General features: G+C 40.1%; 1 protein-coding gene and 1 long non-coding RNA gene across 2 annotated transcripts; both read left to right on the forward strand.

Moving 5' to 3' along the window:
- Positions 1–1,681: 1,681 nt before the first annotated feature.
- On the forward strand, positions 1,682–5,462 carry LOC137471177 (uncharacterized). The gene is made up of 2 exons (XR_010997451.1): positions 1,682–1,851; positions 4,870–5,462. It is a non-coding gene; the product is annotated as an uncharacterized lncRNA (long non-coding RNA).
- Positions 5,463–18,539: 13,077 nt separating this feature from the next.
- On the forward strand, positions 18,540–30,365 carry TMEM64 (transmembrane protein 64). Its single transcript, XM_068185295.1, has 3 exons — positions 18,540–19,369; positions 24,945–25,100; positions 27,698–30,365. Exons 1-3 carry the CDS (start codon positions 18,602–18,604, stop codon positions 27,890–27,892), a joined length of 1,119 nt encoding a protein of 372 aa, XP_068041396.1. The 5' UTR covers positions 18,540–18,601; the 3' UTR covers positions 27,893–30,365.
- Positions 30,366–72,089: the final 41,724 nt, after the last annotated feature.

The following is a 72,089-nucleotide window of genomic DNA, read 5'->3' on the forward strand; positions in this document are numbered from 1 at the left end:
AGTTTGTTATCAATATTTAACCCTTAGACAACCTTCCATCTGTAAAATACATGAAGCTGTAATGTCTGTCTTGTCATACACTTCTGTACTGACAGATGGGGTAAGAGACTCATGCCTAGAACTGTGGTAGTGGTAGTGGTGCAAGTGTCTGTCCAGCATTTGTATATTTGTGTCAGATGAACAGAGTATAGAAAACAAAGTATAAAGTATAAAGTTAAAGAGGTAAGAAATTTTCTGAAGGAAAATTTCTCCTTTGGGAAATGAAGCTTCATTAAAAACTGAACTATCTGAAAAATGCATTGCTTTTCATGAAATTATGTGATGAAAAGAATTGAAAAGCATTTTAACAATGCCAGTATGATTAATTTGGATCCTTTTCAGAATAAATTGTTTCATGATTGAAACTCAAACCTTTTTAACTCATTAATTATCTTAGGGTAATGCATTTCAAATTTCCTGAAACAGCACCTCCTCTAGAAACTGTCTTTTAAGAAACTATAAAAAGTTGATTTTGTTCTCATTCAGAATGAGCATAACTTTCAAGGAGTCAGAACTTCCCTACAAATTCTAATTGGAATGATGTTATAACAAAAGTAATTTGAGAGTCTCAGTGGATATGATAGGAAAATTTAGAAATTAATCCCAAGGATTGCGAATTAGTACCTACATGCTCCCATCACTTCTACACATGTAAAGTTTTGTGGGAAAGGTAGTGCTATGTTTTTTGTCTGTGTCTTTCCAGAACAAAAGCCAAGTGCTCTTGATCTCGCTTTCTCTTGCTGATGTTTTAATACTGATGTCAGTCTAGATCTATATTATTGTAAATGCTGAGTGAACCTGACTGTGTTGTCATATGTTTAATGCTGGTGACCTTCAGGCCACATCAAAGAAATGTGCTGCTGTAGAATGCTAAACAGGTACCACTGGAATACATTACTGGGACACACATCAGAGCTAATTAGTTCATTATTAATCTTACAACCCACGAGTCGCTTCTGTCATGTATATTGCCACCAGTCAAAACTTCTGCACCTGGAAATCTGCTGATTCTGGGAACTTTACTAGTAGGTCATGGACACTGGCTAGTTCTGCTGCCTATACAGTTTTAACAAATGAGGTTAAAGCTCTGCTTTGTTTCCAAAATAAGCAAATTCAAGCAAACCTTTAGACAAGAAGGGTATGATTAGTTGCTGATGATACTTGCCCAAATTTCAGTTGTGTTAGCACATCTCCATTTACACTACAGCCACAGGTTCAGACAATTACCTTTTAATTACCAAGATGGTAACTGTTTATTCATTATCACTATATATAAACTAACAGTATTAGTGGGAACTGAGTTCTCCTTCTTATTGGAGATTTTCTCTCTCTTTAACTCAGTGATCTTTTCCTTCTGCTCACTTTACTGAGAAGTAACTCACATGAGGAAACAACAGTATAATGGAGAGTGCTGCCTAGTGAAATTTTCCCAAGCCAGCCAAATGATTTGGCAGATGTACTGGTTTCAGTCAGACTTATAGGTCTAAATGCAAGTTTTTGCTTTGGTTTTGTACTTCAGGAATAGGAATCAGAGGTATCCTTGGTGCTTATGAAGTGAGTTCCACAAATAAACTCTTCCTTCTCTTTTCCTCTTCTTCCTTCCCCCTTCCTTTTCCCAGGTTCCACTGACAAGTCCTTTGTCTACCTAGAAGATATTACAAGATTAATCTAACTAGTACTAATTAACAGCTCCATCTTTAGTTTGAAGGATGAAAGTGGTTTTTGACTGGGTAAGGAAGTGAATATGAAGAAAGATCATTACATACAGAAGACAGGGTCTGAGGTTGGAACGGGGAGAACCTCTACACCCAGGTACAAAAATGGCTGCATATGCTGGTTTGGAAAAGTCAGCTTCAAGACTAGAGGGATGGGATTTCTATTCATCAGCAAAACCCCTTGGAGTTAAGTCATTGCATTTTTGAAATACTGAAATGTAGCAGAGGATGAGTTTGGCAGCTGTAGAAACTTAAAAGAAAAGAATAAAAGAATTTATACTTCCTTGTTGTACAGACAATTTTGCCATCAAAGCAGGCAAGATATTTTTATTCCTCTTTTCACTTTGCTTTTGTGTGTATCTTGCAGGAACTACAGTTTACAGTCTCTCAAACTGTCCATCAACACTGAAAAAAACCCCAATGGATTGCATGGTTTGGCAGAGGTTCTGAAAAAAAACATCAGTGGAAAGGAATTTGATGCACATTTGTTGGCACAGCAGTGAATATGAACAGAACTATGCATAGAAATATCTTCTGTGAGCAGGGAAACAGCATTAAGGCACTCTGTTTCCCTTAGGACTTCATACTTATTCAGGGACAAAATTAGAGAAATATTCACTTTCTCCCTTACTGAGGATATGACCAGGGTGCAGCAATCCTCACCTTTTAGCACTCTGGTGAGACATGTTCTTCCCATCATTTCTAACTGAGCAGCTCCTGAATTCTCTCATGTTTGTGGGCCCAAAATTTTGATCTCTTGTAGGCTTCAGGTGTACTTAGAAATTATAAACACATTATAAATACATGCTGAGTATTCTGAGTATTTCTCAAGTGAGAAAATCTTACTCTCTTGTCTTTTTCTCCATGGCTTCCTTTTCCAATGCCCTCTAGCAGAAAGAATAAAGCTTAATAATTTATTTTGGCAAGCAGCAAAGGGAACATTCCAGGTGCTGAATAACCTGAACTAATCAGATTATTTTAAATATAAATGGCAAGAGAATCTAGATAAAACACAAGCACTTCTTTTATTGGACGGCTTTATTTGCACTGCTCCTAGGCTCTCCAGCTCTAAGTATTCCTATTGCCTTTTCCTTCAGTCCCTCGTCCTCAAGTTGGCTGTATAAAGCTATATAGCCTATACAAAGCTATAATTCTGCTAAATTAGATCTACTTAGAGGGGGTAAACTTGCTAAGAAGTATCTAGAGATGGGCAAAAGACTGATAGTTTTTATCAAGGTCACACTGGTGGCTATGTCTGCTCACCATGGCCAAAATCTCTCTGGGTAATGCAATTAGAGTTGCTAATTCCTGAGGTTTTCTCAAGAGGGAACCTGGCCTAATTCGGGAATTGATGGAGCTCCACCCGCAGAGCCAAGTGGGAGGGAGTCTCACCTGCTGCAGCGTGTGCATCCATCCAACTGCCTGCCTGAAACCAGCGCAGAGCTGGTCACATGCAGGGTACTGTAATCTGTGCAATTTGCACTCCTTTCTCTGGAGTTATTCGCATTTTTCTTCTCCTGAGCTAAGGGAAATCACAATAGATATCTTTTCAGTCTCAGAAGAGACTCCCACTGCCATGTTGCTGGGCTGTGGGAGTTCCATAAAGGATGAGTATTTGACAGGATCCCAGGCTCATATTGCATACAATACAGATAAAAGCAACAGTTTATTATAAAGGGCAAATATTAATAATATGCTCTTTAGGAAAATCTGATTGTTGCGCTGGTATTCTGAACGTGAGATGAGGATAGACAATATACATTATGCCGGGTCATGATGGCCATAAGCAGATTAGTTTCACTTTGAATCTCTCCTAAAAGATGCATGGCATCTTCAGATTGGCTGGGATGTTACATTTTTTAAGGGACCTTACTGCATGCTGAAGAGAGCTGCCAAAGAGATGGCCTTCAAATATATCTTTTGATTTTTGTCCAATTGTTAAACAAGTGTTTTTCCAGAAGCTGGCCTTTGCTAGCTGCCTAATAAATTATCAGGAAGTAAAAAAAAGATGAAGAATTTTCTGTTTTATTTTTAACACTTCTCATTCCTTAATTAAAATCTTAATGATGATACAGTCCTTACAGTCCTTATTATTATTGTTTTTTTTTTTTTTTTTTTTTTTTTTTTTTTTTTTTTTTTTTTAGTTTTTTGTTATCTAGGGTGAAAAATGATGTCTGAAGTAAGCACAAAGAATAATCCTTTTGTGGCAGCTCCCCTTTCCTGAAGCTGCATAAGCAGTACAGGCTCTCTTGCACATACTAGTTTTAGTCTGCTCTGCACTTAAACAGGACTGTTTAGTTCAGTTCAGAAGCCTGATGAGATTATTTCCTTTACAGGGGGTTCTTCTGTCTAAAAGTCATGCTCATTCTTTTAATTTTGAATTGTGTTGCTGCAGAAATATAGGAAATAAAAAATAACTACTGTGGAAGCAAATATTAGCTATGCTAGTACAGTGTATGTTTAATTCCATAAAATTTGAAAATGGAGGATCATGTTTATGTGATAATCTGCATGTTAATGAGAGGACTTAATGAGGTACTGTCTGTATATGTCAACAGTGAGGAAGAGCCAAAAAATTTACCCACGTCCTAAGTTCCCCTAAAAGTAAAGGTCTGTTAGAGTCAGGCTGCTTGGCTTCCCTCAGTGTGGCTTTTTCCTAATGCTCACGCATGTTCCTCTCCTCTCCTCTCCTCTCCTCTCCTCTCCTCTCCTCTCCTCTCCTCTCCTCTCCTCTCCTCTCCTCTCCTCTCCTCTCCTCTCCTCTCCTCTCCTCTCCTCTCCTCTCCTCTCCTCTCCTCTCCTCTCCTCTCCTCTCCTCTCCTCTCCTCTCCTCTCCTCTCCTCTCCTCTCCTCTCCTCTCCTCTCCTCTCCTCTCCTCTCCTCTCCTCTCCTCTCCTCTCCTCTCCTCTCCTCTCCTCTCCTCTCCTCTCCTCTCCTCTCCTCTCCTCTCCTCTCCTCTCCTCTCCTCTCCTCTCCTCTCCTCTCCTCTCCTCTCCTCTCCTCCTTGCTATGGTTTCCTCTTGCTTGAGCTCTGAGAAAGAAGAAATCTCTTGGCTGTGTAGTTTGTCCCCCCAGCTGACCACATTTTCCTAATTTTGCCCTCACTGTAAAGCAGAGATGCTGTTGCAGACTACAAAGTGGAGATCTCTTGCGGATCCGTGTGCTGCACCCGCCCGTATTTCACGCCGGCAGAGCAATTCCATCACTCTCCCCCAGGACAACAGGCACTGCAGACCCTGTCACCACACTGATCATTTCCCTCCTGTTGTGTTGCTTTGAAATCACAGCTTCCCTCTTCAACTTTGCTTCCAAAGCACAGAGATGGTAACAGTCTGTGGGAGGGCAGGAAACATGGGGAAATATTCTGGGGCTTTTTATGTGCACTTTGCTCTGAACTAAATGAAGAGGAACAGTTCATAGTCCACTCAGGTGTGCTATACATGCACCACCAGCCACAGGTAACCTAGTCTAGACTTGTCTAAACAAGCTACTTCAAACCAGCTGGTTTTATGTTAACAAAAGGGAATACAGGCTACATATGTGAATCTACTTTCTTAGGAGTTCTGGGTGAACTGTGAATCTCACAGCTGTTTCCAGGGGTGGCAAGTACAGCCTTTTCACATTCCCAAAGAAAAGAGAGCTTCCTGTGCTCTGAAAATAACCTCATCAAAATTGTGCACATCAAAGCATATCATAAAGATATTGGGTGCTTTTGCTAGAAAAAAAAGGAAAAATAGAACACTTCTCTGTAAAGCTCTCCTTTTGCTGAAGTTTCTCTCTGAAGTGTGCTTCCTTGGGATGTGTCATTATTTCCCACCATCAATCAATGATACTCCCCAGTGAATCAGCTCATCCACTCATCTTCACCTCCCTGTAATTTCCCAACGAGGTTAGAAACAGCAAATTGCTGTAATGTTAAGTAATAAACCCCAACCTTTTTATGACTTGGCTGTTGCTTATTTTTCTCTAGTGGATACCAATAAAATAGAAAGAGCTCCCTTGAGCAGCACATCTGAGAAGCTGGAATGCTTTTAAGTGTGACAGGTTAGGAGAGTTCTTTAGAGATAATTTCCGGTACTCTCTAAAATTAACTCCTTGGGGAAATCCTAAATAATTCCTCATAATTAGAAACCTTGTAATTGGATGCAGCGGAGTTACAACTACTTTATCACCTCTGTTGCTGAAGCAGCCTTCTCTTACAACTGAAGGCTAAGTAAGCCTGACTGCCTCTGTGTCTCCTATTCTGGTCATGCAAAATCCCTGATGTCAAGGTGGATAATTTCTTCTATAGCTATTGTAATGCCCTATTGAATCAGATCAAGTTTTCAGCTATGTAAGTATTTGTTGTATAGAATTTTATTAATCTCCCTCCTCCAGTTTGTTACGTGTTTAGAGAAATAATTCCTAACAAGGGGACAACACCCTGAAGGAGGAGGCAGGGAGGGGAGACAGGTAACATGGCCCTTTACATTCTCCTGTCCATCCTTCTTTAGCCTCTTCCAGCATGCACATGGATTCAGACACACTGTGTGAAGCCCCACATACAACACAGTCCCCAGATTTAGATAAGGGTTGGATCCAGCCCTGTTTGTGTTTGCTGTCCGCTAGTGACATTCTGTGATCACGGTATATGTACTGTACCAGAAAATACACTGTGAGAAATGTGTAGCAGGGAAATGAGTGAGAAATGTATTCAGAGTAAAAATATATTCTGAGTAAATATTTTATGTATGTTATTTGAAAGATAGACAGTGCAAACAAAGTCTTCTGAGAACATGAAGAACGTATATGGGAGTAGTCATCATGGGTTTGCCAAAGGAAAATCCTGCCTGAGCAACTTGATTACCTTGAATAGACTCAATTTCTAATTTCTGAGATAAAGGAATAACAAAGGTGGGAAAGGGCTGCTTAAACTTAAATAAGGAAAATGCTAATTAAAAGCAAGACTATAAAAAATAAATACTTTGTGGATTCCAAATGTCAGTGCAATGAATTATTCCTCGATTTGATGGGTCTCTAAAGGGTAAGTTTGCAAAAAGCTTCCTTGTATCTATTGGGAAGCTACTGGGATTGACTTTATTACTACAAACTAAGTTTATCATCAGTTGTCTTAATTCTGCAGCAATCTCCAAAGGTATTGCCTAAGAAATGTAATCTGCCTTGTGCCCAGCAAATTTTGGTCAAATGGACAAGTGGAGGAGTAGTGACCAATGAAGTAACATGAAGCATCAGGGAGGAAAGTTTAAAGTGCATAACAAATTTTAAAGAAAGGAGCAACTAAGAAACAATAGGGTGACATCATAAAGACTAAAGGTGTTACAGAGACCCAAGATATACAATTTCTCTCAACAGAAACTCAACACCTCACATGCAGTTTTCTTGCCAGTTTTTTTGATTTCTTTAAGGAAAAAGAATGAAGGAAGGAAGAAAATAAAGAGAAAGAAAGAAAGAGAAAGAGAAAGAAAAGAGAAAGAAAGAGAAAGAGAAAGAGAAAGAGAAAGAAAGAGAAAGAAGCTATTGAAAAACAAATCAACGACACAAACATGAAAACCCCAAATAACTTTTTAATGCTATGGATTCAAATAAGAATGATGTGATCCTTTTTTACACTTGTCAACCTCTGTTAGCATATCAACCATGCATAAGTGAGACGAGTAGTTTGTGTTTATAACACAATTTTCCCTGGAATTAGCAAATTAAGTTACATTGCTGTCATAGTTTAAGCCCATCTGGAAATTAGGCACCGTGCAGCTGCTCACTCAAAGCCCCTTCTCTCCCTCCCAGCCCAGTGGAATGGGGAGGAGAATCAAAGTAAAACTTGCAGGTTCCAATAAGAACAGTTTACTAATCAAAACCAAAGTAAAACACAGTAATAATGGTAAATGATAGTGATAACGACAATAAAAAGGGAAGAACAAAATGATGCACAATACAATTGCTCGCCATCCACTGACTGATGCCAGGTCCCCCTTCCCAAACCCTGACTGTCTCCCCCTCTGTGTAACTCCCCCAGTTTATATACTGGCATGATGCTGTGTGATGTGGAATATCCCTTTGGCCAGTTCAGATCACCTGGCTATGCTCCTTCCCATTTTCTTTTGCCTTCCTCCTCTCTGGCAGAGCATGAAACAAAAAACCAAAAAAACCCAACCCAACCAACCAAAAATAACCCCAGCAACCAATCCTAACAGCCTTCCCCCACCAAAAACAAACAAAAAAAACCCCAAACCAAAAACCCATTAACAAAATCAAAGCCCTTGACTTAGGTAAACAGAATTTAGCAAGAACTAAAATGTCAGTATGTTATCAACACCATTCTCATTCCAAATCCAAAACACAGCACCGTAACAGATTCTGAAAAGAAATTAACTCTATCCCAGCTAAAACCAGGACAGTTACCTATATTGAAGCGAGTCTTCACAGTTTGGGATTTCTGCACATTTGATGTTAGTGCTCCTCAGGGCAGTACAGGACCTTGGGGACAGCAGGTGCAGTTTGTCCATGGATTCAGACTAGAGGTAATTTACATCTCTGTCATTACTGGTGTGCATGTCTATCCTTCAAGGTGATCTAGAAAGAAATTCCTAACATCTTATTTTGTGGGGACAAAAAGGCTTCTCCAGGAATTCAGCAGCTCTCTTTTGGCACCTTAGGTCAAGGTATGTGATACAGAAAAAGCCTGTAGCTTCACAGATCAAAGAAAAAGGCACCATAGCCTTTTTCTTACGATTGCAATAAGTCATTGTGGCATGGAAAGGCTCATACAGAGGTGCCACGGTCATGCCAGAGTGTTGCTCTAGCCATATTAATTCCTACAGAGCATATAGTGTGTCAGAGACTATCATCAAAGTACATGTCTTGGGTGTACTTGGTTGCTCTTTGTACTAAAGGATAAGATTAGCACCACACACTGAAACTGCTTGCTCAAATTATGACATATCAGACACAGTCAACTCCAAATGATTTTTGTCTTTTTTTTCCTTGTCAAATAATTATTTTATGGAAATTTTTTGTGCACTGTATAGGAGGTGAGGTAGAATTTACACTTTAAAATGCATGCATTTCATGGCAAAATTTTCAGTATTTTTGTATGTACTTTTTCAATATTTTTGTATGTCTTGCTAGATGTGAGACTAATCTGAAAGATCTTGATTCCTAAAGAAGAAAATTAGGAATACTTCATATTAAGGCAAATTTTTGCTGGGGTGATGTGGAGTTTCATTCTAAACTCATTAAAAATTGTGCATAATAGCTCTTCAGTATTTCCTTTGCTCTTAAATTATTCCTGTATTATTTGACAAATATCAATAACACATAAAGAAGAATTAAACAAATTTTTTTTTTTTTAAATAGCTGATCAGGTTATCCAGTTTCCAATAAGGAATATTATGGTGGTGCTGCTGTAAGGACAGAATGGCATCTCAGCTGGTCCTGGATTAGGACTGGTGCCTGCTGCCCATCTGACAGTAAAGTGATAAAGCAGCAACAGCTGATGAGGGGCATGAAGAAGGTAATTTGAAGAGATCTGCATGCCTGAAGCAACTGGTGTAACTGCTTGATAACACACACCTCCTACTCCATGGCCGTAGGCAGAATGCCAGGAAGGAGGCAGAGGAGGAAGGGAAACGGGGGTGAACCTCCCACTGTTATTGACTGGAAGCAGAATAAAGGGTGATAAGCGTTACCACTGGGACAATACAGAATGACAAAGCGAACAGTTTTCTAAATATGGAGCAGTATAAGGTGTCTATATATTAAAAAAAGTTTCATTAAGGAATACAAACAACACTGAAAGAGTGATTTCAGAATATGTCAATAAAATAGCGAAAAACATGAAGAAAATTTTGGGAACTCTTCCTGTTCAACAAAGTCACTTTAAAAATCCCCTTTACATCATTTAAGATAAAAAAAGGGGGGGACTCACAAAAATAGACATGTATAATAGGAAAAAATAACTGGTTTTTATCCTAGTTTTGGTACTAGCTCCCTGTATTTAACCCTTTCATTTTATTTCTGATCACAAGAAGTGTGAAGAAAGAAAACACTGTTCAGAGGTTTTATAAAGATAGTTGGTTCAATGTTGTAGACAGCTTTTAAGGTGCTCTTTCAATGAAGAAGAAATTCTCTGGTTAAGTGAGGACTTCTACAAATGGCATCAAGCCTGCCAAGATTTGAGTGGCTCAAGATTTGAATGAAATTTTGCAATTTGACTTTTCATTGTTACCCAGTAGCTCTAACTGAACATTTATGATTAAGCAGTTGCATTGTGAATGTTGTCTACTTGGCTAATTTTTTGTTTTAAGAAAAAATGAACACAATCCCAAGGTGAATGGGCTGTCTGGATGAGAGTCACCAGGAGTAAAGTCAGCAGAACTCAGCAGTAACTGGGGGAAAGGCAATTCTGGCAGTGGCAGATTGTGACCATCAACTCACTGACCACCTACTTAAAGCAGACTCCAGATTCAACTGGAGGGAAGAACTGCACATGCAGACTAATTAGCATGAGGAGCAAGAGATACAACTAATAGGAATTCGAGTACTAATTAGTAAAATAAATATGTAATCTGTAACCAGTGAGCGCTGATGCCTTTGTTTGTTAAACTGCATAGTCTTTATCATCAGGGAGCCAGCCTTTTGTGAGTTATCTCCCTACTTTGTGCAAACTAGAATAAAAAATTGAAATACCTCAACATGGTGTGTGAATTGGTGCTGCACACTGGGGAATGAGCAGCACATCACAATGGTTCACATCATTATTTCTGTTATTGTGGGAGCAATAATGGGGAAAGACTCCATTTTGAGGCTGAGAACATCTTCCTGGGCTTTGATATGCTGCCGATGTGTTCATTTTCTAAGACAACACCTGGGTTTGCAGACTGCCTGTTTTGCCTGATGACTTGGAAAGCACTCTAGAGCAGATCCATTCAAAGTGACTATATGCTTGATATACAGTACACATATTTTATAAGGGCAATTTTAAGTGCTTCAAGGGACAGATGGAGGCAATATATCCAACATAAAATGCTTATACAGTGTTTTGAGGATGAAAAGTACACAAAAGCCAGACAGTTGGGAAAAAAAATATATTGTGCCCAATGAAAACTGGTAAAATTGAAACTGTTATAATAAAGATTAAGAAGCACTGGTATAGATGGCTCAAACCTCCAAACAAACACCTTCAGAAATAAACTCTAAATCCAGGTAAAGAACTGAAGAAGGGATGAGCTGTAAAGCATATCTATGGAAATTTCTGTATGCCTTCAAGTTTTGTGAATGTCTTTGCCTGCAAATATCTACCAGTGATATGTCTACCTTTTCTATGTGTTTAATAATGTCATATGCAACTATTTACAACATTCCTTTGGGGTTTATTGGCTGTAAAGAGAATAGTTTTGACCACAGTACAGTCAAAGAGGGAAGACCAATATATCTACTTACATGACTAAAATCTGTGTGCTGCTAAGTCTTTGAAAGATCAAGTTTGGAAACCTCTTTCTGATGTTATCTAATTATAGCATTTGAACCAAGTTTACTAAATAACTTCAGTTTAAACACATGCTTTTGGGTATCAATATATAAGCATTTTTAATCAGTCTCAAAGTCAACAAATAGTTTCAACATGTCTAAATATTTTTCAACACAGCTATTTTGTCTCTGTTGGACCTGGTAAGAGGTACCATTTGGAAATATTTGTTTTCAAAAGTCCAAAATGCCATGAACCTGGACTCCTACTTGCCTAAGCTGTGTGCCCTATAATAAAGATCTGCTCTTAACACAGGCTTTGAATTTAGCAAACACCCTAATCTTAATTACTGTGTGCAAGGTTGTCTCTTCCAGCATCACAGGCTCCTCTTTCCTGTTATGGAAAAGCTGCCCTCAAGTGCAGGAAAGGCTGCATGGAGGCTGCTATGGATGAAATGGGTATGGGTCAGAGGGAGCAGGCTCCTTCATGCACAGACCTAGTCCCTCTACCCTCATTCCTTCTTCTGTATAACTCTACTCAAGTAGGACTAGAAGGCATTTTTATGTTTACAGCATCTCTTGTGACTGGAGGAGAGGAGGAACAGGACCAAAAAGAACTCACAGCCCTTTTCCATGTGATTCCCTATCAACACTAACATTAAGTCCTTTCAGCCCTCTCCATCTCATCTGATCATTCATTTATTTGTATTCTACGTCTCTCTCCCAAGATGCTTGATACTGAGCACCTCTTACGAGTTCCTGTGTGTCTGCCAAGCCTGCTGAGGACTACTGAATGCTTCAAAAGAAAGACAGGACACTCCAAGCCTTTGGCAAAATCTTTGCTGCAAATTTAATGGACGGCTGTTATTGCAACTACATTGTGTCCCCAGTCTCAGCTGCTGGAGTAGGAGTGCAGACACCAGAGCCTAGAAAAAACAGACAAGAAGTGGAGTTTCCACTTCAGAGTCTTGGCACGTAGGAGGTGAGACCATTAAGAAGAGACTTTTCCAAGCCCAGTCGTAATCTACATCTCCTTTAAACTACACAGCAGAGAAAAGCCAGGCTGTCTACTGAACTCTGATTTTTGGGGCTTCTAGTTAAAATGCTCTTTTGCCTGGGGCTAGGGTCATAAGAGTCAGAATGGGAGGCAAATTAGGCTTAAAATCATGTTTTCACTGGTGTTTAATAAAAAATGTGAATGTTCTCTCAGAGGATGCTTGTAACTCATCAGTTAGTCTAGCCTGAAACTATGAATAACAAATAATTTAGTAGATATGCTACAACAAGGATTATAAACATGCAAACTAATATAAACAGCACCTGATATAGGGAAACACACAGATGAGCTCTGCCTTTGATTTTGGAAGCTGAGATGTTTTTTAATCCTAATACGTCTACAGAGGCATAAACCCCAGCTATGTTCAATGCCTGCCAGCAGTTACCATATTGTGGTTTCTTAAATAAAGAAATAACAACAAAGATGAAGAAGGACTGCTGAAACTTCGCTCAGTAAAAACCAATTATAAACCAAGAAAATTTCTTAACAAAGAAATTAATCCATAAGCTTTTTTTTTTTCTGATCTAAGACTGCTGTAACAGACGGCCTGATTTATACCCTCAAACTTAAATACATGTTTGTTTATCCAAGCCACAAACTTGATTGTCTGCTTCAAAGCTGACTTGAAGCTAACCTTCAAGCTGCTAAATAAAGCTTAATAGTAAAACTCAGTCAAATGTTACTGTGCTGTTAAAACAGTCTCTGGATCTTGGGTTATCCTTTCATGCTTATACTTTTACAAAATCACTGAACCAAAAATATTAGGTGAACCTGACCTTCAATCCATAACCTGCTAGGACTGTACCCTTGCTGTGGGAAAAGTGAAAATGCAGGCTACTTTTCTCTGCTTCACCACTTACTGAAATATACTTTAAAAGCAAATATATGAAAGAGATAGATATAGCTTTTACACATGGGATTGCAGATGTATCAAAGGGAATGTGAAAACTTGTTGAAGAATATCAAACTATACTGCTAAAAAGACACAGATGTGTGGGAACTGATGAAAACATGACATTAAGAATATGCTAGCATTTCCATTTACTTACACCCCTCCCATTTAAAAGTGCCCTGAGCATGGAATATATTTAGCTACAGTTCTTTTAGTCACTTCAAAGTGGAGGAGACTCTGGGTGTGAACAGCCTCAATAAATGACTTCACCAAGAGAGTTTCCTGTTCCTCAGATATGTTTTTCTCACTGTATTTTATTTTATGATACCCAAAATTCTTTTGAAAACACACTTTTTAGATCTTAGTGCTCCCAAGAATTTCCTCAAGCATTCTGTTGCATGAAAATGTAGATTCCTAATTTGTGGTCCTGGTAGAAGTAAGTAATTACTTAGCTAACATTTTGAGGTGCATCTAATGATTGCACTATGCAATTAAGGAGGACACAATTAATTTAATACTTGGACATTTTCCATAGCTTGCCATTTCTTAGGGCAACCAATATTAGTCTAGTCCTCAAAAGGAATTTTGTAACTTCCAAACTTCAGGCTATTCTGCATTACACCAATAGCCCATGACTAATGCTTTTTTTTTTTTTTTGGCAACAAAGCAGTCATTTCAGGAATGAAAAACTGGCAGAAGTTTTTTTCTGCCAACCAAGGGATATCGTTTTCCAAGGAAGAATTCCTTGTGAGTCTTTCAGATTAATTAGCTTAAGTTTTCCATTGCTGCAACAGGTGAAGGCAGCTATAGATATACCAAGTATTTTTGCCTCACGTATATGGAAAGGTTTGTCATTTCCTCTTCTGGTCTAGGACACTCTAATGAATATCAAAAATCTTCACTTCTACTGAAATCGACTTGTTTTAGATGTGCCACCATTTACATAGTAAGTCATACCAGAGTGATGTCTCAGAATTTTCTCTTCAATGTAAATATTTCAGCACATTGCTTACTGTATTTAATTTTTATTCATGCCTCTCATGGAGCTGTAATCAAATTGGTTTGAAATGTTTCTTGTAAAATCATTGTATAAACCATATTTCTTAAGTAGAAGCATGTATGAAAATAAACAGATTAATTTTCTGATTTATATGAGTTTATCATAGTACAACAAATCCTTCAGTGTTTTTAACATGATTCTATGACACTTATCTGGGAAACTGGGAGTATATATCAAGTAATAAAGTTTCTGTAGACACCTAATAAATCAAGCTGCAAAATAACACAATCTGGATTCTCACCCCAAGACTTAAAATCTCTTTCAGGGATACATTAAATAAGGTTTATGTGTATTTAATTTTTTATGTTTATATATTTTATATAAAGATTTTTTCTGAACTAGCTAGCTCCTGGTGAAAGTAACACAAAATTTGTTACATCTTGATAGATATTGGTCCAAAAAATTAAAATATTAGATGATCTCAAGTTGTGAACAGTGCCCTTTCTCGTCTTACACCTCCTGTTCCTGATGCAGTAAGTTCAGAGCTATCACCTTTCATGGGGAATTCAAGCAATGTCATAAAATGCTACATGATACCTTGTTTTCCTTCAGCACAACTGTCATTCACTTTGACAAAACTGTGAATGCACACGTATTTGAAATACAAAAATCCAAAACAGTGGGGCCCAAGCTATGGCTTGCAGACCTAACTTGGTCTACCAGAATAATTTCTCTGGTCATGACTTGCTCCTTCCTAATACTGTCCCTCACATCTTTACAACTCATACTCTGTTTAACAGTAAAAAGCGAATTCCCTGCATGAGTTTACATCCCCCTTCCTTCAAGCTGATATAAAGGAATCTATAGCAAGGAAGACTACAGGCCAGATGGAGGCAATTTCAGTGAGCCTGCTGTGGCCTAAGAATCCTTACTGCTGACATAGATTAGTCAATGCTGCACTTCCCACCAAAGGATCCTCACAGTAATGCTGGCAGAACCAATATCAAAACTAATAGGTTCTTAATATCATTTTATCAAAAAAGTCCTGCTTCTCCCTCCCAAAGAGCAATTCAGAAATAACTATGGCAAGTTTTCAGGAGCTTCAGAATTATTTTAGGTCGTGATTTGTGGCTTAATGTATCCTACTCCCCATTTTCAGGGTCCCTATTCAGTATGGATCAGTTGCATGGACTTAAATGAGTCATGCCTTTCATTTCAATAAGATGACTCACATGTTTAGTTGGGTGTGTTTGCATGATAATAGTCCTCCAAATAAAAAATGAGACAGAAGAATCATAGTTTCAAAATACAAAATAGCATTTCTCAGTTGCTTGTTCCAGGACAAGGAAATATCCTCAGCCTACATTGCAGGCCTGGAAAAAACACCTCTCTGGCAAAAATTCTTAAATATTCACTTACCATCTTTGAGAGCATCTTTCTACAGAAACACCTTTTCCTGAAGCAGAACACTACCCCAGATGTTACTCTGTGCCTCTCAAGTTTTACATGAGAAAGACTAAAATTAAAGATAAGTAAAAAATCAGCTCAAATGATAGATGAGATAATGAAAATCTAAGTAATTAGATCCATCTAAGGAAGTATAGGAGCATTATTAGTTGACATAATGCAATAATTTAAACCCATATGAACAAAACCTATAATTCTTATTCCTATTACTTCAAAAATTTTCCAAAAGTAAAAAAGTAACAGTTGTGCTTTTTAAAAGAACAGGTTAGACAGCATTTGTTGCAAATTATTCACTAAATCAAGTATCTACCTGGGGGAAAAGGAAAAACAAACAAAAAGTGCTATCTTTTTTGGAGAACAAAGTGTTTGTCCAGGAGCTGTGTGCTCAAGAGCTTGCCTAGTTTTTTAAGTGTAGTGACTGGAAAGATACCTGCTTTTCCCTACAGATCTTGTCTTGCTTATATAATTGAAACTGCATCATCCATGGTACAGGAATATCCTATGATTCACTGACTAGTAAGTCTGAAAGGCAGACCATTTTGTCCGGCATTTTGTCTAGCAATGTGCCAATTTGGCCCATTTTCAACAGTGTGTGAGGTTGTTTCTTTTCCCTTCAGATGGTAAGAGCATGCTGGGAAGGCTCGCAGGAGCCAGCTGACACTGCTTCTCATCTCTGTAGCTGTATCCGCTGTGCACGAGGGAGCAGCTACGAGCTCCACCCAAGTCTTGCTGAATTCCTGTGGCCTCACTTGGATGTTTATCCAAAGATGCTCCATGACCATGGTCTGTGTCACTCAAAATCTGACTATTTGTTGTCTTTCCTTCCTGAGCTATTGCTCCAGGGGACAGAAGAATGCCAGGATTAGCTATTTTTGGGAGCCCAGGTGATGGATAAGGTCAAGGAGTTTCAGCCTATATGTTCCTAGGGACTAGAAAAGCATGTCCACTAACTAGTTAATTTTTTATTTTTTTATAGTTTAGAGTGAAATATCAAAACTGTCACTTAGATGGACCTTTATGTTATTCATACTCTCTTGTGGTCCCTTTTCAAGTACATTTTCTGTGATTATAAATACAGAACCCTGTAGCTTTTAGAGTGACAGCTGGAAATTTATTCCAGCTCAGAGTACAAGGTTCTGCATGTTAAATACAGCAACGGAGGGGCAGTGAAAAGCATGTAACTCTGTTAGACATTTCCACCCAGACTCTTTCCTGTTTTATGAAATTAATTGCATTGAACAAAAATATACACAAGCTGAATCCATATCAAAGACATATGTGCTCTTAGTATAAAACCAGAAAATAGTATTTTGTCTTCTTGTTCTACTGAACTTCCAGCTGCCCTGTTTGCTGAAATGCCTTACTGAATGTACAAGCATGCCCATCATCCTTTACAAGCTCTAGTGCAGGGTTTTGTTGACATTATTATTATTATTATAATTCTGGATATATGCTCTGCCCGTGTTTGCATGCAAGCAAAGAGTGCACACAAAATCGAACGCTCTCATTCAGATACAGGTAACAGCAAGAAAGCAGGTTATGCTGGAGACATTTAACTGCAATTTCCCTGCTGTACAGAGTTTTTATTCTGCTGTTGGCTCTCAGAGCTGTCATTTTCTTAGGCTGATTTGCTGGATTGCCCAGATTATATTGTTTCTACCACTGTATTTTGCAAGTGCATAATTGCAGCACTTAAAGATATGTTCTTAATTTTGATAACTGTTTGTTTCCAATCACCCTTTAACCTTTACAACCTACACATATTCTCGTTTAATATACGCTTGCAAATTTCCCAGCAGGGGAGTATAACTCCACTGGAGCACGTTGTATGTATAAGCGTTGTAAAGAAAACAAACCCCTTCTGCACCTTGCCATTAGTAACACTAGAGCAAAAGCGACCTACGAAGCCATCGAGCCTCAGCGAGGACATCTCACTCTGTGTCCAGGCTGTTTCCTTCTTTCTGGCAATGTCTCAAAATTCAATCTCAAACCGTCCCAAAAGTGGGTCCGAGCCTTCAGGCATGTGAGCCACTCTGACCTGGCGTGGAGGTGCCACGGAGCCAGGGCGCATCGGCTGTCGCCCCTCGGCTCACACCGTGGCCGCGGGTCGAGGAAGGCTCGTTTCTCTGGTAGAGAAGGGCAAGCCGGGGTGTTTGTGGTACAAAGCCCTCACACAAGAGAGGGAGACATGTTAAGGGAGTTCAAGAGTAATAGTACAGTCAGCGATGCTTGAACCCCGCGCTGCCCTGACGGAAAACAACCCGCTTTCCAGCACGGCGCCCTCCAAACCCTGCGGGTTACGGCTCTGCCGGGTATGCGGGCTACCGGGGCCGACGGGGCAGTGCGGCACGGGGCGGCTCGGGCGAGGCGGGCGGCGGGGCCCCGCTGGGGCACACCCGGCCGGCGCGGCGCTCCCGGGGCGGGGCGGGAGGCGGAGCCTTGGCACCGCTGCCGAGCCCCGCAGCGGGGCCGGGCGCTGCTGCTGCTGCCGGAGCTTCGCCTGGCCTCCTCCCTCCCGGGCTTGCCACATCGGCACCGCCGTTCCGAGAAGGCGCTTCCCGGAGCAGAGCGGGAGCCCAGCGCGGGGAGATGGAGCCCCGGTGCTGCCGCCGCCGCCGCCCCCCGGGACTCGCGCTCCGCCAGGGCCGCTGCTGCCACTGCCAGGACGAAGAGAGCGGCCCCGCCGCCGTCTAACGCCGCAGCCCCGGCGGCGCGGCCGAGGCGGGAGGCGGCGCGGAGGCCGCCCCGGCCCCTCCGCCCGCCGGGCGGCGGCGAAGCGCGGCCCCCTCCTCCCCGCCCTCCCCGCCGCCGCTTCCCCGCCCCCGCCCGGCCCTTGGCCGGGCTCGGCAGCCGGGCCATGGCGGGGCGATGAGGGAACGGCTGCCCCTGCCCGCAGGCTGCGTGGGGAGGCGGGGAGCGAAGGGGCTGCGCGGCTCGGCGGCGTTGGAGCCGGGCGGCGGGGCGGGGGGATGCTGGGCGCGGGGGCCGCGGCGCTGCAGCTCCTCTCCCGGGCCGTGAAGCAGGCGGCGGCGCAGGGCGCCCGGCAGGACCTGGGCCGCTGGCTGTCCCGAGCCGCCGGGACGGCGGCGGGAGGCGGCGGCAGCGGAGATACCATCGGCTTCGTCCCGGCGGAGGCGGCGGGGGCCGGCGGGCTGCTGCTGGGGCCCTGCGCGGACGAGGACGGGCTGCCGCCCGCGGAGCTGCTGCTCTGCCAGCTGCCCGAGCCCGGCGGCGGCGGGCATGGGCTGGCTGAGGCCCGGGGCTGGCGCTGTTCCTGCTGCCTGCTGGGCACCTGCTGGTGCAAGAGCTGCCTCAGCCTGTGCGTCCTGGCCGCTGTCTGCTTCGCCTCGCTGGCCCTGGTGCGCCAGTACCTGCGGGACCTGCTGCTCTGGGCCGAGAGCCTGGACAGCCTGGCCGGCGTGCTGCTCTTCACCGTGGGCTTCATCGTCGTGTCCTTCCCATGCGGCTGGGGCTACATCCTGCTCAACGTGGCCGCCGGCTACCTCTACGGCTTCGTGCTGGGCATGGGGCTGATGGTGTTCGGCGTCCTCGTCGGCACCTTTGTCGCCCACGTGGCCTGCAAGCGGCTGTTGGCCCGCTGGGCACGGGCCAGGATCCAGGGCAGCGGGACGCTCAGTGCCATCGTCCGTGTCGTGGAGGGCGGCAGCGGCCTCAAGGTGGTGTTTCTGTCGCGGCTGACGCTGATCCCCTTCGGGCTGCAGAACGCCGTCTTCGCGGTGAGTCCCTGCCTCGGCTGTGCGGCCAAGGAAGACAAGTGCTGGTAGGATGTCTTTCGGCACAGTGGCTGCTGTTATTGGTAAAGGTTGCCTCCTTTCCTGGGAGCAAGTCATGGTTTCTCTCTCTTTTAACAACAGTAAAAACAACCCTCTCTGCCTGCTTTGCTGTGCATGCAGAGGGACAGCAGGCAGATTTCTGATGCCTTGCTCACTCTTGTCCTTCAAAACTATATTCTGGAGCTAGAATCACCAAGGTGCTGCATAACAAAATCTGCGGAGAACTCAACAGTTAGGATGTGTCTGTGCTTTTAAAGTAATCCACTTTAAAACATGGCAAGAGCTGAGGAAAAGTCTTGCCAGATCTTCCTAATGATAAGTAATCATATTGATTCTAATATGATAAGTAATCATATTGGAAAGAATGAAATGGAAAGATTAAAATTCTTTCTCGGTGTGGTTGGTGTTTGTACCATGCATCTGGCAAATCCATACAGGATGCATGCAAGAGAGGTTGCAGATTTTGGGCAGAGCAGCATGTAGTCCCTGAAAATGGACTATACTCTGGAGTGGCACTGAAAGTTAGTTTAAACTTGAGTCTGGAAAAGGGTTAGTCTTGCTTTTCTTTCTACTTTCAGGTGAAGATTGGTACATTCATTTGGTCTCTTTGATCATATTAAAGGAAAAAAGTAAGGAAGAACATGGAGAGTGGTTTGTTAGAGTATTTTTATGCTGCTGATGACAATTTCAGACCCTCCTTGCTTCCTGAGTACTTTGAAGAATCTGCTTTTAGCTGTCTTATGCCTCAGTTGTCTCTACTAACTTGGTGAAATCAAAACAAAGCAAACTGGATTGTGAAATACTTTAGATGTTATCAGTAACTTGTATGTTCTTTAACATAGGTGGCTATCTAAACACGTCTACCCCTTTCTTATAGCCTGCCCCGTCTTCAGTCCTGATCCTGTACCCTTCCAAAGCACTTGCTTAATTTTGACAGAATGATCTGGCTGCAATTAGTAGGTCACCAAATACCAAATTTGTTTTTTAAGTAAAATTTAATCCATGCAATTTTTGGGGTGTAACATCCACACCAAATATTTTAAATTGCTGTATATAAAACTGTGTATACTGGAGTGTTCATCTCCAGAGCTGTAATATCTATCCATAAGAACTGTAGCAACTTGTAATTTCTTTTTAAGAAATCCTTTAACCATTTTCTTGTTAAGAATGAGAAACTGAACAGTTGAAGCTTTGCTGTTTTATTTGTTAAACTATATTACTGCAGGCTTCTTATAGTACCTATATTACTGAAGAGACTTAGAGCTGTCCAGCCGGGAGAGCAGAGTCCCTCCTGGAGCCCAAGGTCCAGTGTTGCAGATGAGGCTTCTGTGGTGCTATGACCCTCCTAAAGTGGAGAGAGCTGTTTGGTTCTGGTTGTTCACAGCTTTGGGAAGTCCCTTGCAGTAGTCAGCAGATGATATAGAGTAGTATTGGATCTGAACAACAGACCGGAGAATTACCAAGTTAAAATTATTTCCTTCCTGGCATAACCCTTCTGTTGGAAACATGATTCAGCGGAGTATTCAGGCCAGTTCATTATTAAAATGATGCTGTAAATCATTGTAGTTTGTATTCTCCATATTCTGCAGTCTAAATAATTTTCTTTCCAAGTGGATGGTTTCAGTGTTATAATAATAGACAGGAAATGAGATGAAACCAGATGCTTGAGTTATGCCAAGTAACTTGGATGTTTTTTGCTAATTTTAGTTTGGTTATGTTTATTACTCCTGATTTACTACTTTATAGCATAGTCAAATAACACAGTGTACACTCAATTTTTCACTGAGAACATTTAATATGAGCTACTAGATCACCAAAAAGTGATGCATACAAATCTAGGAATTCAAGACAGTTTCTCATTTTTAGTCAAATTTAAGTTATGTAAAAAATACAGTTTTCTGCCTACACAGACCAAGCTGTCATTTCCTTGAAATCTCACTTATTTGAAAACTTAACATTCATTTTAAGTTTAAAACAAATTTCCCCGTGCTAGCAACTTCAGCAGTGAATTTAAAAGGATTAATTTTTAAACAACAGTGAACTTAAGGAAAAGTACACGTCTTTAACTTTCCAGTGGTCTGGTCTATGCTTGTTTACTATGTGGATATTTTTAAGTAAACTGGAGATACTGAGAATACCTAAATGAGAGAGAAGGAAGGAAGTGACACATGAAGTTCGGGGAAAGGCATAACCTTGATGTGAGCAGGGTCATCTACAGGGCTGGGATTAAATGATTTCTACAAGCACATCTGCTGAGGGCTTTCGGGAGGTTGACTTGTAGGGGGTGTAGAGAAAGATGGTAGAGCTTCTTAGGATTTGATTAGTGAGGGAATCATATCAATTGAAACAGCTCAAGAAGAAAATTAACACAAATTCCTTAGCATCTCACCAGCCAGACGTGAATATCTTGCTTCTTGAAAGGTTGTTCTGCTGGTAGTAGAGGGGTGAGGTAATGCATTTGTTTACCTTTCTGGAATATAGCACTTGATAACTGAAAGCATGTTTGTGTTTCTCTTTTGAGTGAGTTTTGCTTAATTGTCACTCCCGGTGCCAGAGTGGCCTGGGCTGCTGGGGTGGGTTGATAGCTCTTACTGATGTGTTTGCCCATGCACAGCTCTCTCACCTTGCCAGCTCTGGAGTGTTTTGAAGGCAGGTCTGTAAGCAGGCCTGGTATGCAGGTTATCATCGCCTTCCCACAAGTTTGTTATTGGAGTGAGATTTGTGCAACCTGCTTATTTGTAGTGCCAGATGTAGGTTAGATGGGATTTCATACTTCCCCTCCCCTTTTTAAGGGGGATATTACATGAAAGAAATAATCTGATTAAAAAATCTGAGTGTTCAAGTGTGCACCTCTGGGTTCAGAAAGGCATACAATGAAGTCAGAGTTGAAGAAATTGTACCTGCTTTGCAAGAACATGCATACTGCTTCCTCTGCTTGTTGGAAAGTTGGCAGCTGGTTTGGTTTTTTGTATTACTGGGATTTTTTTTTAGGGAGTGGTGTTGGCTTTTTTGGGGGGGGGGGGCGACAGGAAGAGGTATTTTTGGGGGCTTTTGTTTTGGGCTATTTTCTGATGAAAAAGCACAAAGTTATCCTTTGCCCTTGGTCACTAAGCCTACCTGATCTGAAACACAGGAATTTGTAAACTGAGGGAAGAGAAATTGTGCTGCAGTCCCTAAAGGCATTGGAACCCCCAGCAAAGTCTTGACAGAAGCATTTATTCTTTGACAGTGCTGAACCAAAGGTGTCAGCTGCAAAGGATGCACAAAAGTTCCATGGGACAAAGCCCATCCAGAGCTTAATTTGGGGGGTGTGGGGTGGGGTATTCTGCCTATTGTTATCAGTGCAATTAAATAGTTCCTAATTGTATTTGAATACAATTTAAATGCATTTCTCTTACGGCCCATAACACAATTGCATCCATGCTTGGTTTGGGATTTCAGAGTTAATTTTTGCTGGCTTGAGCTTTCACCAGAAACAGAGCCCTTGTAGGCTCTATTAGGCAGCCTGGCCATGCAGATACCAGTTTGGCAGGTTTATAGAACAGATAAAGCTCCTAGAAAGAAAAGTATGGAAAGCTGTAAGTTTTATTGATGATTTCTCAAGTTTCTTAGGTGGGGATGCTGCCCACTTCTTGTGCATTCTGGGGAAAGGGATACAACTGTAGCTCTAAACCTACAGTTTAGACAAAAGGACATCTCAAATTTTTTTTCACCCTCTGCTTAGCTTTCATTGCAGTGGGAGGCACAAGCTGCAATTAAGTGTATCCACTGGGGCAGTCTCCCCTTCATTTGGAAACAATCTCTCTCATGACTCAGGAAGTCCAGTAGTTTTGGGCCTCATCCAGGTATGCAGACATGTTGCTCTGCAACTGAAGTGTCCTTAATACATCTACAGAAATGAGAGAAGTGCCAGGAGCATTAAAGCAATCTTTGGGAATTTTTCCCAGCTCCATTAGATGTAATGATAGTGTCCTACTTAGGATATCTTGCCTCTGCGTATTTCAGAAACTTTTAATAGCAGCTCCTTCATTCCCTTGGCAATATGGGAACTTTGGACTATGCATTCTTATTTCATGGCCCAGATTACAACAATGCTTTAAAAAGTCTTTTGAAAGTATTGGTCAAATGTGAAGTTCTGACATAATTATGTAATCCTTTTTCATTATAAATGTAAATTAATCTTGTCTAGAGAAGAAAATATAATATTTGTGGTGCTGGTATATATTTCAGTCTGTGGGAAGTATAATATGCAGTGTGAAGTTTGGAAATGGCTTATTGGATCTTATTCCAGTGAATTATTTTTAATCTTTATGCTTCATTGCATTCTGCTCCTCCATTGCCCTTCCTCCCAAAAACTTTCCACTGATGGTGGTTAGAGCTCTGAGAATTCAGCACTGTGACTTTCACAGTAACTAAAGTTTATTTTAAGAATAGCATGGTGAAATGAGTAACATTGCTGCTATTCTTTGGTCTTCAACATTGTACAAAACTGGCAAGGTCAATAATTTCCATGTACGCTCTCAGTGTTAGAGCTGTTCTTAATTTGATCTCTGTTACTATCAGCTGAATTATCTGGAAAATTTGTTCGACTGCTTGTTTTCAAAATCATAATTTTCATACTAATTTTTAATCCAGTTTCCTCTAGTTTTCTTTTTTCTTGTGTAAATATATTTTGATCTCATGATGCTTGCTTTTAATATTTCCCAGTGGCTGCTGATACTAATTTAGCTGGTACTGTGTACTTTGTTCCCCTGTAAGCTTGTACATCCACCTATTGATACAGAACAGAAACTTCACAGCAAAGCGAAGAAAATACTAATGTATTATTAGTGTTTTATCCAAAGAAATACATAAAACTGTGTACATAAAGCTGTGTGCATTATTTCGTTCACTGTTTGAAGTGAGATGCAAAGTACCTTTGGTAGACAATGATACTCATATATATCAGTATAGATATAGATGGATATTGCTCATAGGGATCAGTGAAAGACATGTGTATCTTAATAAGCTCATAACTTGCCCAGCACAGACAAATTGTATCTGCCATTCTGTTTACCTGGATCCTATTTAAAACAGTGACATTTTGAACAATTACCTCTTGTATTATTTGCCATACATGAAAAATGCAAAACAGATTTTTGTGTTAGACTTTCACATTCAATATAATAATTTCTTCTCACAAGTAAATTCTCATAAATCCAAGGGCTCCGTTCACCAGGTAAAAATAAGTATCTTCAGTGAACAGTGTAATTGCACCCCTAGTTACTGACTGTTGCAGAGATGTTGTGTAATATAAGGTGAAAAGAAATCAAACCTAGTAACTTTAAAAAGGCCAGATGAAAACTAGATACATACTATTATCTTCCCCCTGTGCATGAATCCAAGTTTCAGTGAAGGAATGTAGGATATTTTTTCATGATTTTGCAGGGATGGTTATGGGAAGTGGCAGTCTGTTTGTTTGTACACATAGATTGTGTTTGGGGCTGCTTTTGATTTCTTACTCTTTCTTTTTACTCAGATTACAGATTTATCTCTACCCAACTACCTGATGGCTTCTTCACTTGGGCTGCTTCCTACTCAGCTCCTGAACTCGTACTTGGGCACGACCTTGCGCACGATGGAGGACGTGATTGCAGAACAAAGTGTTAGTGGCTATTTCGTATTCAGTTTACAGGTCAGTTAAAATAAGTGCTTTCATAGACCTTGGTAACGGTACTGTCTGTGTCTCTGTGATTTCTGTTGACTGCTAGATACCCAGAAAAATGGTCTCCCACTGTACTGATTTCTTTAGATTTTGTTTTATGCTCTGAGAAAAGTGTAATTCTTTCACACGCCACCATAACATAAAGCAGAACTTACTCAGTGTTCTCTTTTTCTGATACAGTTTTTGGTAAGTTTTCTTGCTGTCCTAAGGTGACTTTATGATGCTTGCTGGATATTAAGTTTGGCACCTTTAAGACTGGTTCTGAGAGCAAAGGCGGGGAAAAGATGCCTGCAGTTTGTGTTTAGAAACAAACTAACTGTCCTGGACAGCGGGATAGAGCTCTCCTTTGCTTTTAGTTAATTTTTTTTAGCTAGCTGAGGCAGAGAATTCCCCATATTATGGCTTTTTTTTTTTTTCTTGGAACTGATTGGCCTTGCTCTGTACTGAAAATCCAGAAAAACACTTGCCTTCTAGTGTAATCTGCTGAACTTTAGAATTGTCAAACCACCCCTACACAAAAGCGCGCGTGTGTGTAGACCCAGGACTTATGCACTGTTCACTGCTAGCACTCAGCATACCCATTTTGCATAGATATTCAAGATATTAAAAATGCTGTAGAGTACTATTTTCCTAATGCCTAAATTAGAATATCCTAATTTTTCAAGTGAGTAAATTAATGAGAAGTATATCAAGTGCCTTTACATGACCTTAGCTCTTGAAATAATTTATTAGTAAATTTTGGGTATCAGCCTTAAGTGTGAGACATAGAGGTTATGGGTATTTCAGAATTATATTCTATATTAAAACCTCCTCTGACAGTGACAGTACTTCAAGCTGTGTTTGAGTAGCAATTACCATGGTTTGCAGACTCAGTAGGTACTGCAATAATTTCTGTTCCTCAGTTTTTTACAGTCATAAAGCTGATGTTTAACAAGGCTAACATAGAAAACTAAGTCTAAGACCATTCTAAACATACCTTCCTCCCTTGCCCTGAAATTTATGCACTCTTAAATAGAACTATTTCTAGTGAATAGAAACAGAAGCTCTATAATTTATAGCTTCATGAAACATGGTTAAAATGCATTGTGTGGCATAGATAGTCTTGATAGATCAAAGAGAAAATAAATGTTTTTTTAATCAGCTATTATTTTAGTCATGAATGTTATTTCCAGGATAGTAGTTTTTAGTGGCCTTTTCCCTTTTTTCCTCATTTATATATTTTTTTTTAATTGACATTGACTCCTTTGCAGATTATATAGGTTGTAACATAAGTGTTGCTCAGGTAAGTGGTAGCTGGATATCCTGGATGTTTTAAAAGGAGTACTAACCTCCTTGACACCAGTCCTTGGGACATGACTGAATAACCGAAGGGGAGGCCTTTAGTGGAGAAATCATTTGCATTCTCCCACTGTCTCTCAGGCGTCTGCTGAGTGCTTTGCCTGGATGAGCTTTGATGGGACTTTGATTTAGTAAATAGCTCTGAAAATCCTTCACATTTCATGGTTGTCTATGTGTATATATGTATTTTTAATTATTTATCTAGGGAGCTAGGTTACTGGTAGTAATATTTCTAAACCAAAGCAAATTGAAATATTTGGATAAGCTTCTAGAATATAAATTTTACTATCTATTCAAAAAATTAGTGTCTGTAGTATCATTGTGAATCTTATATCAGCCAGCTTTTGAAATGTGTAACATAAATTGGTAAGGAACGTCATTTTCACCACAAGGGTAGTCTAGCACTGGACCAGAGTGCCCAGAGAAGTGGTTAAATCTCCTTTTACAGTTTTCAAGACCTGACTGGACAAAAGTTCTGATCAACCTGCTCTGATCTTCCAGCCAGCCCTGCTCTGAGCAGCTGGTTGGGCTAGAGACTGCCAGGGTGCCTTTCCAGCTGCAGTTGTCCTGTGCTCGTATTTGTCAGTTGTCTTAGTCAGTGATGTTCCAGCACTGTCTGCCATGTGACAGGTGTTTCAAGCAATAGTTCTCAGTGTTAAAGAAAACAGCTGTTCAGTTAGTAATGAAGTTCAGGTTTTAGACTCAAGAGCTCTAGATTCTGTTTTAAGTAATATAACGTCTTTGCCTTTTTGAAAGGAAGCTGCAGATTCCAGCTAGTTAACGTTCTTCTAAAAAGGCAGAGAAAATTGCTTCTTTCAAAGGGACTCTCACTATGAGACACCTTGATTTTTATTTGAAGATTTTTTTTTTTCCCTGAGGAGGATCTCAGCTAAAAACTTGACTGGTGTTTTATTGAAGAGAGAGGGTGAAAGGATTGCTTTATAACAAGTATATGGAGTTCAACAGAAAGAAAGAAATTTATCTTTTCAATTTATATAAATATTTAAAGTTCTATGTAATGTCTGTGTTCTGATATGCTGGTTACATTGTTAGCATTTGTAGGTTTAGAGCTACTCAGGGGCTGAGTTCATCTCCCTTCCAATGTCTTGCCTGTGAAGCTTTGAGTCAATGGATGCCTTCATGAATCTTTACATTGACAACTTTTTGTTTCATTCCGATCAGTTGCTTTGTATTCATTCCCACAATAAACACTCCTGTTTTATTTGCAGATTGTCATAAGCATAGGACTCTCATTTTATGTCGTTCACCGGGCTCAAGTGGAACTCAATGCAGCGATTGTAGCGTGTGAAATGGAAATGAAGACATCGCTTGTTAAAGACACTCAGCCAAGCATCAATGGCTCAACCACATACTGCAACAAGAGGACAGTAGCATTCTCTGGAGGGGGTGTCAATATTGTGTGATTTCAAGTATTAATGACTAAGTAAGGTTTTGTGAACCTGAGCTAGAAATACCTTGAACATTGCCTAGAAATATCTATGGACAATTGAAATAGATTTTAAAAAATTACAAGTGATTACAGGTTGTACTGTGGCACAAACCAACCGACCAGCTCTTTAATTGCACATGGGGTGACTTATAGCAAGACAAGGAAGATGGCAAAGTAACTTAAGATGTAAATGCAAATTTGGCTGCACCTTTGGTCATTTATTATGCCTGTCATGGCCTGTAATCTGCACTTTAAGTAGGTTTTTTTTTCCTTTGCTCCTATAAACTGAGAAATGCTTCTATAAACAAAAAAGTAGCACAGAGATAAATATTTTTCTGCTTAGCATTATTTATAAGGCTAAATAATTATATACAGTAGAATTTTATTACTGATAATGATGAATGAGAAAGTATACAATTCAATGTATGTTATTCTTGAATGTGCTTTTGCTTTGGAATTGCTTCTAGAACTTGGAGTGTATTATTTAGCTAATGATGGGACCATTTGGCTTTTTCTTCATTTTTGATTTAAAAAAAAATAGAACCCTATATAAAGTTTTGGTTGAATGTATTTTTCTAAGTCATTACAAATGTTGCAGAGCCATGCAAATGTATTCACACAAGCTTAAATCCTACATTGTGGGACTGAAGTGCTCTTAAATTACATTTTAAGTTACACTGTGTAATATGCAAAGTGCAAGGTAAAATGCAGAAGTTAGATTGCAATGACTATTTGAATGACAATTGGTTTTGCCACCTTGGTGATTGTGACAAAGGACTGTTCCACGTTAGTCCTATATATGATATTTTTAATTGTTAAAAGGATGAAGTTTGAAGTTTTTCAGCTCACGTGACTGCATGAGGTAAGGCTTCTAGAACAGGGAGTTAGATCTCTGCTCTAAACAGAAAGATGGGATATTAGCAGTACTAATTTTACAAGAAGGTGGCCTTTATTTTGTAAGTGAATCCCCTCTCCCTTAAAAAAGCTTTAAAAATTCACTTTGGTTGGCACATCTTTTGTACTAGTTTTACATTTTTTAAAAGATGCAATCTATTACAAATTTCATTAGAGAGAAGAAACGAAAACTAGAGGTTCTTCTTGGAAAAAGAAATAATCCAGTAATGGAGAGGACAGCAATGTCTCTGAGACTCAGGAATTCTGACTCCATTTTTGCAAGACAACACTATATTGGATACTACTCCTTTTATGCCTGCTGTGGACTGTTTTTCACTGCATTAAATAGACTGGATAACCTGATGGTAACTTGTGTGTGTGTCTAAAAGAAAAACAACAATAATGCCTGAACACAATGTTCTGTATATGTGAGTTTTATGTAGATATACATACCAATGTTCAATGGCTCAAACACATGCAAGTCATCTGATACAAAAATAATGTAAAGTATGGCTTCTTTTGTAGTTATTTTGTATGAGTTTTTAAGGATGCTTTCAGTCTTCAAAATTTTGTGTTATTTTCTAACAGTATGACTGTGCCTCCTTTATGTAAGGTTGGTTGTAGGGTCCAAGCATTTTTGTCTTGAGAATAGTGGGTCTTCAAGGCCATTGGGAAGCAGAGATGTGAGAGCCTCTAACAGCCTTACTGAGAGGATGTGCAGCACTCACGTAACCGAACATCTGCGCATTCCTTCGTAGTGGGAGTTCCATTTTGTTCCTCAAATACGTATCCTTTGCAGATTGGTGTTCTTGGGTCCTGCGACCTAAAGAACTGAACTAGTTCAATGAAGGCAACAAAGTTCAGATAGTCTCCTTTCTGTTGTTTAGGGGCTTGTTTTTTTTTTTTGTTTTTTTTTTTTTTTTTGGTTGGGTTTTGTTTTGGTTTTTTTTTTTTGGGTTTTTTTGTTTCATATGGTTTTGGGTTTAGTTTTGATTGATTGGTTGGTTTTTGAAAAGGCAATCTTTATCTACCTGGAAGTGTTCATTTACACATCTCTGCCTCTGACAGCTCCTGTGTGAAAACAAGAGAGCCAGATAACTTTTTGATGGCGTTATTTGTCATCATAGTATAATTGAGTAATTGAGTTGTTCCTTAACTAAAGGGTTTTTTTTTTGTTTTGTTTCTTGTGAAGAACAGTCCTTCAGTGAACTGATCTGAACTTTGCTCTATCTTGCCAAATGAACAATAGTGTTTTGAAGAGGGTAACTCTTTCTTTGCACTTTTTAACTAACTTAAGGTTGCATTGATTATTTGAAACATTTCCCAAATATGTATTTTGAAGTGCTTTTATTTCCATGACATTTTGTAACCAGAGTAACTTCACTATGTGAACACTTTTGTAGTATGGAATTAGTTTTAAGACTTTTGCATTTTGCTTGATACTTGTAATATTTGTGTACAAGTTAATGGGAAATGTGCATTAAAAGGAACTTTTCTGTACCATGCCAATCATAATTTTATACAATAAATTCACTCAAATTTCTTTAAAGGAATATGTATTAAATGTTTAAGTTGCTGTGATGTAGTTGGAAAGAAGGTGCAGTGGAGTCTCATCTTTATGCAGCCATACAAAGATAATGGTCTGCATCAAAGGAGAAACAAGTTAGACTTTAAGGATTAATTCCATGGGTGAGGCATTACTGACAAGGGAAACAGACTTGATTTTTATTTTCATTTAATTAAATACATGCTTAATTGTATTAGGTGCTTTAAAGGTTTGGTATTTGCAGCTGCCTCTTTGATACAAGAATAAGCACGCATGTGCTTATGAGGAACATGCTACAAAACTGCAAGAGGATTGATATTTCTGAACATAACAGCAGCAAAAGTGATGTAATTATTATTTTTTAAGAAGGGCTCCCTACCTAGTCTACTTAAAACCCGCAAAGGTATGAAGCTAGTTTAAAGAGTATGTGGCAAGTCACCTTCAAGAATATTTTCTGAGTTGTCATGATGGAGACATTTCTGCTTTTTGTGCATGAAAGATACTTAAAGGGCAGGTCATAAACAATCTCAGCTGCATGGCACCAGTTTTTCTTCTGCCTTGTGGTAAGTGCAACTGTGCAGTAAATTTGTCAAAATTTAACTTTAGACTAAGCATCTGTGAGAAAAACCTTTTTTAGTCCTAGAGCTTTATATACTGTTTTCCTACTGATTTTTGCACAATAACTTGAACAAGCATTGCTTAGGTCAAGTTTGAAGAATGGAAAGCTGCTCTTAGATTGTGTGTGGCTTTTCTCCTATACCGGATCCTGTGCATTCATTTTCAGCTTTCCACCTGAGGCTGATACAATTTGGATTTTAAACTGACTGAAATAACTGGAGTCATCAGTTGTCTTGCAAATAATCTAGGATAGGATGCGTAAAATGAAATATTAAAGTGTTCCCATTCACACTGTGGTCATTTTTCATGGCACAAGTAAAGAACTTCGGTAGCGCTGTGACAGGCTTTCTCACAATAATTCCAAGTTGGTACTAGTCCTGTCATCATAAGATGATGGTTTGGGCGTGAGGGGATACAAATCGATTGCAGAAGGGGAGCTGATGCAAATTCTGGCTGTGCTGTGCAAAGCAGCTTGTCTCTGTCCTCTCCAGTCCTGGAGAATTAGTGATGTGCCTGGCAGCACAGGGGTAATGAGTCTAACAAATTCTCTCATCATGGACATTCGCATTTGTCTTGCACTACCCTGCTGTATTGATTTTTAATTTATATTAATTTATTAGTGATAAGTAGCAAGGAGCTGAGTCTGCAGTGTCAATTCTGTCCCTTTCCTACTACAATATATTATCCTGGAGTATTGCTAAACTTAAAATTACATTTTAATGAAGTCCTAAGTTCATTAGGGTGATTTTAGTCCTCCTTGTGACTAATGTGTAGTTCATTTGGTCTGGATTCTCGATTCATTTGGGAAATTAGCTGGGCCAGATTTGCTGTTGTGAGAGTGAAAAATCCTCTAACTTTCCTTCTAATTATTTAGAACTTCAGATGCATTGCTAAAGAAATTGGTAGAACAGGCTTAATGTACTGGGGGTTTTGCTTTGTTTTAGAACAATAGTCATTAGCAAGATAGTGGAAGGATTTGTTCTGCCTGATCCTGAGACTTGAATATTAGTTTCCATCCTTTTTGGGAGACAGTGTTTCAAAGATGTAGCCCTAATAAGTTTATGTCAGTCGAGGTAATAAAGGACTGGCTTTGGTGAAGAGGATGTAAAACTTGGATCAGTTAGTGTGACAAGTCTTTTTACATCATGCAATCTCCAGCCCAGCACTGTTTGGCATTGGTGACTGCAGTGCATTGCTTCCCATCCCTCCTCTGCAGGAGGAGGAATTTAGAGAGCTGCAGATTGTTCAAGCTGAAGGAGAGAAATAATCATCTGGGTACAGTGGAGACAGTTTGAAGAGTTAAATTAACCATAATGTTGCCACACCTTTGAATACACCTAAGTGCCTTGGTTTTGTAATTGCCAAATCCTTTGGCAACTTCTGCTTCTTTCCAGGGCAGGGCAGCTGGGTAGCCTCGCCTAGAGGCAGGTCAGCATTTTATTTTCTAGAAAATTCTAGCATGCTTTGACTTTTAGACCTCTTAACTTCTGAAGTAATCTTCTGCTGCCTTTTCTATAAATTAGAAAGGTTTCGTTTGTCCTAATAACAGGGTAAGATCAGCTGGGATACAAATCTGTATTGAGCGGTGTTCCTGCGTGTGGGTGAGCTCCCTTTGCTGAATGTGAGGTGTTTCCCTCTGTTCCCTGTAAGCTGGAGCTGTTTCCCTTAAAGTCTGTAGGTGGGTGGGTGGGTGGGACGAAGGACGGAAAGGCCTGCGGTGATGAACTGTTCTAATAACAAATTTTCACTGTGCTTTAGGAACTCGATTGCTTAAGATCACAAGTATTTGCCATTTAATGTGAGAAATGGTAGGTGGTGAGGGGAATAGACTAATGAGATCTCTGATTTTTGTGAGGGAGTAAGAATTTGCTTGAATAGATTATGAAGTACCCAGATGATAGAGGGTTGGTTTTGGTTAGACTTTTGGGGGTGGAGAGGCGTGGGTGTGGCACTACTGGAAGTAAATAACTCTGAAATGGCAACAGTATGAAGCTTTGAACCTTGACTTTTTAGGACTGTTTCAGGTGTCTTTTACAGCTAGGGGGGATAGTGCCTCAGAAGAAGCTGGAGAAAACACTCAAATAAAGAGTGTTTCTCAGATTCTGGAGAGCTGCTGGATGCACACCTCTGCCTCCAGGGCCTGCTTTTTTAATGTGAGCTAGAGAGGTGCAAACCAGAAGTAATGGCTAGATCTCATCAAAAGTGGAACATTTATTGCTGCCCTTTTGATGCGTTATGCAGTAGCAGCACATGGCAGATGGTTTGCCTGCCTGAAAGGCTTCCTTTTTGCCTTGCTCTGCTTTGTCTGGCACAGGTGGTGGCTGGGGGAGGAAGAGCTTGCACTTGCCATTTGCTTTTCCACCAGCTGGGGAGGCTGAGATTGCTGAGCTGAAGCCAGAGGTTGCTCTGTCTTTGTCTTTCATCCCCAAATCACTACGAGTAACTTCCTTTCCCTGTGAACTAAAAAAAAAAAAAAAAAAAAAAAGAAAAAAAAAGAGAGAAAGAAATGACAAAACTAAACCAAAATAAACAATAATTTAAAAAAAGCCCCCAAACACTGCCACCCAAGAAAGCTTCAGAACTGGTAAAATTCATACCAGTAAATTAATAGTCTATATATTCTCCCATGGATGTAAACTGAGGTATAAAATTATGTTTTTTCTGTTCAGACAGCTGTAGTAATCTCTTCCACTTTCAGCAGCTCCTGTGTGAGGTTCTGCAGTCAGTGAGCTTGTGAGGGACCAGTGCTATGGTAGCCATGCAGGAATTTCCTTGCAGCTGACACTGGAGAGAATCACTGATTTCCAACCATTCTCATGTGGCACTAAATTTTAGGGTTTCACAGCTGTGGAAACTCTAGCCATATGCACATGTGCAGCTCCAAGGTCATATAGATGGGTGCTTTACAAGCATTTTGTGTTGCATTTATGTTGTGTTCTGTGGGAAGGCTGCAGTGGTCCTAACACGATGCGTGTCTTCCCAGGATTTAGCCAGAGCACAGTTCATTTTGGTGCAGTGAGTTGAAATGTATTTCTCTGACTACAGCATGCCTCCTTCCCCCTGCCCCCACAGCAGCCACAGCAGTTTCTCGGATTCTGTACAGTTATCATTTGGTTTGCAGGCAAATAGAGGACTCTGCTTTGTATACATGCTGCTCCATCATTGAGCAGATTTTTTTCAGTGGCCGTCTCCTTTCAGCTGAGGAATCTGTCTTTTTTCCACCTACTTCGCTCAGTCTAATGACAGCCATTCTTCTTGCAATGGATGCTTCCTTTAATTAAGTTGGGTATGGTAGTGTTCTTTCAAACAAGCTTGGAGGTGGGAAAATGGCAGGGTCTGGAGAAATAACTCTGGGCTTCTCAGAGTCCTGGCATTTGCAATGGAGAAAAGTCTTGTAGTAATGAATTTCAAAAATATTTCCATAAAGAAGCAATTTGAGAATTTAAAATTTAGAGGAGGAAGGAGAAAGTTGCAATTAGTGAAAAGAATATTAGTATACTTAGCAAGAGGTAAAAACCCTGGCAGCTATAATTAGAGGACTTTATTCTCTCCTTTTCAGTGAGTCATTCAATAAAGTATGGATTAAATGTATTTTTTAAATCCTTTTTACTTGGTAAAACCCGAATAGGAAAAGGAAAGGGAGTCACAGAAGAATGTATTAACAATGCAGAAAATGCAGACTCGTACAGATTATTGAATATTAACCTTGAGACAAAGCAGAAATTTGTTTTTTCAAGTGGCAGGTATGTTGGTACAAACCTGCTTTTCTTCATTATATCTGCTCTGATAAACAGAGGTAAAAAGTACTCATGTAGTGAAGCATGGGTAGATTTATATGACATGGATTATATTCTCTTGGGGAAAAGTCCTTGAGTATTCTGTTTTTGGAGTTATTTGTAGAGCAGAAGTATCTGGTGTTCTCTTCCTATGCTCCACGTTGTGTATGAGCCACTTCAGTGTTTCAGAATTGGCCAAATGTGTAGCTGTGATAACTTGGTATAAGCCTGAGCAAATAATCCCTCCCCCCTAGCAGCAGCTCTAACCAGCTTAAATAAAGGAAAGCTGGGAAATGCACCTGCACTTTCTGGTAATGGATATCATTGGCCATAATGATATTTACAATGTTTGAGGTACCTCTGATGGAAGCCCTTAACAGGTGTACTGTGTGATTTCACTTACCTAAATAAGAGATGAGTTTTCTCCTTAAAAAACCCAAAAAAACCCTACCTCTTATTTTCTCCTATATTTAAGAATTAACATAATGATTGCTGAGTTAGATCTGCTCTCCTGAGGGCAATATATGGTTGACGCTTAAATATCTCCAAGGGTGGAGGATCCAGAGGCCTGGGTGACCTGGTCCAATCCTTGACCAACCTTATGGTGAAAGAGTTTTTCCTCGTCCTTGGTTGGAATTTCTTGTGTTGCATTTTGTGTCTGTTGCTTCTGCTACTGAACACCTCTGGGAAGATTCTAGCTCTGTCTTCTCTTCCTGCCCATTAGGTAGTCAAAGACAGCAGTTGAGTGGAAGCTGGGGGCTACAACTCCCTCAAAGGCACTTCAGCTGTGCAAGAGCCCAGCAGGAGTGAGCAGGAGATGCTGGTGGGAGGCTGGTGCTGGGGGCTTGGGTAAAGCAACAAGGAAATTTGGGCAGAGAGCAGAGGTGCAAAAGGTCAAGTTCTTACATCCAGCCCTGCAGGTCAAAGAAATGCACAATTCCTTGGATTTGTTGTTTCTCTGTGATTGTAATGACATAGATGCACTGTGCATATTTATGTTGCAAAAGAATTATTTGTGCATGAAGATCATGGATGAGGAGAAAGGCATCTCCAAACGCTGATTTGGCTAAGTTACAGCTGGAGAACAAGAAGAATATGAAATCCCAAGTGACATCTCAGACTAATTTTTTTTTTTATTCTGCTGCTGAATATGCATTTTTGCCATTTCATGCAGTAGCTTCCTAGACAGATGCCCAAAACTTGAATTTTTGTATTGTTGTATTTAAGTGTTAAATTAAGTATCTATATCGTATATGGTTTGATTCCAAGATGTTCTCTTAAATGCCGTGGTAATTATTAAAGTGTACTTTTCAAAGTATTGGCTTAAAGTAATATTGGTAAAAATGATACCAGAATATCAGATATTTAGAACAGAGTGTTTTTCTTACTAGAAGTATCTACAATAATGACAATTAAGACAAATATCCAAACACTTGCAAATTAATGTTTTAAGTACAGTGAAATTACTGAGTCATTTTCAGATTTATGCTGCCTTGGCAACTGTTTTATTTTTCCTATTTTGTAATGGTAGTGAGTATTTAACAGTAGCAGGGCAATAGTAAATGCTGCCAACACAAGAGATGGGAATAATTTGTCTGAACTTCTCAAAGAAGTCCTGTTACGTATAATAAGTATTAGACACCCAGAAAGCAGTTTCTCTAAAGTAGCTTTGTGTCTAAAAGATGCCTGAAGCCATGTGCTAAGGGTCTCCAAAGCATTTCAGCACTCAATTCCACTGATCACTTCTGATGATTTCCAGTGCTTTTAAGGGGCCATTTGTGACCTGCTGCATTTGTATTACTCAGTCCAGTGTTTGGAGAGGCACAAGAGGATCAGAATGGGAGCGCTGTGGTATCTTCTGCAAAACAGCAATTCCCTGATCCCAATTCCCACTGATTTCTGAACTTGTCAGCTTTTGGGGATCTTCACTCATGATGAATCAAGATACTGTGATAAATGTCATGCCTCTTGGAGAGGTACAGTCTCTTGTTAAGTTGCCTCAGGCATGCTTTCCTCTAGTTTGGAACAAAATAATTAGAATTTTATGTACTTTTCTTGTGATCTTGCTGAACCCTAATCTAGATGTTCTCATCTAAATGCAGGCTGCAGAACAAGCTCAGAAGTACACTAAAATAAGTCAAAAGTGAAGGCTGTGACTGTATTGAAATATTGGACAGTGAACCAGACCTGCTCCCTGCCATCAATTTAAATTACTCAACCTAAATCATGTGGAGGTTGTTAGCTGGAGCTGCAATGTAATTCAAAGCAGAAGCACTGCTTGCTATATATGGCTTCACTTTGCTCTAGAGATCACTCAGCATATGTCTGAGATGATCCTGAAGAACGTAGTGCTGACACATTTTTCTTGTACTCTTTGTACTACGTACAGGAAGAGAGAGGAGGCGTGGAACAAACAGGTCAGGAAATTGGTTACTCATATATATATATACATCTATATGTATGGATATATATGTATATATGACTGCAGATTAAATAGGCTCACAGCTTTGTGATCTCAGGCACACAGACATTTTGGATTTCAGAGTCCATTTCTTCTTACTCTGAACACAGAATCTCAGCAATAGTGCAGTTTCAATCTATAAAACAATTTTGTACACAGGGTTTTGTAGGATGCTGTGTCTGTGTGCTTGCAGGTCAAAAACCACTTCTCAGAATCCTGTCCTTGCAAAACCAGCCTGAAAGTCTGGTCTCTAAGAATGATTTTGTGAAACTAACTCTGAGATGCTGCACTACTTCATTGCAGGGAGGAACACCAAGAAGGCATGCAGCTAATTCAGAAGTCTGGAGCTTGCATGAATATTATTCAGCTGCCATTTGGAAAGGCTGAAATTTTGCAATAAAAATTAGTTGCAATAAGAAAGGTTTATTATCTTGTGTCAATATTATTACAATATTAACTTCACATTGATTCCAAGAACTCTGTGTTATATTTAGATTTGTGTCCTCTGATGTATGCTTAACAGTTTCAGAATTTAATAATAAATTAAAATACAGATGGCACCCACTCTGGAACTAGATGATTATCTCATTGTAAGATACTGGAACTGGAGAAGATAAAAGCAAAACTAGTTGTATTTTATAATTATAGTATAATTTAATCTTATATAAATTTGAGGTTTTATATCATATGTTCACATATAGATGCATTAAATCTCTAGCTCTTACTTAAGTAATGTCCAGCTTTCTTAAAGGCTTAAGAATATGCATAGATGAAAAACTCAGTATGCTAAATATTTCAAACTGGAGGGATGAGAGAGAACTCCCCCACTGTATCTGATATCCTCCCCTTGCTCTGGTTAACAAAAAAAACCCCTCATTTTCCAAGTGTATTCATGTGCTTAAGGGTTTTAGATCTCAGAATTCTAATGGAATGCAGGAAAACTGCTTAAAAGTTTCTCTTTACAATCATCTTCATAGGTGGCAAATAAAATCAAGACATATTTAGTATATATTAATAATTAATAAAAAGAGTAGTAGAAAATAATCCTCTGACTCTTCCTTCATCTACCCTCTCCTTTGAATACATGGAGGAAAATCCAGGTAGCATTTCTGGAAAATTTCAAAGTTTTGCTTAAAAGTAATTGAGGTCTGAACACAGCAGTGAGGTCTCTATAGCAAGGTAAGTTCCTGCATCTTCACAGAGCAAAGGCTTGATAAAGAAGAGCAGTATCCCCCTAAGAAAAGTATTTTCTTAAATGGTACATTAAATTAAGCCGTTTTACTCATTTTACTACAAGGCCAATATCTGGGTTTTGGTTTTTTTTTTTTTTTTTTTTTTTTTTGGTTGGTTGGTTGGTTGTGTTTTTTTGAAAAGGACAGTGATTTCTGAGGATTAGGAATCTTTTAAAAGTCCCACGACAGCAGGAGTTGTTCCCATCTCTTCAATGGAGCTGCTTCTCTGGCAGTTTGTTTTCCTTTTGTAATGCTGTTTGCCTGGCTTTTCATTTGAAGCAGGAGAAAAGGCAAAGATCTGGTCTGCTGCCGCATACACATTTGCCTGTAATAAGAAAATAACCTGAGTCAAGACTGACAGTGGGGGTTTATTAAAGGGTTTGCTTTGGGATAGAAAACTGCTTTATATTTTATCTGTATTCTTTATATTAGCTTGACCTATTTGTGTGTACATCAGTAATCATCTCTCTTTAGAATTAAAAATAAAACTCTGTGTCTTGTTAGGAGCTTCCTCATATTGATATCCAAGTTTGGCTACTGAACAGGAGAGATTGATTAGTGTGCTCAAGATGGGGAGTTACAGTGCACAGTTTGTAGTCTCCCTGACCACCTCTTCCTAAAGAGGGATTTGTGCAGGAAAACAATTATTGACCTTGTGGTCTGTAGCAGATGAAAGAAAGAGAGAAAGAGAGAAAGAGGGAAAGAAAGAGGGAAAGGAAAGAAAGAGGGAAAGGAAGGAAGGAAAGGAGGGAAGGAAGGGAAGGAAGGGAAGGGAAGAATGGAGGAAGGAAGGAAGGAAGGGAGGAAGGAAGGAAGGAAGGAAGAAAAAGAAAGAAAGAAAGAGTGGGTTGTGCGTGGGGAGACAGGGAGAGAGTGACAGGGGTTAGGTGGAAAGTTAGGTGGAAACATATCACCTTTCCAGGGCCCTAATGACAACTCATGGCTTTCCTCGATCTGATCTTCTTGGTGCTGAGTCCCCCACGAAACAGTATAGAATCCCAGGGGTTAATATATGCTTTGACCAGGTGGGAGCCCCCACGTGCCTCCCCTGGGGAGGGCAAGTTTGACATCTTCCCTTGCAGCACTGTGGATCCCTTGCAGTGCTCTGGTGCAGGGTCTGGGGACCCCTTTGGGGGGCCTTGGATGGGCCACGACATCCCTCTGTTCTTGATGTGGAGGCAGCCTGTCCCGGGGTGAAGGGGCCCCACAGCTGAGCTCTGCACAGAGCAGAGGGGTGTGTTCACTGCCTGTGAGCAGAGGCAGAACCTCTCCTCCTCCCCCCATCCTTTGGTTCGAGGGTCTGTGCCAGCCTGGCAGCTGATAGCCCTGGGGCTCTGGTCTCCACCCCGGAGGTGCTGAGCTTGATACCTCTGTGAATGTATTCTCCTTCCCCCAGCCCAGACCTGAGTTATCTTCAGAGTTCAGTCAGACGGCCTCGTCAGGCTGTGGTGGTCTTCTCTGCAGCTTTTATACAGCTTTGCTATAATAAGCAAATGTCCTTCATGAAGATGTTTAAGCCATAAATTATAATATTCAGTCTCTGACACACTCCCATGATAGTTCCCATGATAAAGGCACACTCAGATACTTATGTCTCAAAAGGTCTTTCTGCTGAGGATGCTTCAAAAATTCACATTCCCACAAAACTGAGATGGGTTTATCTACAAGCAAGGAGACCCATCCTTCTGGGGAAAGAAGGGTGGACCCAGAATAAATGCTGTGCTGAAAGAAGGAAATCTGAGGTTGAGTCTCTCATGTTTTGGGGGAAGTGTCTCTCAGCTTTTGTTCCTCATCTATAAATAGAGATTATTTCTGTTCTCTTATGCACTTATGCTGTGTGTTTGTGGCAGCATGGTCTTGCTCACAGCGTAAACATCTACAGACCCACTCTGGAGGGATTCTGTAGTTGTGGGAGGACTCCAGGCACTGTAAGAATTATGAAAAAATAATAACAGGTACACAGAGATCTCTAGATGACAGGGATTTGGTGATTTTCAATTCCTTAGAATATATAGAAGAAAAGTCTCTGGAGGAATAAAGATTGTATTTATGTTTCATTCCTTCAGTGTGCAAGGAACATTCTCTGTTTCTAAGTAAGGAAGGGATTGATGCTAGATATCAACCTATGACAAAATTACTTGTAACAGCAGGGATCTAAACTCATGTAAAAGGATGGGGGATCCATGTTTAGTCCAGCATGACTGTGATTTATCCGTCTGTGTTTGTACATAGAATGTAATCACTGGCCTACAGCTCTGCAGTACTGCAATCCTGCAGAAATACGGTATTCGTACTGCCTCAAGAAGGAATACCAGCTCTAAATGTGTGCTATGAAATATTCAGCACGCCTTGCTACTGCAGGGAGTTTGGAAGGCTCGCTGCTAATGCTGGGGTTACAGCGTCTCGTTTGATTTCGCACTCAATACGGTTTGTGCCAGATGAGGATGCCACATGGACAGCTGATGCCTGTCAGTAGAGGCTTGGGGACCTAGAGTGCTGAGTAAAGGTAATTGAAAGAGTAATTAGATCCTAATTAGTAGCTGTTAAGGCATCTGCTTTCTCTAGCTTGCTTTTCCTTGCAGTGTTGTGCAGTCTTCCTGTGTGACAAGCCACAAACAGATTTAATAAGTGCTGTGTGATTCAGATGACGAAGCTTCACAGCTCCACATTTTGTTGACTTCTTACAAACAAAAGTATTTTGAGTTTTGGCTGTGACACAAAAAGCACATAATGAGCAGTGTCAGCCGTGCGTACAGCAAAATGCACATCGATGGTACTAACACCTCTCACGTTGTTTTAAATAGTCACAGGAATATGAAGGGGAAATGGCGACAGCTGGCCCAGCCTGCCTGATTTCCTGCTGTCAAAGCTCACGGTGTGTGCTCTGTGGCACAAGATGCATGTGGCACTATCTGCAGGCCTAGTTCTGTATTCTCTCTCCAGCCCTTTTCTGACCTTTCTGCACATGCCATGGTACTAATTGTTCCTGTAAGACATTGATTGGTTTCAAATATCTCTAGACTTAATACAGGTGAAGCAACCACTTTGGGAGGTCAGATCCAGAGTTACAGTATTACCTGGGCATGTTGTGTGCCTACACTGCAAACTCCAGTGCCTGAAGAAATGGGGGGTCTTTGTGCTTGTAGGTGAGAAATTTCTTATTTAAAACACATACCCTTCATAAAGCCAGGAATATTTTTGTTTTCCAAATGTCTGAAACTGCTTGAGGTGTCTGCAACTTCCAGTGCCCGCACTGATCGGGATTATCAGTCTATTTGTCTACTTTTCTGGCTTCAGGTTAGGGGCTTTAGGTTAGTACTAGTTAAAACAAGCCTGTGCTAAGAAGTGGTGTGCCTGATCCTGTGTTGTTTCTGGGCAGTATGAAGCATGTTCTAGGGTCTGAATTGTTGCCCTGGGCTCAGCTGGGCCTTCCATGAGTGTGCACTGCAGTGACCCTCCACACCTTTACTCTGGTTGAGCTCACCTAACTTTAATTGTCTGGTTGTTTTGGCTCCCAGCAGTGGAAATTCAAGTACAGTTCATCTGATCATATAAAAGGTGTTTCCTTCAGGAGATAATGAGGCAGTCCCTGACCTGTTCTTGCTGTTCCTGCCTAGCTCCCTGCTCTCTGCAGGACTGTGGAAGGATCCTGTGGTGACTTGGCCCAGATGTGTGCTAGACATAACTCACACCTGATTCAGTGAATCCCATCATTTGCTGTCTGGAGCTTTGAGATCTGTAGAGTAAACTTTTTAATCAACATCAAAGATGTGAGATCCTGTTTCTGGGCTCACCTGCTGACAACACAGAGTAAATGTGCCACTGGAAATGGAACTAGTTCTGTCTGCTCTTTAATCTGACCGATTCAACCTAATTTCTACCTACATTCCTGAACCCCGTCTTTTCTGCCAATAGCTTTCAGCAATCTGAAAGACAAGGTTAGACTGCCATTGTCACAAGCAGGAACTCTTTGATGTTCTAAGTAAATATGTTGTGCTGTTTATGCTTCACTAGTCTACTCTAAATAGAACCAATGTCTCTAACAGAGTCAGCTGTCCTGAAACTTTACTAAGCAGATATATTGCTTGGCAGTTTGTTCAATGTCATAGACACGGATTTCCTAGTCACTCAGGATAGAAATTACCCAGGAATTAAGCACATATGGAAAAAACCTCTCATATGTAAAAAGGAGAGTAGGAATAATACAATAATTTAAACAAACAAAAATTTTTTTCTAAGCATTTTCAAGAGGACTGTAATGCCTTTCTTCCATGTGATAAATAAGAAATTTCTTTTTTGGTCATTAGGAGACTTACTTTTCCACTTCTATTTCCACAAATACAGCCTAACCTGTTGCCTTTTAGCTGCAGTGACAAAATCAATGCTGTAGCTAAATGTATGGTTTGCCAAGAAGTTGTTCTTGCAGGAGAAAACATTTTGTAGAGTCCCTTGGGTCTCTTACATTGCTTGGGCAACTAATCAGTTCATATGCTCCTGTTGTTTATCAACTGCTTTTAAATCTCTGCAGGTCACATTCTTGTAATAATTTCAGCTTCAGCTACCCATAACCTGCAATATTTGGCTATGTTGGTATTCATAAAATAAACATGTCTGGGAATGTCCTCCAACATTGAGACCAGCTAGCACAGAATAGCCCATGTCCAACTGTTGTACTAGTTTCATCTCCAAAAAAGGGATGATTGCATCCAATCTGCCTGCAGGGAATACTTACGGAAGAAGGTAACTTCTGCAACGTGCCTCTAAAATGTTTGTGAAGGTGCAAGTTGGTCCAAGTCAAAATAATGCTTGCGACTTTCCTAATGGTTAAATGTTAAAAAAATTGAATTCCATTGCCTGGAAATTTTTCTTGATGCTGTTTAATAATTGCCAGCAGACATATAACTTTTATCACTGTAAGTTTTGTTGTTTTTTTCTCAAAGTACAGTACTTTTTCTTTCCACTAGCAAGGTGGTATCTAGATTTGGCCTGGATTTTGTTGTTTTTTGGTTTTTTAAAACCCAGCTGTACATTGGATGCTCTTTTGGATAGTATTATGAGACCATTTCCCAGCTCACATCTGGGAATATTTCTGGTTTTGGGTTGTTTTTGTTTGTTCTTGGTTTTGTTTTTGTGGTTTTGTTTGGGGTTTTTTGTGTTTTTTTTTTTTTTTTTTTTTTTTTTGTGGTGTTTACTTGTTTGTTTTAGTTTCTGTTTGGTTTGTTTTGGATTTTTTTTTTATTTGGTTGGGTTTTTTTGGTTTTTTTTTCTTGGTTGTTGGGTTTTTTGTTTTACTTCTTGTCTGATTTTTTTGTTGTTTGTTTGTTTTAAGGTCACTTTTAGCACTTCTGATTCAAAGTGGTGTAGGTCAAACCAATACCATGCCTCTTCATTATCTTCTTTTTTACATATATGACTTAGGTTTGTTTCTTTGAAAAGCATAAGATAACTTTGACTGTGGATTAAAACAACATATCAGAACTTAATTTCAAACTCATGATACTTACTCTCTCAAAAACCATACCCACTGATATTTTTACACACTGTAGGAATCCAGTGGCCTGATTTGTCCATTTCACCATGTTCTCCATGTCAGTAATTTAGCATTTTTCTCAAGTTTAGTCTTTAAGTATGTAACTTTGGTCTTTTACTTCAGGATACAGCTTTAAAATTGCCTTTTTTCTGTTTTGAATCTTTTCTGTTCAGCTCTTGTGGTTCTCCAGCCAGTACCGCTTTGCTGTTTGCATTCTCCAGTCAGCATGATTTCAACAATGCTATTACAACTCTGTCAGGATAAACGTCAAAGATTTTCTTACAGGGAGAAGTGAAACAAAGTACTGTTTCTGTCTTTGGGTGGCTTTTAAAGTCAGAATATCTGTGAATGTTTTTCAGTATGGATATGCCAAATGCTTGGGAGAAGGAATAGGTTTTTGAAAATTACTTCACCTGGAGATCAAACCAGACATTTCCATCTTACTCATATTAATTTTAAAAGTTTTGGAACCAAAATTTCGATTAACAAATTATCTAATGTCCACAGTAGATTTTCTTGGTTTATATATAAAGTAGTAAGAGCCCAAGGCTCAGATTTTAAATGGTGTCTAGTTTCCAATATATGACTCAACTATACTGTGAGTCAGGAGCTGGAATACCTGTCAGTGTATGGATCTTTACCAGGATGAGGAAGAAAAAGCTCAAGCATCACTGCAACATTAATATTTATCATGGTTTGATGCCAGCAGGCAGCCAAGTCCCATCCAGGAGCTCACATACTCCCCTCACAACAGGGGTGAGAATCACAGAATAAGCTGAGTTGGAAGGACCACAAAGATCATTGAGTCCAGCTCCTGGCTCTGCACAGGACCCCGAGTCACACCATGTGCCCAAGAGCATTGTCCAAATTCTTCTTTTACTCTGCCAGGCTTGGTGCTGTGACTACTTCCCTGGGCAGCCTGTTCCAGTGCCCAATCACTCTCTAACACCCAATCTAAACTTCCTCTGAGACAACTTCAGACCATTTCTTGGGTCCTGTCACTGGTCACCCCAGAGAAGATCAGTGTCTGTCCCTCCTCTTCCCCTCACAAAGAAGTTGCAGAATGCAATGAGGTCTCCCATGAGTCTCCTCTTCTCCAGGCTGAACAGACCAAGGGACCTCAGCTGCTCTTCATTCAGCCTCCCATCAAGGCCTTTCACCATCTTTATTGCCCTCCTTTGGGCACTCTCTAGTAGCTTAATGTCTTTCTTACATTGTGTTGACGAAAAATACACACAGTATTCAATTCAGTATTAAAAGTGTGAATTCAGATAAGGACAGACTAAGAGGTAAAGCTAAAGTTATGCCCAAAAGCAAAGCAAAGCAAGGAATTAATTTCCCACTTCCCATGGGCCCTCAGATGTTCATCCATCTCCAGGAGCGCAGGGCTTCACCATGTGTAACAGTGACTTGAGAAGACAAACACACAACATCATATATGGTATGGGATATCCCTTTGGCCAGTCTGGGTCAGTTGTCCTGTCTGTGTCCTCTCTCAGACTTGTGCCCACCCCCAGCCTACTCGCTGTCGGGGCAGCATGAGAAGCAGAAAAGCCTTAGCACTGTGTAAGCACCACAGCCACAGCCAAAGCATTGGCGTGCTGTCAACACTGCTTTCGCCACAAATCCAAAACATCACCCTAGATCAGCTGCTTTTCCATCCCAGGAAAACCAAACCCAGTAAAATATTTCTTAATATTCTGCACAGATGATAGCATGAATGCTCATGATGCATTCTGTATATTAAGAGTAATGCAGAACAAAGCTTGTTCAACTGAGTTTTTAGCTCTGCCTATGGATGAAGGCATCCTGGTGTTACACAGTTTTCTCAATGCCATAATGTAATGGTCATCATCTAGGGAACAAAAAGGATGGGGAGTATGACATCTTCTTTAGGACATCTTCTTTATGACATCTTCTTTTATTACCTCTTAGATTAATCCTTTGGCAGTCTGAACCAAGGAGGCTCAAGAGGAAACCAGGGTAGATTTAAGCAGGCAGTGGATTAGGCAGCTCAGTGACAAATATATTTATATCTATGTAAGTCAGGCAAGTTAGGAGAAAGAAGTTTTCATATATGAACTGGTTTGACTTTTGGAGTAAGGTCTAAGTCAAAACATTATCTTTTTTTCATGAAGTCATTCAGAGAGCCACTGTTTCTGTCAAACTTGAAATCTATGATTGATATATTTTTGCCTGGACATTTTCAGAGTAGTGATTTTCAATTTTTTGATTTTCAGACTGAGAACTTCTGCATCATTATGTAGTAAATTTAAACACATTTGCCTTCTCTTAATTAAAGTTCATGCATTTTTTAGAATGGTACTTGGATGTCACAGAGTCAAAAACACTGTTCCAGCTCACTGTTTTCTGGTGCCTTTGGAATCTGGCTGTTAGCATAGATGTCTTTTTTATCTGATCAGTCTGGTCCAGTTTCTTTAAACTACAGACTGTGCAACTTTTAAAAGCGCTTCCAGTCTATAAGAGAATTTTTTAGGTTCTTATAAATTTTCCCCATGGTTTTTTGGGATAGTGATCAATTTAGGACACCAAGATAAACAGGAAACCCAAAAGCTTCTCTTCTCATCTTCTGTAGTAAGTCTTTGGGCGGCCTAAAATAGTAGCATGAGTTAAGACTACTTCTAGAGTAATTTTGCTTTTACTCATAAGAGCAAAAATTCTTTTCTTTCTTGACCTCCAGTGGGAACATGCTGACTTAGAGCTGTATTGCATTTGGTTTTGTGTCATCTCTCTATCAAAGCCTGAGAGAACAACAAGATGAGCACTGGGAAGGATTCCCATAGTTCAATTTCATTCTACACAGAACTAAATTGACTAATCAGGGAAACAAGTTGCTGGACCTTAAACATATTGCAAGTATTTGCAGGATCAGAATCTAATATAGATTTCTGGAATGTATTCTTTGGTTAAAGAGTAGAAAACAACAGGTAAAGCAAAAGACTACCTGCCTCTAAAGATTGCTTTTTAAAAAAAATTCATGTCTCCACTGATTCATGTTTATGCAAGTATTTATGTCGCTGCATTCTCTTCTCTGCTGCAAGAATAAATATGAGCAGTGTTTAAACACTTTAAACCAATGACTGATATCTTTCCTGACAGAATAACTGCATCCCTGAGAACAGTTTGTGCTGTCTATATATTCTGTGGAATTAAAGCTTGAAGTTATCTTCTAAATATCAATCTCCACAAAATGGAAAAATAGACCTAAAATGAGCAGAGAATTAGGACAGATAGGAAACTGTCAATAATATTTATGTTGTTGATTTTGTCATTTCTGCTGCACTTGCCATTGTTTCGAAACTTTATTGTGCATTTCTTTTTACCTGAAAGATATACTAAATTAAATTTATCAGTGTAAATGTTTCATAAGCAAAATTTCAAGGTTTGCTTTCCAAGTAGTTTCACAGTCCAGTGAGTTGCAGAACATTTACAATGCATGGCTCTTAACACTGATGCTGCAGAAATGTGCTGAAGCAATACCTAGTTGACATTTGTATGAATTGTATTACTGTTCATTTTTCCAGGTTGTGTTATCTGCTGTCATCTCAAAGAGATATGGGAAAATGGGAGCTGTGTAGTGAGATACAAGTCTTCTTACCTTTGCAATCAAGCTCTTTCAGTGATCTGCAAAAATGACAAGGTGAAGGTCATTCTTTAGCAGTCCGTGTAGGATGATACAAATTGACAGTAATTAGAACAATAATATTACAGTTGGTGTGTAAAACTGGACTAAATATTGTTTTGTTTAATTGTTATATTTATTCTGGCCTGCCTGATAGAACATATGCAACTCTAAATTAAATCACACCTGGGATGAAATCTTCAGCTTAGTTTTGGACATCTCTTTAATTCTGTTCAGATGTGTTGTGTGAACATCTCTAGCACAGAAGATCTTAGAAGTACATCTCTGTGCTGAAAGAGTTCAGACAGTGCAAAATACTGGGGAATAAAGGAACTAAGCTAGATGACCTCTTAAGTTTCTTCCATCTTTATTTTCCAGCTCTCTATTAATGATTAATAATTTCTTCAAGACACAAATTATTTTTTAGCAAATAATTTGTCTTTCAGTTCTCCAAAAATCTTGTCCTTTTTTGTCTTACAGCATAGTAATATTTTCTTTATAATGTGCTCTTTTCTAAAATTGTTGTCTGCTTTAATTTTTTTCCCACGGGTCCTATATACTTCCTTTTTCAGGTTTTTCTCTGTTCCTCCATTGCAATTCATTTTGCATTGCCTATAGTGCTGCTGACTCTATAAGTACTGTGATATTTTTGCTGATGCCAGGAGAGAAGCCAGTAGGAAAATGGAAAAGGGCAGAAGTGAGAAGGTAGCTTTGTGCGGGTATTTCTAAGACATTATCTTCATATTTTTGCTAATAAAATAAATTATTTTTTCAGAAATAAAATGTCCCACATACCATTAAAAATGATCTCACTGACTCAGTGGAAGAATTTTTACTTCTTTGCCCAGCTGCTGGAGTTTAGCTTATATTGTTATGCAGATGCATATTTACAGTTTATGAGGTGGGACCAGGAGATTTGTCAAGGAAGTTGGGGGAACAGAATAAAACTCTAAATGCCAAGATGAGTGTGTTTTGCTTTCCCATTCTTTAACCTGTACTAATAATATTTCAAGATTGTTACAGCAAGGTTTATCTATTTCACCCCATTTTGACCTTGAGTTCTTTATATGGTCAAATAATCTTCTTGGATAAGATTTTAATCTCTACTTCTTTAGTAGATGCATAAAGATGCTTAAAGATGCATAAAACAAAGCAACAAACAAAAAGCAGGAAGGTGCTCCAGAAACCTTTGTTCCAACTCTAAAGGGTTGAGAGGGAGGTGTTTCCCCTAATGTAAGCACTACAGAGGGCAGCTTTTTAGCTCATCTTCCAGGTATCCCCTTGCAAGCCCTTGTGTCTGTGGGGAGGCAGGTGGCACAGCACACCTCCCAGGGCTCTCTGCCTTCTGGGTTATAATTGCTGTGTCTATTTGTAGGTAATTTAACTCCATGCCTGTGAGAACTGAAATAGCAGCAGCTGTTCTAACATTTGCACATGAACAGAGTGTGATCAAAAGTTATATTTGTCATCCCTAAACTAGTCTGGGGAATGCCAAGATTACAATGTTGAATATTCATCCCACATATATGTGTGTATATATATATATATATATATATATATATATGTATATATATATATAGTTATGAGTACTGGAGAATATGAGTGGAACCATTACATCTGGAGACTTGGATATTTGGATGCAAGGCAGACTGAGCTGGTTTTGGAGGGAATATGCAAGTGCATGATGTTGTTATAGCAAAGCTTGCTAGAACAAGGGCCTCATTTCATCCCCAAAAAAGGCCATCATTCCCTCAGAATGACTCAGTGTTACCTCAGACACAAAGGTGCTGGTGAAGGTGAGATACTGTAGGCTTCTCTACAAAGTGAACAGCAGGCAGGGACATAAGCAGGGACATGGCAGGGACGTGTATTTAATTTTGGCTCCTCTTCCAGATTGCATTTTGGAAAGGTTTGCCCCTCCCTTTTTTAACAGGAGAGGAACAGCCTCCTGGAGCAGGTAGTAGGCTCTGAGTTACCTGAAGCTGAGTAGTGCCAAGGCTCCCTCTCACTTGCATTGTCATTATCCATCAGCCTGGCAAAAGGACTGTAGGGCCCTTGGCATCGCTGGGACTGTGCAGCAGTCTAAGTACGGCGCAGTAATTATCCTGCTGGCAGAACGATCTCAGCCACTGACTGCAGACTTTGGAGAGGGAAGCCAGGAGGTACTGAGCATCACCTGTCATCCAGGACAGCACGTCCTAGTCATCGTCAGGCACAGATTGACTGCTGTTGTGATGGTCACCAAATCTTTGCATAACTTGTCCTGGAAGCATTAGTGTTGAAACTGACTTTTTGCTGCAAAGGACAAAGCAAGAGATGTGTCCCAAACCCACACAGAGGTCTGCAGCCCTGTTCTGCGCTGGTGTGAATAGTGCTCTAGGAGCACCCTGAGGCTGGGAAGCACCAGGTGACAGCATCAGTGCTGTTGTATCATTGAAACTGCTGCTCTAAGCAACTATAAGCAGAAATAAAATAGGTCACTGTAAATCACAGGGAAACCTTCACTATTTTTACTCAAATTGCTGGGTATGTTTCTATTCACTGATTGCATTCTGCTTACACAAATTCCTCTTGCAGCCGTCACTAGACAGGATCGCGTGCATCATGATATATACTACTGTGTAAACTTAGTCCCTGTAAATGACTGCTGTGACTGTCTTAGCTGAATGACTTGACAATGAAAATAGAAGAAAGCCAAAAACTCCATTAGCACAACAAAGGAAAATGCTCGGCAAATGCTGTTATACAATTGCACTCATGTATGCATATTATAACTCTCATAAATTATTCTTTATGTCAAATACTATAACAGAAATGATCCCAGCAACAAGAAAATCTACACTTGCAGTAATTCTTGTAGAGTGTCTGGGAAATGGTGTTTTCACAAAATCAATAATTTCCATCCTTATTTCCTTCATATACATGAGAGTTTTTGCAATTTATCTGTGTTATACTCCAAGTACCAGAGATGCTATGGTAGGTAAAAGTTAGTAGGACTCTGATGGTGCCCCAGGCTGTGTTCCTCTGCACTGCTGTGCATGTCTTGCACAGTGTATTCAAGTGTGCAGTGTGGTGGGCTCATTCACTGGGTTTGATTCACTGGGTACATTATTCAGTCTTTCAGCAAAAAAAAAAAAAAAAAAAAGAATAAATCAGAAGAGTTGGTTTTTCTAATTTCTTGCAGATACGTACATGCAATGATAGACCAGTTTTACCATGTAGTTTTACCTGACCTACATAGGTCTAGGACTTCAGCAGTTTTTATTTTTTGCCCATGGTTTATGGCCTCCTCAGGGAGTTCTGAGTTCCCTTTAAATTCATCTTCTCTCAGTGAATATGAATAAAAAGTCAGATGTCAGAGTATTCCTTCAAATGTACATCTTCTCTTCTCTTTGAGCTTCAAGTGAACACAGTCCATAGCTACAGGGAGTAACCACTTTGTCACCAAGAAGTCTTCTGGCTTTACAGCTTGTGGGCATCTGGTACAACTCTCTTTGGTTCTCCACACTTCAGACTGTGCAAGTATTGCCTCCCTCTCTGCTTTCCAATGTACTAAGTCTTAAATATGGGTTGTACTCAAAACAAGGAGGTCCACAGTGGAGCAAAGATGCACCTGAAAACTGTGGAGGACCCCATGCCACAGCAGGTGGATTCCTGAAGGTGGCTGTGACCCTGTGGGAAGCCTGTGCTGGAACAGGCTTCTGGCAGGATCTGCGGACCCCTTGAGAGAGGAGCCCATGTGGATCAAGTTTGCTGGCAGCACTTGTGATCCCACAGGACCCATGCTTGGAGCAGGCTGTTCTTGAGCAACTGCACCCCATGGAAAGGGATCCGCATGGGGGCAGTTTGTGAAGAACTGTAGCCTGTAGGAAGGACTCACAGTGGAGAAGTTTATGGAGCACTGTCTCCCATTGGAGAGACCTCATATTGGAGAAGGCAAAGGAGTCCCGTCCCTGAGGAGGAAGCAGTGGCAAAACCAAAATGTGATGAACTGACTGTAACACCCATTCCCTCTCTCCCTGCAGTGTTGGCAGGGTGCAAGTAAAGAATTGGGAATAAAGTTTAGCCCAGGAAAGAGGGAGGGATGTGGGGAAGGTGCTTTTAAGGTCTGTTTTTCTTCTCATTATCGTATTCTAATTTTGATTAGTAATAAATTATACCAGTTTCCCAAAGTCAGCTGTGTTCTGCCCATGATAGTAACTGGTGAGTGATCTCTCCCTGCCCTTTTCTCAACTCATGAACCTTTTGTTATGTATTCTCTTCCCGGTCCATCTGAGGAGGACAGTAACAGAGTAGCTTGGTGAGCACCCAGCAATCCAGCAAGGGTCAAACCACCCCACAAACTAAAGCAATATGAACTACTGTGAGGACTGAAACAACAAAGAGCAGCAGTCAGTGTGCATCAGCCTCAAGCAAGAGTGCCAACAAAACCATATTTAAAAATGATTCCACAAACAAATACCTTAAACTTCCTATTAATGTAGAACAGAAAAATAATACAGAGACAGCAGAAAATCAAATAAGACTTAGACAGCAGGTCAGAGAGTAGTGATACCATTGTTCAAACAGTTGCAGAGAAACAGAGAGTGATGCCAGTGTCAAAAAGTTTGGTGTTTTCATCCACAAAGGTCAAATGGTTTTTGTTCCTTGATCACTTTACTGGGAAGTGTTGATGATGTGCTGTAGAGCTAAGGCAGTTTTGTTTTGAGTTTTTGTTTTGGTTCAGTTTTGTTTTTCTCAGTGGAATTTTAGCTACAGTGGGAGTTGTGCAGCTGATTAAATAAAGTTTATGTGTATTATCTCACAGAATGGCATATGTCTGGAGTAAAGGATAAATTGCAACAAAGATAATCTGTGACCTCCAAAAGCAAAAAAAAAGTTAATGTGTATTTCAGATAGCACTAATTACATATGAAATAGAAGCTTCACATTTCAACTTGAATTCAGAATGTTTAGGTGACTTTTTGTCTGTGTTATCCCTCAAGATAAAAATCAAAATAGCTGGGTGTTTTTAATTTGGCTGAAGGTTGAAAGTATTTCGTAGTTCCAGCAGTAAGGATGTGTTGGTGTAGATAAAAGGAAAGAAGCTCATGTTGCTAGCTAAGCTCACCAGGAGGGCTTGGACTGTAGAGGGTTGAAGCAGCTCACTAATGCCACTGAGCTGAGGCTGGTTTCCTGACAGATATTTTAAAATTTCCAGTAAAATGGAAACAAAAATTCCCTTCAAACTATTTTCTCAATCATGGATCATGCCTACAGGATATTGTTTTCCAGTTCTTTAAAATAAGTTAAGAACAATGTAAAAACTGTAGACATTTTTATTGCTCTCCAAAGCTTCCAGACTAATTTGTAATTTGTTTGGTTGTTTTTTTTGGGGGGGGGTGGGGGAGTATGTTCGTTGTAGGAATATATTTCCTGAATATAATTCACCCCATGATTCACAGCCAGTTACATGTGATTGTGCAGCATGTTAGCATGGCTGGAATTGTGCAGGGTATTTTACTGTCCCAGGGCAGTTTGGGCAGTACGTGCTGAAGGCAGGCCTTGAGGCTGTGTCAGCATCTACTGATGCAGAGGATTAGGTGTTCTTGCTTTGGAGATTTGACCAAAAACCTTGCTCCTGGATGCTGTGGTGGAAACTTTACATTGTCTTTTCAGGTGTGTATTTTCTTGGAAAAAGACTGTACACTCAAAGTCAACTTCTAACATCAGCAAAACTGTTTTTTTTTTTTAATTCAGTAGCTACAAATTTCCCTTTATGCTTGCTTCCCTCTACTGGCTCAGCTAATACTCTTCTTCATATTTAGGCAGCTGTTGATCATCTATTGATCCAATCAACTCAATAAATGGCATTGTTGTATGTGGTGGAGGACAAGGAGAAGTTTGGAAATGCAGTTGCTGTTGCTGTTGCTGTTTGTACCCCAGATTTCTTCTGATGCCTGTGTTTAGATACTGCGTGAGAACGCCCTGGGTCAGTGGATGAAGCTGTGGCTTGCCAGCACAGCTCTCCAGGACCCCATTGAGGGGGATATCAGCTCCTTCCATTCCTACATGGAGTGCATTTTAAAGAATTTCCTGAGTCTCCTGCCCCCTCTCTTGATCCATAATACCTACAGTCAGCAGTACTAAAAGCTCTCAGATAAGGCCAGGGTTGAGGATGGGTATTCTACCATGCCTTGGCCTAAAGCCAGGCTATGTTCAGCCCAGAACCCTGGCTCTAGATCAGAGTGTTTGTGAGTGGCTTGTGCTGATTGGATCTGTTTGGGATCTGTTTGAGGGTTAGGTCTATGTGTCCAGATGTGTAGTATTTTCTCTTTACTTGTTTGATTGGAAGTTTCAGAGAGGATGAGGGAATTCTGCTGAAGGTTAGGGTCATTAGACTAAGACCTGCTGATATCTTGAAGGAAGTTTGTTAAATCATCCTAACACAGAGCCAGGGATGAGTGGCAACTAATTTCTGATCATAAGGGGAATAAGGAAAGAAGACTGAATGAAGAAACAACTGCTTTTGGTGAGAAAACTTTGTACTGAGCTTGCCAGCAGTTAGCTGCTATTGAAATGTCCTAAGTATGAGCAATGGTAGGATGGCAGCAGATGTAAAACATTTTACCAGCAGGAGTAGTATTGAGTTGCTCTGCTCTAGAGGCTGCAGAGCTTTCAATTTCTGAGTTATTTTATTGGACAAGGTTATACATGGATACATAGCAGTTATAACCCACCTCGGCTAGAGCAGGGATAGTCCAGATTCCTTGTGGAGATTTGAAATAACTTTCTAGGGAAAGTTTTGCTTCATCTGTAACAGCTGGCTGGACAGTTTATGTAATTTATTTTCAGTCACACCTGCTGAATTTGAGGTTTTGTGAAAGTTATAAGGGCTTTTTCATCAGGGTCCTAAGCAATTTTTGGCCTTGTTTGTTTTGGTGTCGTTTTTTGTTGTTGTTGTTTTGTTTTGTTTATTTTGTTTGGTTTTGTTTGTTTGGCTTTTTGTTTTGTTTTGAGTGGTTTTTTTTGGTTTTTTTTTTTACTTTGTGAGGGTTTTTTTTTTGGGGGGGGTTGATTTTGGTTTTTAAATCTACACTGTTCATTAAAGTGATGTATTTAGTGGCTTGGTGTAGTGGTTTAACTTCAGCTGGCAACTAAGCTTACTCCCTTTCCACTGGTGGGATGGGGGAAAGAATCCCAAGACTAAAAGTGAGAAAATTTCTAGGCTGAGATAAAGGCAGTCTAACAGGTGAAGTAAAAGCCACATATGGAAGCAAAGCAAAACAAGGAATTCATTCAGCACTTTGCATGGGCTGAATGTTCTCATCCATCTCCAGTGGAGCAGGGCTCCATTGCACATAACAGTGAACTGGGAAGACAAATGGCTTTGGTCAGCTGGGGTCAGCTGTCCCAGCTATGTCCCCTCCCAACTCTTTGTGCACCCCCAGCCTCCTCACTGGCCAGGCAGTGCGAGAAGCAGAAAATTCCCTGTTGCTGTGTAAGCACTGCCCAGAAAAAACAAAAACGTCTTTGCGTTGCAACTCTATTTTCACCACAAATCAAAACCACAGCCCTGAAGTTGTTGCTGTGAATAAAATTAACTCTATCTTGGCCAAAACAAGCACCCTCAGGGGTACAGATCAGTGCTGTGAGAATTCACTTTCATGTTGGCAATGCATTTACAAAGCAAAATGGCATCTGTCAGTAGGGGGATTAGGAGGGTCTTGCAAACTCAATATAGTCTAGTACTAAAGAAGTAGATCAGAAAAGAGGCTGCTACCCCTTTATGTGGCATGAAGGTTTCAACTTCAAGGCTGGAATAGAAGCTGAGGAGTTGTTACCTTATACAGATGAAGTCGTATGGCTGCTCAGTGGTACAAAAGGAAAAAAAAAAACATTGGGTCTGTGTTTAGTTATTGGGATTTAAGGGTGTGTGCTCAAATATCTTCCTGTGGAAGAGGAGAGAGAGGCTGGTGTATACCCACTACACACCAGCCTCCTACCTCTGATACAGAGCTGGTTATGCACCCAGACACTGAAAGAGATGTGGGGTTCTGCAGCCTAAGCAGAAAGGAGAGCAGACTTCCCTCCTTTTCCCATCTTGTGCTGTATGTAGTCTGCTAAAATGGAGTAATCTGATGTGGCATACCTGATATAGCTGACTTAATATAGCAGTGGGGGGCAAGGTGAGCCACTTCCTGCACGGTTTGGAATTGAATGAGACTAGGACAAAGGAGGAAAAGTCCAACACTGAAATTGTTCTTTTTCTTCACATAAAGTGCTAATGTTACCAATGTCATCAGCTTAACTGTTGGTTTCCCAACTGTCTTATATTATTTAGCATTGACTCTGAAGTAAAAGAAGCAAAACCATTAATTGTATCAACTTTTTATATATGCATTAATCATTGTCATTCAGCATAATAGCAATTTTATAATTACAAGTGCTTGAAATCTGATGTTTATATTGTAGCATGCATTTTTGTAGTGATAGAATGTCCAAATTGTAAAACTGAGTCATGATTTCAAAGTTAAATACACACTTAGTGAGCAGTACCTCAAATTGGCACACGATGGCAGGATGATGACGTTTTAAAGCAAATATCCTGAAGCACATTGTTGGTAGTCATAGAAACTAGTTTGAAATGTAGTCTTTAAGTATGTTTTGCAGAGGCAAATATTTTTCATTTTGCATTTTGAGGTGCAGGTGATATTACCTTTTCTTTTTCAGTTAGTCTTGAAATCAGCTACATATTTCAGGTCTGGCATTCTATTTGGTGGAGAAAATAGCAGTTAAGAACATAATACATGTAGTTCTTGTCACAAGCCCTTCAAAACATTCAATGGAAATCACTGAATATGTTGTTGTTCTTGGTTTTTTGTTTCTTTGTTTGGGGTTTTGATTTTTGGGGGGGTTGTTTGTTTGGTTTTTGCTTTTTGGGGTTTTTTTCAGGTCCTTCTTTCCAGGAAGATTTATCCTCATTATATTGCAGCAAATCTTTGCTTCTTCACATGAAAACAGACAGCCTGAGTTCCTCATCAGTGAAGAAGAGTTGGAAGTAGTCGTGAGAAGTATTTTTCATTTGCTCCTACTGAAACTGTCTTTTGCATCCAAAATTGTTGAAATTATTATGTAGAGTCTTTGATGTTTCTGAGTATCCAGATAGTGGCAATTTACTTTCAGAAATGAGCTCTTGAAACAGTCCAAGAAGTTGATTAAAGTATTTATATCATGATGTCTAATTTTCTGATATTTGATTTTGTTGCATTAAAACATCTATTTGGCAGAAAAATAATCCAGTTACTCTATTATCACAATACAGAGTCAAGGAAGAACACCAATTGATTTTGCTTTGGGTCAAAACCAGTGGCAGGTTCTTCAGTGGAACCCAGTTGTCCATCTGCATTTATTCTGGTAGAGAATGGTTCAGGACTGAGATGTCACAGCTCTGCAGAAGCTGAAGCTATTGCGAAAGGATACAATGCCACAGGATACATTCATTAATGCAAGGGAAAAAAGTTTTGAGTAAGCTTAAAAATATGTGACTGTGGTAAATTCAGACACTTAATGATGTTGAAACATCTTATGATCTCAGGTTGCTCCAAAGCACACACTTCTAATGTTTTCACTTGAGATGACTGGAAAGCCTTTAAGAGCTGCCCCTCATCATCTGACACTGATCATTCTGCTTTTTCAGAAACCTGAAAATATCTACATTTCTCAGTACATTCAGAATGCTTTGGTTCACATTCCGTTTGAGATGGAAAAAAAAGGAAGATTCTGAGTGAAATTCCTAGTTATATCCTCCCCTCCATCTCCCTTTGCCCCGTTGCACTGGCCTTCACCATGTAGGAGTATTATGCCAGATATTTATGCATAGACAGATTATCCTTTCCCACATGGCATGTTGACAGTACTTTTAACAAACCCACACATTTTCTGAAGATTTATTTTGAGATTAAAATGTTATGATTTTGGGTCTAACTCTAACAAAAGAAGAAAAACAAATGAAAAAAAAAACCAACCCAACCAGTGTGTACAGAATAGCTAGAGCAGAATGAAGCATCTTGCTTTTTAATGGAAATCTTCAACTCTGTGTATTCAAAACAAGCTGTAACAACTTCACAGTAAAATTGTTTTGAGGTTTTGTTTTGAAGTTTGCTATTACCATCATACATATGCATAAAACATTTTTGTTATTCAGATACTAATTTGCATGAACACCAAGGCTTTATCTCAAATGCTCATGAAGAAGGCTGTTCTTATGTTGGGTCAACTGGAAATTATTCTCCTTTACTGTAGGGCTTTCCATTAATTAAATTCAAAGAATACGTTTGACTGCTAATGCCTGTTATACTTCAGATCCAAAAAAACAACATTTTTCTTGTGAGAGTCAGTAAGAAATTGAAAAAAATGTTGGATTTTTTCTTTGTTATTTATGTTTTAGGGTTTTTTTTTTTTTGTTACTCCTGTTCCACTTTCTGAATGCCTCTTTGGTTCTGCTAACTGAAGGAGAAGGCCTAGAGTGGCCACTCTTTAATTGTATTAGTATAGGAATTCAGATGGAAACCTATATGAAAATCAGGTACACAGTTGGTCCAGGCATTTGAAACTGACACCAGCCAGGAATCCCTAAATGTCTGATAGTTCTGTATGAATCAGAACTGATAAATGGGAACATAGCTTAACAACAGTGGAGATGCTTTTATTCTATTCTGTTGTTGCTATATATACACTAATGATCTGCATTGTCTCACATGCATCTTCCATAAATCATGGAAGGATTAGCTCCCAAAAGGAACTAAGCTAGACCTTGTAAGAGAAGACAGCTACTCAGTTTGAGAGAAAGAGTAGTGGAAACCCTATTCTTTAAGGTATTTAATAATGTTCACTCTAACATCGGCAAATATCTTTACTTTGAATCACAGAATCATTGAATAAATTCTTGTGAGAGAGAGGTAGAGGGGGAAAATCATTGCTTATTTTGATGCAGCTCAGGGTATGATTTGCTTTCTTGGTTGCAATCACACATTGCTAACTTAAGTCTAATTTTTAATCCCAGGAAGGGCTGCTCTCAAAGATAAGTCTTTCATTTTTCTCAGGGTTCTTAGCATTCATATTTTGCTTTACTTTAGAGCTTCCAAAAATACAGTAATATTTACCATTTAAACTAATTTTTATACATCTTGAATTCTTTTTTGCAAATTTAATGATAACACAAAAGACACCCAAGGGAGTGAATTTGTACATATTTTCATAGACCTGAGGAGTTGAAAAGATTGAATTGCTGTCTTTGTTTCAAAGACAGAATTTGAGACATTGGGTAGGTAAAAGAAAAGAGGTTGATGGGTATAGATAAAGGAGATATGAGATTGAAAGCCTGAGGAGGAGAGAAAATTTGAAGAGCGAAAATATGATACAATCCAATTGAGCAGAAATAGTGAACAAAAAAATAATCAAGAGACTTCCCTTAAAAGAGACAGTAGAATGGAGATATATTTTATAGGATGCTATAGTGGATTAAAGGAAGCCTAAAATGAAAAGCTATAAGCAACAAAGGCATCTGTCAGATAGGTTTCTTCTTATTCATTTCATGGCTGAGGGCTTCCAGCCCTTTTCACATTTGGTTGATTTCACAAAGTGTGATATCTCAGAGGGTCACATTCGTCTTTGGCTTTCGTTGGTGAGAGGTACAGAGCAGATCCCATTGCATGTTGCTCCTGTTACAACAAAACACCTTTCCCTCAGGAAGAGTAGGTGGAAAGCTATACAGAGTGCTTTTATCCAAGTACATGGTAGAAATACAAAAGTCAGAGTGTAGACCACTTTCTATCCAGTGGGCCAAATGCATATTGGAGTTACACTGCAGATTTTAGCCAATAGAAAGTCTGATGCAATGCTGATGCTCCTCTTTCCTGTTACTTTGTGGTTTTCTGTGGCAAACTACAGCTTTTCCCTCCACATTTCTGCAACATCACTAGACCTGATCTTTTCAAATGTTAAAATATCAAAAGTATTACATATAAGTGATGCCCCAGGTGCAGCTGTGGCATGGCCCTTTAGAAAGTCAAGCCTGTTGGGCAACCTAACATGGCTGGCTCCCCCCCAGACAGTCAGATTGTCAGAGGGTGCTGCTGCCTGATGTGGGCAGCAATGTGCTGTGGCTGCAGCTGAAAAGACATCACAGGGCTGATGGGCAAGGCACGAAAGAAGTAAATAAGCTATTCTAAATCACTTCTGCCAATAACATGAAGTTGCAAATTGTTTCCCTAACAAGAGTTTCCCTGTATCAGAAGCCAAATTCATGCAGAGGCTGATGGACCCAGCACTCAGAAATTTATTTTTAAGGGGTGAGAGCAGTATGGCTAGCAAAACGGAAAGATATTTTGCTTTTTCTAACCCATCATACAAAGAGTGAAGTCAACACAACCCAGAAATATGCACTCATATCCCAAAACATCAACCATATCCTGGGCTGCATCCAAAACAGTGTTGCCAGCAGGCAGAGGGAGGGGATTCTTCCTCTCCTCCCTGCCTTTGTGAGACCCCACCTGGAGTGCTGCATCCAGCTCTGGGCTCCCAACATAACAAGGACATCGACCTGTTGGAGCAGGTACAGAGGAAGGCCACAGAGGTGCTCAGAGGGCTGGAGCACCTGTCCTCTGAAGAAGACTGAGAGGGCTGGGGTTGTTCAGCCTGGAGAAAAGGAGAGTCCAGGGAGGCCTTAGGGCAGTCTTCCAGATCCAAAAGGGAGCTTACAAGAAATCTTTAGAGGGGACTTTTTACAAGGACAAGGGGGAATGATTTTAAACATAAAAGAGAGTAGGTTTAGATTAGATGTTAGAAGGAAATTCTTTGCTGTGAGAGTGGTGAGGCAGTGGAACAGGCTGCCCAAAGAAGTCATGGCTGCCCCATCCCTAGAAGTGTTCAAGGTCAGGCTGGATGGAGCTCTGAGCAACCTGATCTACTGCAAAATGTCCATGCCCATGACAGTTCAAACTAGATGATATTTAAGGTCTTTTCCACCCAAGATGTTCTATGATTCTAAAGTATTTTTTTTTTCAGGAAGCATGGAATTTGGGCCAATATAGTTGCAGTCTTTCTGATTTGACTTCTAAAATCTTTGTCCCACCTTTCTTCCTCTCAATTCAACTATTGTAACCCTCTCTTTACTATGGCTGCTTACTTTGCACATCTACTAGCAATCTGGACAATCAGCTGGAACTTGACTGAGCTGTACTTCACCTCTACCTCATTTCTGCTCTTCTGTCTCTCCCCTGACTACTTGGTCCTTGTGTTTTTACACATTTGCAGGGATGCTCAATGCTTTTTTTCAGTACCTCTGTCCTCATTCTCTTTCTTGACCTCTTTTGTGTTGCTCTGTACTACAGGACGGCTGAGACAAAAAGGCTGGGACAGAGCATATCTCCTTCACTCTCTTGCTGGGAATTATTTATTCCAGGAAACCTGTTATATTAGTCTCACCTGTCTTTGCTGTGTTGTTTAATATCAAGCACTTATCCAACAGTGTGAATTGCAATTAACATGAATTATACAAATGACAGGTTTTGGCCTGATTTTCTCACATTTTCATAAGTGCTGAGCTGTAAGCACACTTTGTCTTATAAACTTTTTCCAAACTTCAGAGTAGGTGCTTTTGAAAACCGTTCATGACTAAGGACATCAGACTTCTGAAGAGAGACATCAGTGCATGAGTAAAATTTACAGTTTCCTAAAATCCCTGACTTCATGGACATTTCTATGTTCTGCTGTGGCTTAGATGTGGGTGATGAGGGGCTAGAAAAGGTGTGGGTAGCTAAAGAAGAGCATATGGAACATGCTGGTTCACAAAGTTGAAACCCCGGTGCAACTGTGATTTTTCTTCCTCCTTGCATTAGTCAGAAAAAGTTTTAGGTAATATGAATATGTCAGGACACAAATCTTCTCTGAGGTATACATCATGTCTCTGTCTAAACATCGCTTCCTTTACTGTGCATCACCACATACCATAGAAAAGCACCCATTTTTGAATCCTAAGCTGGGGCAGTATTTTCCTTTCTTTCTTTAAGGAGTATACATTTAACATAACATACACTGTGGTTCAAAATCTCCCATTTGTTCCTGCAAAGCTGAGATAGTGATGCTGTTGATGCTCCCAAAAGCCATTACTGATGTATTGTGCTCAGCCCTGGCCTAAATGATGTTGCTATTTCATCTGGAGGCATCTTTCTTTCCAAGCCATATAAATCCAGACTTCTAATGCCATTTCTCTCTTCAGTCTTTAGCTACCACCTGACACTTATGGCTAAAATGTCTCGGGTGTTGTCTGTGAAAACAGTTTGTGAAGCAATTGGTCTCATTTCAGAAGAGTACTATATAAATGTAAGTCATTAACGTTGTCATTACCCAAGGACAGAACAGGATGAAAATGTGCATATATAGTTTTTAGTGCTGGAGTAACTACACCATGCTGTAAGCCTATTTAAATATTATCATTTTGGCATAATGGTTGTTAGTTTTAAGCAAGAACAGATCGTTTATGCTTCTATTAGTTCCATTTTGAGAATGCTATTAAACTTAAGGAAATTTTAGATTGGAGGGAGTGAATTTATAGGTTGATTTTAAAAAGAACAATGACACAGAATAAAAAATTAAAATAAAAAGAACAATGACACAGAATAAAAAAATTAAAATAATAGAATCATAGAATGGCTGAGGTTGGAAAGGACCTTCAGGATCATCTAGTTCCAACCCCCCTGCCATGGACAGAGAAACCTTTCACTAGAACAAGTTGTTCAGAGCTCCATCCAATCTGGTCTTAAACACCCCACCTCACAAGGGGAAGTGGAGGGGTAAGCGCAGGACTTAAGGCACTGGCCTGAAACTGAGTCAGGGGAGGTCTAGGTTGGATATCAGGAAAATGTTTATCACCCAGAGGGTGATCGGGCACTGGAACAGGCTTCCCAGGGAAGTCATCACAGCACCGAACCTGACAGAGTTTAAGAAGTGTTTGGACAGTGCTCTTGGGCACATGGTGTGACTCTTGGGGTATCTTGCACAGGGCCAGGAGTTGGGCACAGTGATCCTGATGGGTCCCTTCCAAATCAGGACATTCTATGGTTTTATGATCCCATGATTCTATGATTATGTTTCTTGGGATGGGATATTCACAGCTTATCTGGGAAAGCAGCTCTGTTGCCTCAACACCCTCACAGTAAATATTCTTTTTCTTAATGTCTAATCTAATCTCTTTCAGTTTGAAACCATTCCCCCGTGTCCTGTCACTACACACCCTTGTAACATCTCCCCCTCCATCTTCCTTGTAGGCTCCCTTCAGGTACTGGGAGGCTGCAACTAGGTGTCCCAGAAGACTTCTCTTTCCAGGCTGAAAAAACCTAATTCTCTCAGTCTTTCCTCATATCAGAGGTGATCCATCCCTTCAATCATCTTGGTGGCTCCCTCTGGATTTGCTCTAAGAGGTCGATGTTCTTCCTGTGCTGGGACCCCAGAGCTGATGCAGCACTGCAGGTGGGGTCTCACCAGAGCAGAGCAGAGGGGCAGAATCCCCTCCCTGCTGCCCATGCAGCTTTGGATGCAGCCCCAGACACAATTGCCTTTCTGGGCTGTGAGTGCACATTGCTGGGTCAAGTCCAGCCTCTCATCCACCAGCACGCCCAGTCCCTCTCAGCAGGGCTGCTCTGGATCTGTTCAGGCCTCATACTGGACATTCTCCCAACCAGTAACAGGTTACATAGAGATACTACTTTCTTAAGGTAACAAACAGCAGTAAAAGTGTACCAGCCTCTACCTTCTTCACCTGCTTCTACATTTTCCGTCCTCAGATTCAAGAAACTTGAAACCATAGTAGAAACAATTCATAAATCTGTCAAGTCTATCTACTTCTACAATAGGATTATTCATCAGCAGGTGGATTCCCCATCTGGCAATAAGTGACCAAAACGCTGAGACCTCCGCCGTCTCACTTGCAAATAGTTTCACAGTTTAACCAGTCATACTATTGAGAAGATATGCCTCCAGCTCAATCCAAATTGTCTGCAATCATATTGCTTCCTTTCCCTTGTTATCCTGAGTAGTTCCTCCCCACCCATGTGTTTAACCTCTCTGAAATATCTGAGGATGGCAATCAGATCCCTCTGAGTCACTGCTTAGCTAAGCTGTATGCATTTTGAGCTTCCTTCTTGCCATATAAGTCTTTTCAGACATTTAACCACTTTTCTTCTCTTTCTTGTGAAATCCTCAACATTTACTGAAGCCATTAGAAAAATTGCCACTGGCTGAGCATGGGAATCACTGGCAAGCTTTACACAGATGGTCTCTTCCGTGGCCTGTGTGTAGCTGGAGCTATGCTATGAAGAAAATGTTTTAGCTACATAAAAGAAGTAAAGTATCAGCCCCATTAAAAGCCAATGCCTACATTCTTACTAGCTGCAGCATGGCCCAATTTAACCACCCAGGACATCACAAACAGTGAACAGGGAATAATGTGTCTTTCAGACTTCGGTGGTTGGATGATAATTTTATTTAGATTACTAGTCTGAGGAACTGTGTGTGATTAGATACACAAATAACCTTTTCTATTTTCAATTTATGTACATTTTGATTTGGAACAACACTTTGAAAACTGTAACTATTCTATGGGATAGAAAGGTTTTGGCATTTTGCCTTAGGAGAGCTCATAAACCAACATTTTTGAAAACTTCTGTGAGCAGGGAACTGACTCTTGGCCAGAGAAGGAGCCCAGGAAGCCAGACAGCTTGTCAGAACTTTTGACTGCTCCCTTCCCAATGAGGCTGGTAACCAAAAATCTGTCCATCCTTAGAGCTAAGGAGCCTGGAAAGTAAGACAGGTCACACCAGCCTCCCTACCTGCTTTCCATCAACAGTTTTGTCAGGTCCCCACAGAGTGTTGTTATTAAATCAGGTCAGTATTAACAGCCAGAAAATACCTGTTGGAATATATTTTTAACAGGTTGAACTTTAATTCTTCAGCTGTCCTTTGCAGGCAATTTTCCATTTCTCTTTCCATTAAAATGCTTTCAATTTGACATGCCAAAATAATCTTTTCTCAAAAAACAAACAAACAAACCACCAAAAAACCAACCAAAAACCTACAAAAAAAACCCAAACCAAAACTTGTACTATAGCAAATATAAAATCACTTATTAACTTTTGCTCCTCCAAAACTAATTTTAAAGGAAGAGAGAATAGTGCTTACGTGCCCAAAATAATTTAGAGAGGTTATAGGGCAGTGTAACCCAGTTAGATTAAAGCAAAACAGCAAAATGACAAAACTAAAAGAAACACACAAAACCACAACATAAACAACCACCAACCAACCAAAAAAAAAAACCAAAAAAACCCCAAAAAAACCCACCCCCCCGCAAACCCCCCCCCCAAAAAAAGCCCCACAAACAAACAACCCCAAAAAAGCCCAAATCCACAAACAAGCAAATAATAAAATACATAAGCCAACTGCTTTGTTATCTGTGATTGTTATTGAAGCTGAATAAGGAGAAATAACACTGCCAAGACTGTGTCAGGTAAAGTAACTGCAGGAAACTGCAGTAGTGCACATTAAGACTCTCTGGCCCCACTCTCCTTGCAAAGTAGAAGCACCAGGTAAAGCACCTGGAGAAATACTAGTACAAATTAATACATCTAATTGGCCTACTTTCCACAGCAGCCCTAGCTCTCATAAAAGGAGCAAACGTCTTTTATATTTCTGCCTTGATTTTGTTAAGGAACATCAGGGAAGTTCTTGTTTCTGGTTTTGCTCAGATTTTCTCATAGATCTGGGATGAGAGGCCTGCCCATGACTGGTTGGGACTAAGGGTGATTTGTGTTGTAGGAAGACAAGAGGAAGAGGACAGCATCCTGGTGTAATGGACCAACACTTAGAGAGATGGGGGAAATCTATTTATTTTCTCGGTCATGAGTCAACAGAATAAATTTTTCTTTTTAGTGTTATATAGTGAACATAGCACTGATGAAATATTGTAGCTGCAGCATTGTATGTATGTCTAGATTTGTTTTCATGCTTCTTTCCCTAGGTAGCTTACAACATTCTGGCTCCTTGTCCTGGTTGCAACTGGGAAAGAGGCTACATCTGGGGTCATGGATAGGTCCACACCAGAGCAGGTACATCTCAAAGCACCTGTTGCATTTGTGCCATAGCAGGTGTACCTCCAAAGGGAATGTGGCCCAAGGATAAGTGTATGCTGAGGAAGGTACACCTTGAAGCACCCTGCTGCAGCATGGATTTATCCACACCTTGAGGCATCAGTGCCTGGTCAGGAAGCCAGGCTGGAGCACCTCAAAACACCTGAGCTGCATGTTACAGAATTTGCAGTGGCAGGAACCACTTGAACCAAAGGACCACCACTCTTACAAGGAGGTGCAAGTGCAGCAGCGACCTGACCTGAGTTGCTTTGGTGCCCAGTAACTCCATGTAACACAGCACCTCTCCTGCCCTGAGTCCCCCTATAACATATGGGACCCAAAGTCACGGGACTAAATGAGCTCAATGGGCACTTTGTAGATATTAGTGGGCATTTTGCAGGTGGCCCTGCAAAATGTACACTAACAGACTGAAGCAATGTTGTCTGCATATTATATCAAAGGATGGGAAGGAAAGTGTGGTTGATGAGGATGAGGATGTGGGACCTGAATATCATATAAACGGTACGGAATAAGGGGTGGGGAATATGCTGGTTTTGTCTGGGATAGAGTTTTTTTTTCCACAGTAGCTTTTATGGAGTAATGTTTTGGATTGTTTCTGGAAAAAATATTGATCATGCATGGCTGTTTTAGCTATGGCTAATCAGTGTTTACACAGAGTCAGTGCCTTTTCTTCTTCTTACACTGCCCTGCCACTGAGGAGGCTGGGGGTGCACATGGAGCTGGAGGGGACACAGCTGGGACAGCTGACACGACTGGCCAAAGAGATATCCCAGACCGTGTGATGTCACACTCAAAAATAAAGCTGGGGAAAGAAGAGGGAACATTCACAGTTAGCAGCATTTTGCCTTCCCAAGTCCCAGTTACAAGTAATTGAACCCTGCTTTCCTAGAGACAGCTGAACACCTATCTGCTGATGGAAAAAGCAATGAATGAATTCCTTGCTTTGCTTGACTTGTGTGCACAATTTTTGCTTTACCTATTAAACTGTCTTTATTTCAACCCAGAAGTTTTCTCACTATTCTCTCCAATTCTCTCCTCCATCCCACTGGGTGAAAGTGAGTGAGTGGCTGGGTGGTGCTTATTTGCCAGCTGGAGTTAAACCATGACAGTTCCACCCACTTCCATCACTCCAATTTAGAAACCTCTTAATTAGTAAGAGTAGCAGGAAAGACTTTGGAGCGCACTCAAAGGAGAGCACAGGTGCTGTTGTCAAAAGGCAAAACTGGGGGATGTAGCTATGGAAAGATGACTGCATCAGGAGGGATGGAGTCTTTTCAGCTAAGGTAATGGGAGGAGGGACAAGTGGAAAGGAAAGATCAGAGGAAGTCCAAGGTTATTGGTGTCTGTGAGCCTTTGTGGAGGCTGCAGCCTAAGAAACCCTCCATCAGAGCCTTTCCCAGACTATGCTGTGTTGTTCCTGGATGATTTTGCGTGTTTTATAATGCTTCAGTGAATTGGTGTCCAAATTGTCAAACAAGTGAAATCTGCTATTGACACTGCTGTCAAAAGCACCAGTAAATTATCTGGCCTAAATCTTTGTAAGGCCCTTTGTCTAAAAAGCAGCAGTTTGAGGCTGTAGAAGAGTTGGGTCTTGGTGTCATCTATGGGGGAGAACAGAAAGGGGAGTGCTCTGTCCTTCAGTTAGGTGTGGCACGTAAACATTCAAACATGTCAACACAGAAATATGTATTTATATAATATTCACTTCCAAAGAAAGATTTTCTGGATTGGCAGAACTTTCTGTAGGTGTGAATTATTGTTCAGTAATGGTCTTCGGTGCTGCACCATCACCCATATGAAAGGGGTCTGCTTATGTGGAACAGTTACTGTGAAGAAAGTCAGGAAACAGAGGTCCTGCCGTTGAATGTTGCTGGTACAGTGAAAGTGGTAGGTCCTTCTAGAGTATGTGTATTGTAGGATCATTCCTTCAAAAGCTGGAAGCTCTGCCAAATCTACGACTGTGATCACTTTAGGGTTATCCTGGTAGAAACTGAGGTTACTGTTAGCCTCAGCAAACAATTCAGTTAAGTATGAGCTAGCTGCCCATGGGCATAGAGTGGCAGTCAGAGAGTTTGACCCTTCCATTATTCCAGTTTCAAGTCCACAGACCATATATCTACCTCTGAGTTCCTAAAGTTCAGTTTAATTCCTATGTTTTGATGCGAAGTATGAAAGTCATCTGGAGAGCAAGAAGACATGATAAATATGTGGAAGGTACAAAAGGTACAAAAGGTACAAAAGGTACAAAAGTTCATGCAAAATTCCTGAAGTCTGGCTGGTTTTAGGAAGTGAAATAGAGGACACATTGCTGTTTATTTTACTCTTCTCCCCACTGCATGTGAGTTTTCTTTTTTTTTTTCCTATGCTTCAAGTGGGAGATACCAATCCAGTCCTATACATAGGCTCATTTAGACATTTTTCATCTTGTTTGCTTGCCTGGGGCTGCAATAATGGGGATCCAGCTGTGCATGGACCTCATATCTGACGCTCTCATTCAAATGAGTTCTAATTGTAATATCAGTGAATGTGTTGTCTTCAGGGCACCAATGCCATTTCCAAAGAATGCATACTTACTGCTCAGAAACTCTGGACATCTTTAAACAGTTGAATCCTGCTGCTATAAAATCCCCTAACTGCTAGTGTATAAACACATCTCCCTAAATCAGTTGAGATTGGATTCAGATTAGCAGATCCATTATAGAAACATGTTAAGGAAACCCTAATTTCAGAAGTAGATGTGTGCTGCTTCTGAACTTTCCTGCATTTTTCTTTTCTGAATAAACTTGAAGTACCTAATGAACATATGGAAAATTGGAAATTAATTGCAATACATATGTTTTTGAAATAATCAATAAAAAACTGTATGAATTTTTTGTATCCATTAGCAAAACCATCTTCCTTTTCTTATACTTTCAGAACGTTGTAGTTACTGAAGTATGTCTATACTCTCAGAATAATCTAAGCAAGAATTTTTTCTACATGTTCATGAAGATATTCAAGAAATATCAGCAGCTGTGTATGCAGATAGCTGAGTGAAGCTGACATTTAAAGTCCTGCAAATTACATAACCGCTACTAATATAAAAATAAGATTATAACTGATGAATGAAAAGCTGTGAATTAACATTTAGAAATTCAAAAAAAGCTGAGGTTTCCATGTGAATGAGTATGAAAGGTGAACAAGATATTTTTTAAAGCTTTTATTGCACGTCAGCAGAGTGTGTGTCAGAAAGAAATTATTTTGAGAATGCTTTAATATCACAGTTGCAGTAATTAGCCTTTAGGTAGGTAGAAAGGACTGAGGTGTTTTTGTGTTTTGGTTGGTTTTTTTTTTTTTCTTAATGGAAAAGTTTTCAGAACTTCCATTTTTTCTGCTTCTAGAAACATACCCTGAAGACAAGAGAAGGGAAGATCATGGATCACTGGAATAATTTTATGAGCCATTCATTTTCTCGAAATCCTTTAATGAAGAAACAAGGTTGTGATGTGCCACATAATTGTACATTTTTCTGAGGTAATCATGGGTGGTTGTAGTAGAAAGCCACATATTTTGAAAGGGCAGAGTTAAGAACTACTTCTGAAGGTAGAAATTACAGAGGCTTACAGAAATACAAGCTACTATAAAATAAAATTAAAATAAAGTTTAACATAGAAGATTCAATGAGTGAAGTTATATCTACTGTGCTGATTGTGATAGCTTCAAGATTTGTCCTGGAGGATCTGGTCATTGGCAGAAATATTTTGGTGAAGCAAAGGATGTTTGCTGCCTGAGGAATCAGCTCATGTGGGGATAAGCCCAAAAGTCACTCAGTCTTTGGTTTCTAGCTTCAATTCCAAAGCAATACTTACACCAGCACATGGTTGTCCAGGGGCAAACATGAAGCAGACTGAGGTCCATGCTGTAAAGTATAAATCACTACAGGTGAGGTGAGCCAGAGTGAGTGGGCAGATGTTTATGTAATGCTGTGTTAGGTGCAAATCATAACTGGAGAATCACACAGTCTTTGCTTACTTTATATAAATGCAGTAGAAAAAAAAAAAAACCCTTGCATATCTGTAGGTGCACAGCAACAATGGGGTGACCATGGGGTGACCTTCTTCCAGCTGAAGGCTTTGAAATTATTACTCTAGTTCTCATTCACAGATTCTCTTGACCTTTCTTGGGGATTGTAGATGTAGGTTAGGGTTATCTCCTCATTGGTACATTCCTGTTCTATCCTTTTCTTTACCTTAGTTGGTAATATAGTGCTTGTTAGCAGAGGAGATTCCTCATTATCAGGCTGACTTGTGTGTGGGGGGTCTCTAATTCTCATGTGGTAAAATAAATTAGAAAAGAAAGGGTGGACAAACTGATACACTGTGCAGTTTCATTGACTAAGCCATGTTTAGTATCTCTTACATGAGACACAAAAGCATCAGTCTTTGAAAAGTCAGAAGCATTGCCATCCACATAGAGCTTCTCTCTTCTCCATTCCACTGCAATGATAAAAAAGACTAAATAATGCTGAGGGCAACAGACAGCAAAGCTCCAAATATTACTATGAAATGACAAAAAGAAATTAAAATTCTATCTCTAAAGAAAAAAAAAAAAACCACCGGAAAAGTGGAGTGACTAAGAAAAAATATGTCCTACTCGCAAGCCAAGAATGGAGAAATAGAAGCATGTCTTCATTTGTGGTGCTAGAGAGATAATGAGTGAACCAGTGTGCATATTCACTCCTTGGTACATAAGATGAGCTTGTGCCTGGGGCAAATGGATAGGTTTGTATTACTGGTACTCCTTTGTTAAGGGACTGAGAGGGTTAACTGGAAGACTGAGGAGATACCAGTGGGAAAAGTGCTCTGGTCTTTGTGTGGTTCTGGGTGCATGTACAACCTACCTCAATGTAAAAGTGAGACCTGAAGCAGTCGTATTCAGATACCAGTCCATCAGGCTAGTAGATGTCCAAGAAGGACACTCAAGGATGATGATACAAGAAATTTAAGAGAAAAGAAGTTCAGAACCTTAATTTTTGTCACCCTTCAAAATTTAGTGATACTAAGTGTTATCAGTCAGTGATTCACTTAATCTCAGTAGAAAAGATAACCTGTGATATGTTAATATTGACAATTAACATAATCTTCCATCAAGTCAGGGGGGATGTGCTTGATGTGGGTTTTTTTCTTATTGAGTACTCTGAATTCCGTGAAAAAAAGAGTCCAGAGGAAATATCCTCTTAGTTCAACTATTATCTTTGGCTGAGCAATGACTCGCACTAAACTGAAACCCAACAACAGCAAGATGGCTATTCTCTTTCAAACTAAAAGCAGGGTTCTGGGAGGTTCACTGGAGCTTCTTTCTTCTATTAAAGGCAACAAATATCATAAATGGAAGCAAGTATGCCATCATTCTGTGCTGCCATTGCCTAATTTGACATATTTAGTGTAACATTTCTGAAGCAGGCTGAATGTCTCTTACTGCTAGTTTATTGTTCCTGTAGTCTATTGCCATACCCTGCTTCAGATCCTTAGGGTTGATGTGATAATGTATTTAGAATTGTGACTTCCCCTCTCTGTGTTAGACAAAGGGTCCTTTGCAAATTCTTGTGGGTGAGCTCATCCTAGAACTCAGTATTCTGTCCTAGCGCAGCAGTGGCCTTTCACAGTGGGAGGAGCAGCAGAAGGGAAATAACAACTACTCTGCTCTGGTCAGGGGGATGTAGGAGCAAGTACTTGGCTTTTGGGGTGTGTGGCATTCCTCCTTCAGATATTCTTCAGAAAGGGGCTACATCTCAGGAATGACCCAAATGCTTAAATGTTACCTGTGATATATGACTTGTTCTGAGAAGACTCTGAATGTAGTAGCCCTTATGAGGGGATAACAACAATATTTAGAAGTTATGTTTCCACTTTTCTTTCCTGCCTTTCTACCAAACAGATTCTCAGCATTCAGTATTTAGAGAGGTAATGTAGTAAAAGAGAGTTTATTTTCTCTTGTCTCTTGAGCCATTTATATTCAGTTTCTTGCTGGTTCTTAAATGTCAGGTGTACACAACATGCATACATTTTTGGGTTTTTTGTTGGTTTTTTTTTAAGAATTGACAGACATAATTACTTCCCCTTCATAAACCAAACCAAACCAAACCAAACCAAACCAAACCAAACCAAACCAAACCAAACCAAATCTTTCCTCACCAATTTCCTCTAAAACTCAGCTATCCATTGTAGCAGTGGCAGCAACCACAAAATAATGAATCAGATTGAGAGAACTGAGAAAGAATTCAGTTTTATTTACTTCAGGAATGTTCAAT

Source organism: Anomalospiza imberbis, chromosome 1 (genome assembly GCF_031753505.1).
Source record: "Anomalospiza imberbis isolate Cuckoo-Finch-1a 21T00152 chromosome 1, ASM3175350v1, whole genome shotgun sequence".
Classification (NCBI taxonomy): domain Eukaryota; kingdom Metazoa; phylum Chordata; class Aves; order Passeriformes; family Viduidae; genus Anomalospiza; species Anomalospiza imberbis.

Bases quoted from the DNA above. Each gene is read 5' to 3' on its own strand.
- TMEM64 (XM_068185295.1), top strand. From the start codon at position 18,602: ATGCTGGGCGCGGGGGCCGCGGCGCTGCAGCTCCTCTCCCGGGCCGTG. The intron at 19,370-24,944 runs GTGAGTCCCTGC...CTTTTTACTCAG, and splicing joins TGCAGAACGCCGTCTTCGCG to ATTACAGATTTATCTCTACC. The intron at 25,101-27,697 runs GTCAGTTAAAAT...TTTTATTTGCAG, and splicing joins ATTTCGTATTCAGTTTACAG to ATTGTCATAAGCATAGGACT.